This window comes from Macaca mulatta, chromosome 15, assembly GCF_049350105.2.
Source record: "Macaca mulatta isolate MMU2019108-1 chromosome 15, T2T-MMU8v2.0, whole genome shotgun sequence".
Classification (NCBI taxonomy): Eukaryota; Metazoa; Chordata; class Mammalia; order Primates; family Cercopithecidae; genus Macaca; species Macaca mulatta.
The window spans coordinates 43,297,568-43,363,979 of record NC_133420.1 but is presented as its reverse complement, the minus strand read 5'-3'; the positions used below and the strand labels follow the sequence as shown (position 1 = coordinate 43,363,979).

Sequence of the window (66,412 nt, the reverse complement as noted above, 5' to 3'; positions counted from 1 at the left end):
GTTTAGACTCGGCCACAAAACGCCTTCCTGTTCAAGAATCTGCACCTTCTTTCAGCGAGGTGCACCTTCTTTCAGCGAGGCCTGCGCCTCAGAAGCTCTCCCCAGATAATGAGTCCTTGCTGGGTCTCAGGGAGGCCGGATCCCTCGGACTGCAGTGGAATAACTCCAAAGGGTTCGGTTTGATCATATTGGCTCCTGCTGAAAAAGGGACCTGCTGCAGGCTACCTGGGGGAAAAGGGGCGCACAAATGGAGACATTTCTCCAAAGGGGGACTGGCTCATGGCAGTATGAAATTTGGGGTTCAAAGATACTGTCAGAGAGCAGGAATCTGGAAACATCGATCTTTTGAACAAACACTCCTGCAGAATGTTTTGGGATCTGTTAAACCGGCAGATGAACCTGGGCCTGCGATAAAACTCATGAAGAGGGGAAGGAATTGGCAGTGAGGTGGTGTGGTGTGGAAATGTGGGGGCTGTGTGTGTTCTGCGTGGTGTACTATGTGGTGTGTGTGTATTTGTGGTATGGGGTATGTGTATGTGTTGTGTGTTCTGTATGGTATATGTATGCAGTGTGTGTGTGGTGTACGTTTGTGATCTGCGATGCATGCCATGTGTGGTGTGTATGTATGTGTTGTGTGTGGTGGGTTGTGTATGTATGTGTTGTGTGTGGTGGGTTGTGTGTTGTGTGTGTATGTGTTGTGTGTGTATATGACTACTATAATTGAACCTCTACCGTCTCAGGCACAGCGTTAGGAGTTACATGTGGCTTCACTCCACTTCTACCTCCACCCTCCGAGGCAGGCAATATTTATTTTTTACAGATGGGAAAACTGAGGCTCAGGGAGGATGAAAACTATCTCAACCCAAGTCTCAAGTGTTGACCACTGAAAGAACTTGGGTGCATTTTGCAGCCTGCCTGGCTGAAAGCTCGTGCTAAGTCATTCTATCTTCACTGCAACTGAAAGCTAAAAACCTGAAGTGTGGTCTCAGCCCTTTCCCTTCTTAGCCTTGGGCCGTCATCCAAGTCTTTATAGTTCTCTCTGTTCCCTATCTGCATTACAGTCGTCAGGAAGACCAAGCGAGATGATGTCAGAGTACTCCATGAATAAAAATAGATTTGGGGATGGTGTTGGACAATTCCTGTTAAACATACCAAGTGGTCTACTGGGCCAGGTCTGGAATTTAGATACAACAGACAGATTATCTGGGGGACGGAGTTAGGTCACATCTGTGGTTACTAATGATCTCCATTTCAAAACACCATTTAAAATGTTAATCACCACATAGCTGCTGCCTCCAGATGGGGGTCTTTGATAGCTCCATTTGGTATCACCCTGGAAGAAGCTCATTCTGCGTAGCACCTCCTTTCCTTTCTGCTCACTTTTTGGCTGCAGTGCATCACTTTGAGCCAGCAGAGATCCCAGATGCCCTAAGGAAATATCCTGTGTCTAAAGCCGAACTTAGATTATTACCACTGCTGTTCTTGCATAGAACCAAAACTTCTGAGCATCTCCCAAATTAGGTCAGGCTTTAGGAGTTGGTCTGGACATTTCTTCCCAGTGAGTCTGTAAAAGCATGGATCCTGGAGACGAAAGATACATCAAGAGATAAATTGTTTTCCTGGGCTAAATAGAGTAGGGGAGATATACCCATTTTACAGTCAAGGAAACCGAGACCCCCGTGATCCCAAGTTGAGTTTAGTTTTGAAAACAGCATGTTCACATTCATTTGGTCTTGTAATTAAGGTGGGAAAGAGGCAAGCCAGTGTTTTCTGGGGCATGTACCTGGCTGATTTCAGGAGAAGGCTGTGTCCTCTGGTGGGCATGGACAGTGAGTGGGTAGCAAGGGCTGTGTGGTCTGCCCAGAGCTGCTGAGAACCAGTTGCTCCCTTGGCCCTCTTGTTCAGCCCCTTTGATCAAAGCGGAAAACTTCTGATTGTTGAATGGAAGCTGTGGGTGTTGAAAAATAAAAAGGCTTTGCTTGAAGTTCAGGTCTTCCTGAAGGCCTGTGGGGCTGAGAAGGGCAGTGGAAAAAAATGTTTGTCTTACAGTTACCCGTTTTGCATACAGTACAATGTCCTGGGAGGGAAGGCTGACAAGGGGGAAAAATCACCCTTTGTTTTTACTCAACTTTCTGAGCAGTTGAGATTTTCAGATCAGTTCCTAGTACAGTAGTTTGTGGGCTCAATTCATTTCTGTTGCTGTGGCACTCCTTTACTCACAAACCTTCAATGGCTCCCTATTTCCCACCCCCATTGCTCTAAGCCCCTCTCTGCTTTCCAGCTGTTCTATATCCTAGCCTGGCCAACATAGAAATCCATGACCCGTGCTAACTGGCTTCTTTCTGTCTTCTAGTCAAGCCATACGATGTGCAGATGGAAGGAGCCTTTGCAGAATTTCTTGTTGAGTAAGTTTTAAACCCTTTCGGAAGCAAAGCTGTACAAGGAATATAAAAACATAAGAAAACAGGGTTGCTTTGGCTGAAGCACAGGTGGGACAGAGAGAAGGGCTAAGCTTCACCTGCTCATTCGCCCTTTTCTGGCATGGGGTCTCTCCAAGGTGAACAAAATTTAGAAACTTCAGAAAATTTGGCTTGAATCCCTCAGTCCACAAAAGGAGGAAACTGGGACACAGAAATGGGAACAACTAAAGGAAGTACACACCAGCAGGGAGAGAGACAGGTGTAAGAGTCCCCTCTGCTCATTCTCTCTCTCCTTTTTCTTTTCTTTTTTCTTTTGACTGAGTCTCGCCCTGTCGCCCAGGCTGCAGTGCAGTGGCGCAATCTTGACTCACTGTAACATCTGCCTCCTAGGTTCAAGTGATTTTCCTGGCTCAGCCTCCTGAGTAGCTGGGACTACAGGCACACACATCCACACCTGGCTAATTCTTTCTTTCTTTTTTTTTTTTTGTATCTTTAGTAGAGATGGGGTTTCACTATGCAGGCACACACATCCACACCTGGCTAATTCTTTCTTTCTTTTTTTTTTTTTTGTATCTTTAGTAGAGATGGGGTTTCACTATGTTGGCCAGGCTGGTCTTGAACTCCTGACCTCGCGATCCCCCTGTCTCAGCCTCCCAAAGTGCTGGGATTACAGACATGAGCCACCATGCCCGGCCCCCTCTGCTCATTCTCATGCCAGCTCTGCTAATATTCCAGGTGCATCCAGGCTTCCTCTCACGTTTTGCTTGGCTTTCCACTGCTCCCGTTCTTCCTCTCCCTTCTAGCCTTTGCCAACCTGCCTCACTGTCTCCAGGAATGCTTGCCCAGATCTCTCAAGTCCACCAACACGGTCTCTCTGGAACATCTCTATTTTCATGCCACATAACCTAATTGTCTAATTTTCTACTTCTTTCCATGTGGAACCCAAGTGTGTAAACACATGTAAATGTTGCCTGGCTCATGAGATGAGAGTCCCTGAGGGCCGTCTGCACTTTCCTAGTCTTCTAAGTCTTTGCATGTCAACTTGCATTTCTTGCTGCTGGGCATATATGTAGGGTTGACCTTCAATCTATGCTTCGTGTTTATGGAAAGAGAAAGTTCTGGAAGGATGGCTTATGTAAAGAAATTGTGTGGTGGCGTTCTTGCCTCTCTCTTCTCAACTGTACTCCTTGTCTCTATCCTTCTCCAGAGAATGGCACCATGAGAGTGATCACCCCAGCCTCATTTCAGCCTGGAATTTGCTTCTGAGGTGTGGCTGCAGTGCCTAAGACTCAGTGGGAAAATAGAACTAACCTCTCATCCCTTCAAGAAGGAACCCCATTTTGAAAAATAAAGAGAAGCCAGCAGTAGCCATTCCTCCAACATTGCTTTCCTGTATAAGGGACTGGGAGATCTCTGTCATAGAGACTAGAGGCCCTCAGGTGTAAGCCCACACCAGCAGTGGCAGCAATAGCACCTGGGAACTTGGTGGCACTTTAAGACCCTCTAGACCTACTCTAATGCAGAAACTCAGGCTGGGGTCTGGTAGTCTGTTTTAACAAAGCACTCCAGGGCATGCAGATGCCTGAGACCATTTGAAAAACACTGATTTAGGGAAACAATCTCCAAGAGATCATTGGTCCAAAATTTAGCCTTTGGGCAGGTAAACTACCACCTCCATTGTGTAGGTAGGGAAACTGAGGCATAATAAAGTTATTGTCTGGCGTCATATAGCTGGGTCATGTTGGTTTACAGACTGGTTTTTCTGCTCCCTTGATTGAACTCTCTTTCTAACCTTGACTATGTCTGCAGGCTCTAGAAATATTTTCAGAACCTTTCTGGAATGCAGATATATTTGGAGTAGAATGGAGATATTTTATTGCATTTAAAATCATTAGGTTGGTGCAAAAGTGACTGCAGTTTTTGCCATTAAAAGTAACTTAATAATTTTATTCATTTAAGGTTCTCTTTTGGTGATCACTGTACATGGTAGAAATATATATATTTTTAACTATGGGTATATGTGAGACAAGGACAGATTCTCCCAGGGTATATTCAAGCAATAACACACGTAACTAAATGGCCTTTTGAGGTGGGAGTGTCCTGTCCCTTTAACTTCAGAGCTCTTTGTCTTACTGGGGCTAACTTGAAGAGATTGGACGCTGGAGTTGAGCCACAGTGACACTTCACTGAGAGGGCCTGGTGAGGACAGGGACAGTGGGAGGAAGATTTGGAACAGGGCTAGCAAACTGAACCACAGGCCAAATCTGGCAGGCACCTATTTTTGTAATTGAAGTTCTATTGAGATGTAATCATGTCTATCTGTGTGTACATCTATGGCTTCAATTCCACTACAACAGCAAATCTGAGTGGTTTCAACAGACCTCATAGCTGGTGAAGTCTGAAATATTTGCTATTTAGACCTTTACAGAGAAAGCTTGTTGACCCTTGGTTTAGAGTATTAAAATAGACCCAAGGCAGGATAACCGAAAGAGATTTGGGAAAAAGAACAGAAATTTATTTCCTAATACACTTTCATGCGGAGAAAAGGGAACTCATTCCCTATTGGTGGGAATGTAAACCAGTACAGCCACCATGAAAAACAGTACGAAGAGTCTTCATAAAGCTGAAAATAGAACTACCATTTGATCCAGCAATCCCACTACTGGGTCTCTACCCAAAGGAAAACAATCAGTATATCAAAGAGATACCTGCACTCATATGTTTACTGCAGCACTATTCACAACAGCAAAGATGTGGAATCAACTTAAGTTGCTCATAAGCAGATGAATGGATACAGAAAATGTGGTATATATGCACAGTGAAATACTATTTGGCCATAACACAGAATAAAATCATGTCATTTGCAGCAACATGGATGAAACTGGAGATCATTATCTTAAGTGAAATAAGCAGGCACAAAAAGACAAATATCACGTGTTCTCATTTACAAGTGGCAGCTAAAAAATTGTGTCACATGGAGGTAGAGAGTAGAAAGGTGGAGAACATAAACTGCGAAGGATGAGTGCTGGGGGAGTGGGAAGACAAAGAGAAGTGGGTTAAAGGGTATGAATATACAGAGGATAGAAAAAATAAATTCACAGTAGTATGACTATATTTAAACAAAAATGTACTTTACTCAGGAGATGGACACCCTACATACCCTGATTTTATCACTATGTGATATATACATGTAACAAAATTTCACATGTGGCCCATAAATTTGTTCAAATAAAAAAAAAGACACCTCTATAAAATCTTCCCTAATGTCTAAATTGTTAACTCATGCTTCATGTGAGAAGATTCTTTTTGGAATTCACTAATTGTAGAGAAGCTATGTGTTCTGGTTGGTGGATGACAAAAATAGATTACTGAAGAAGACAGAGCTGATAGAAAGGTGGGACAGAAGCCATCTGGGAGTTAGATAGATATACTTCCAGTATTGGTGATATATATACGTGTGTGTTTAAATCATATCATATCTATCTATCTATTGATCTATCATCTATCTCTTTATCTATCTATCTATCTATCTATCTATCTATCTATCTATCTATCTATCTATCTTCCTGTCAACCTTAAAAAAGTTTTGAGACAATGTAAAATAAATGCACAGGTATATACTGTAACCATTAACACAAGGTAAAAGGTAGGAGTCAAGATATAAAAGTAGAGAGTAAAGTGAATGTATTAAGAAATCCTGTCTGATAATAGTTTTGTTAGTTAAGCATAACCTGTATACTTATGAGTTTCCGGGTAACCAGGGAAAAGAAGCAGATACATTGGATTGCATAACTCTCTTTGGTCATAAAAAGCAGATGAGGTTAAAAGGAGAAATGGATACATTGCTGATTATATAAGTGCTTTGAGATATACAACATATTCCAAAATGCCAGATGAATGTAATCTATGAATTTAAAGCATGCCATTGCAATGAATTAGGATAATGGCAGATTTTACCAAGTGGAAATACTGAAATTTTTTAAATGTAATTTTACGATTTTCAGTGATGCAGAACTAATGATAAACTAATACTAGGGAAGTAGGAGATTCAAGGAAAGAAAAAATAAAAAAGAACATCACTTTTCTGGCTTCTGAGGGCTTCCAGTATAGCTGAATGGCTAGAAAACTCTTTTAGTTACATGGTCCTTAATAACTCCATTGTCTTTCAAAGAAGAGAGATGAGTCTGCATTCTTTGCAAAGCTGGGGAAAGTCCTTCCATATCGATTAATAATGGATGTGGGAAGAGACATCCACTGGGTATTTGAGAGCTTAATATGTGCTAGGCGCTGCCCATATAACAATGAGCAAGTCAAACATCTCTGCTTTCATGTAATTTACAGTAAGGTGGGTAAGACAAGAAATTAAATAAGTAATTATTACATAACGTAATTTATAGTAATAGCCAATTCATGGTGTTATGTGTACACAGTAGGGAAATCTTAAGCTGATCTGTCATTCTCTAGGGGACTTCATTGAGGTTAACTCTTCTACCTCTACACTAGCTTGATGAGTAAGACTCCACCCCAAACTCTTTCTAGGTCATTTCACCCTTCCTCTTCCAGTTTAAAATCTTTTAACATTTCCCCATGCCCGCAAAATCCTGGTCATGTTTCCTTGGAAGGCCTCCCTGGCCTTCCCCTAAGCTTTGTTTTCAGCCTCTGATTCCATTCCCTCGACTCCAGGCACACTTCTTTATTCCAACCCCAATGCCGGACTCCATTTCTGTGCAGGCGGCATCCTCACTGCGACATCAAATGCCATTTCTTACATCTTTCATTAAAAAAGGAAAAACAAATTACTGCTCATATACTGCCTCTTTTCTGTGCTTCCTCCCTCTACTTCTAGTAAGAAATAAATCCCTCTTTCCTCTGTAGGGTTTCATATCATGCTTCTACCTGCAATCAATAATGATGAGAGTATTAATTATTATTATTATTATTTTTTTTTTTTTTTTGAGACGGAGTCTTGCTCTGTCACCCAGGCTGGAGTGCAGTGGCCGGATCTCAGCTCACTGCAAGCTCCGCCTCCCGGGTTTACGCCATTCTCCTGCCTCAGCCTCCCGAGTAGCTGGGACTACAGGCGCCCGCCACCTCGCCCGGCTATTTTTTTTGTATTTTTTTAGTAGAGACGGGGTTTCACCGTGTTAGCCGGGATCTTCTCTCGATCTCCTGACCTCGTGATCCGCCCGTCTCGGCCTCCCAAAGTGCTGGGATTACAGGCTTGAGCCACCGCGCCCGGCTGAGAGTATTAATTATTATTTTACGGTTACAACAACTGCCTACCTTTAGGGAGCTCGTATTATGATCTCATGTGCTAAGCACATGATGCTCATTTCACTTAGTTTTACAATATTCCCATTAATGCTATTATTCTTATTTGGCAGATAAAGAAACTGAGACTTGGGGTTGCAAAATGGGTTTTCCAAGTTTTTACTGCTACTAATCGATGGAGTTGGCATTGTTGCACAGGTCTGCCTGATTCCAGAGAAAGTTGCTGTGACAACTATGGAATTATATGACCTGTATTCTAAGGCAGCAATGTAGGGCTCTCCCCAGATGCACTGTAGCACCTTGAGAATACAGCATGTGGTTTGTACATGTTCATGCCTAGCAGGCTCCCAATAAATGTTTAAACTATACATTTACCTAGTAATTTTAAATACAAAATATCAGGAAAAACACGATTTGTTTTAAGGTTTTTTCTTTTTTTCATTTTACAGAAATCCAAAAACGTAGGACCATCCCAGAAAAGAGATCTCAGCTCAGGCCTGACTTTTTCTCTGGTTCCCTCTTGCTGACTTCCATCCTCCAAATATCTGTCTCTCCCCACCCTGCCTTTTGCCTCTAAGTGCATGTACTCACACATGTTTTTGAAACAGAAGTAGACAGAAAATGTTGCACATAGATGTCTCAGGGGACTGGGGACTGGTGCCTTCTTGGAATGGTTCCTGGAACATAATCGGTGTGCAAAAACTTTGGATGAACAAATGCTATTTCAAGAAAGAAAGAAAGAGAGAAAGAGAGAGATCTGAATCTGAGTACATTTTAGAAGTTCAATATCTGAAGTTTTTTGAAAAGAAGAATGGCTCATTTCTGAGTTACTGAAAATTTTCACATGTACAATCAATCAGGCATCTGTCCTCTGGTTATGCTAGATTTATGGGCTTTGCTGGTGGTGGAGGCAGGTACTGAAAGATCTAAAGCTTTGTTTTCTGATGTTAGCAAAATCAGGAAGTGACCTTTTCTCTTTAAAGTGGGCTAACATTTTCTTTTTTTTCAATTTCTATGAAATAGAAAGCTTGGTGGTGTTGGTTTTGAAGTAAAAATCAATGTATCTTTGCATGGATAGGGCAATTGAGTAAGCTATATCAGATTGAACAGGTACATTAGCTGTGCAGTGGTGCATGTATTCAGTTGTGAAAAGACAAGCAAAGGAGAAACAGGTGAACCACAGCATAGAGCACCAATTCATTTTTCAGTGATTTTTTTTCTTTTTATACTTTTAATTACTTTGCCTTCTTAACATTGAACTTTCAGCTGTGCAAAGAAAGGGAGGATTGGAAGACAGTAATTGCCCACGTGTGGGTGTTTGCTTGATGCCCATGGGCAGAGGGGCCAGAGAGGGGATAGTCAATGTGGGGGATGCAAAAGGTGTTGAAAATGACTTTGAGTGGAGCAAATTTCTCTGGGAAATTTGTATTCAGTGAAGCTATAGAAGACTGAATATTTGAAGAATAGTTCAAAGAAGTGTCTAGGAAATGCAGATCTGACTTCAACTCCCCTTCCGCCTTCTACTCCAAACCAAACATTTATGAAGCCCTGCAATAAGGTAGGTGCTTGCAGCCTTTAGGGGGGGCACTTAGTCACCCCAAGTCTCAGTTGTTTTCACTGGTAACATGATAATAATCATTTTCACGTTTAGAGTGGTTAAAGGATGGATATTGTGTGTTTAAAACACCTGAAAACATCTCCTTGTATAATACATAGCGGGCACTTAATTTACATTTGTTGAAAGGATCTGAGCCATTTCTGTTTGTTTTTCCTTTTCTTTTTTTTCTGAGGCAGGGCCTTGTTCTGTTGTTGCCCAAACTGGAGTACAGTGGCATGATCACTGCAGCCTTGACCTCCCGGGCTCAAGCCATCCTCCCATCTCAGTCCCCTAAGTAGCTAGGATTGCAGGCATGTGCCACTATGTCTGGCTAATTAAAAATACATTTTTTGTAGAGAGGAGGTCTTGCTATGTTGCCCAGTCTGGTCTTGAACTCCTGGGCTTAAGCAATCCTCCTGCCTTGGCCTCCTAAAGTGCTAGTATTACAGATGTAAGCCACCACACCTGGCCAGGTGTGAGCCTTTCTTATGTTGACTTGAAGTGTGAGACTCCAAGCTAGCCAAATAAATTACTGGGCTACATCTCCAGACAAGAACAACTCTTCCTTCTTTCTTCTCAAATCACCCAAGATAATCTTTTCACTTTTCTCCCATCTTCCACACTCTGAGTTATCCATTTGTAAGCTGTTGATTTCTTTGGGGACATTGTCCGCATGAACTTTTTGTAAAGCGTCATTGATTTCACCATTCTTCCACTCAAGCTTCACCAAAAATTTGATGTTTGTTCTTGCTTCAATTCTAGCAGAATTTACTTCATTCTGATATGGGAGCTTTTCAAACTGTATTTCCTTTTTAGTGCCTCAAACTAAATCTGTTTCAGACATGTTATAACAAGTTAGTAGGCCGGGCGCGGTGGCTCAAGCCTGTAATCCCAGCACTTTGGGAGGCCGAGACGGGCGGATCACGAGGCCAGGAGATCGAGAGGCGATCCCGGCTAACACGGTGAAACCCCGTCTCTACTAAAAAATACAAAAAAAAAACTAGCCGGGCGAGGTGGCGGGCGCCTGTAGTCCCAGCTACTCGGGAGGCTGAGGCAGGAGAATGGCGTAAACCCGGGAGGTGGAGCTTGCAGTGAGCTGAGATCCGGCCACTGCACTCCAGCCTGGGTGACAGAGCAAGACTCCGTCTCAAAAAAAAAAAAAAAAAAAAAAAAAAAAAAGTTAGTATGAGTTTATTTTGGTGCAAAACATTTTTGAACTCCATGGAGTTTGTTCACAATATGCATTTTTCATAAAATTTTTGAAGACCTCTTGTATTTATCTCTTTTGTTTTCACATTTTATATATTTTCATTTCAAATGAAAAATGTATGATTGTATTATTTTTATAACACAATGCATTATATTGTATTATGTGTTTTTTTATAAAGAAGGTACTGGAAACAACTCTAATCCTTACCCATAGAGAAGACATAAGTAACATCTTAGGACCATACGGAATATATGTTGTACTGTTGTTTTCATTTTTAATACCTGTGGTTTCCTATTTCTCGTAGGAAAATCTAGTATTTCCTTATTTAAATACCATGTATGACTTCTCACTACCTCTTTCCAGGGAATGTGGAATATATAAAAATAAAATTAAATTTCTCCCTCTGAAGCCAGCTCACGGATTAGTTGACCCAGCCCTGTGTGCCCTTTTCTGTGTTCTCCAAAAAGTTGCTTTCCGGCATAGCCCATTCGGTTCTTCACTTCAAAAGATGTTAGTGTAGCTGATGAACAGCTGGATAGAATGGGAACTGGGAGAGAATAAAGTATCAGTCTGAAGGGCTCACTGTGCCAATTTGGCAGCACTATAGAAGAGAGTTCCTCTGCTCTCAGAGTGCTGGAACCCATGCATGGCTGGAAAAGCAGGAAGGACTCTCTTGGCCTTGAGCTTCTCCCATGAAGTCCTGCCTTTAAATTTCCCTGTGGATGTTTATTGGAGGATCCAGGCTGAGCAAAACTGGCCCAGCTCTTCTGGACTTCATGGGACCAGGGGAGCCCTGTGTTCTAGTCTACATGGATTTTCTCTTATTGTCTTTTTCTCTTTCTTTCATGTGATGGAGCTTGGTAAACATTTTTGAGGGATGGTAATAAAGCCTAAATGTTAATACACTTAAAACATTGAGGGAAATTGTTGTCTAGGCTGTGTTGGGACTGGAGGCTAATTGATTAGCCACAGTCCTGGTTCATTCATACTGCTGCCTCTCAAACTTTAACTGTACATAAGAGTCACGTGGAGACCTTGTTAAACTGTAGATTATAATTTAGAAGCTCTGTAGGGAGGAGGTTGACTGTGTTTCTCACAAGTCCTGGGAGAATGCTGATGCTGCTTCTCCAAGATGTGTACTTTGAATAGCAAGGAAAGGTAATCAAAGTCACATGACCACAGTGGTCAATTTCACTTAGAAGAGTGTTCCAGAGGAAACACAGCAGGCCAAGACGGCAGCATCAAGCATATCATCTTTTTGGTGTGAGTCTTCATGGCAGTCCAAGGGCCAGGCTCCTTCTCCCACCAACAACACAGGTGGTGTTGTTGTAAAGACTACAGGATTAAATATGGGAACCATCCTAGCTTAAAAACTCAAAGCTCCAAAGGAACCAATATCTGTTATAACAGCATCCAGTTCTTGCACTGTGGGAAGCCTCAATCTATGTCTTCCCTCCAGGTATTCATATTCATTCACAGTTTGCCCGGTGTAGAATCAGTTTATCAATCAGATGTCATTTTCCTCATTAACAATGCCATTCCACCTTTATCAGGGACTAGCTTCCAGGGAATAGTGCTGTAAGGTTACCCCATAGTCATTTTGCTACAGAGAAAGCAAAGGCATTTTATTTATTTATTTATTTATTTATTTTTGAGACGGAGTCTCACGCTGTTGCCCAGGCTGGAGTGCAGTGGCGCGATCTTGGCTCACTGCAAGCTCCGCCTCCTGGGTTCACGCCATTCTCCTGCCTCAGCCTCCTGAGTAGCTAGGACTACAGGCGCCCGCCACCGCGCCCGGCTAATTTTTTGTATTTTTAGTAGAGACGGGGTTTCACTGTGGTTTCGATCTCCTGACCTTGTGATCCGCCCGCCTCGGCCTCCCAAAGTGCTGGGATTACAGGCTTGAGCCACCGCGCCCGGCCAAGGCATTTTATTAAAACTTGACTTATACCTATGTCTTTATAGCAAGAAAATAAAATATAATAATAATAATAACAAAACAAAACAAAAACTTTACATATACCAATTTGTTTTAAGTTCGTGAGCATACAAAGCCACCAGGAAGTCTACAGTAACCCGTCTCCCTTGCAGTTAGAGTGAGGCCATGTCGCCAGTTTGAGGCCATGGAATGTGGTTGTGAGTTAGGTATTTCTCTGAGCAATTTCTCAGCTAGCTAGATGGCTGCAGGCAGATGATCCAGTAAACTTTACTTAGTAAAGGACTCCAGGGAAGACTTTTGGGGATGATGAAGCCTCAAGGTGAAGGGAGAACAATAGAATGAGCAGAGAGGTATCTGGTAAGAATTGTGTATGATATAACTAGCTTAACCCTATAATTTATTGTTTAAGCCAGGATATATAAGAGGTAAAGAGGGGCCTCTTTTATTAATAACCACAATGAATTACACTGAGACAACAGGCATAAATGGAGATTTTCCTAGCCAAACCATGACATATAAGGTCATTCTAGCTATAATCCCTGTTGTTATCATTCAAGAAATTCTTCAGTGAAAAGCAATGTGATTTATCACTGTGTTTAGAACTGTGTGTATGTGTGGGAGGAAGGGGTATAATGAAGCATCGAATCTGGCTGCTAGGTAGATATGGGCAAAATCAGAGACCGTTCATGATGATCTATTCACATTTGATTAGTATGAATAAGAAAATTCAGGGCTACAGAGGAGATGATGTTCCAATGTCACATCACAAGCCGATGGTTGAACCAGGCCTCAAACCCTTGATCTCTTTCTTTTTCCATTGTTCCACTCTACCCCTTTGCATTAGTCGGGAAAATACTAGGATATGCAGCAGTGACAAATAATCCATGAAATATCAGGGACTTAATAAAATAAAAATGTATTTCTCACTTGTTTGAAGTATAATAGGTGACAAGTAGCCCTGGTAACCTACAGGGTGGTAATGGAGGGGAAGACTGGAATATTGCACATGGAGTATTTTCTGGATCAGGCATGGGAATGACATATATATAAAATCTTTCTCTCTCTAGCACTGCTGTCTGCATTCTATTAATCAGGATTCAGTCATGTGACCTGCATCCAAGTACAGGTAAGGGAAATGTGGTCCTTCTTGTGTGTCCAGGAAGAGGAAATGATGTGGTGGACATAAAGCATTTTCTTTGCACACCTTTTCAGAACTATGCTTTAACAATTGTGTAAGAAACTATATAAGTAAGATTGAAGTATCCATGAGTGCTGCAAAGTGTCCCCCACCCCCACTCCCATCCACTGTAGGAGACTGCATTAGTCTTCTTGGGCTGCTATAATAAAATACCCTAGACTGGGTGCTTAAACAACAGACATTTATTTCTCACAGTTTTGGAGACTGGGAAGTCAGAGATCAGAGTGCCAGCAGGGTCAAGTTCTAATGAGGGCCCTCTTCATGGCTTGCAGATGGCTGCCTTCTTGCTGCATCCTACATGGTGGAATGAGAGGGAGCAAGCTCTCTGGTCTCTTCTTGTAAGGGAACTAATGCCAACACAAGAACCTTCCCCTTACAACCTCATGTAAATCTAATTACCCCCAAAGGTCCTACCTCCAGATATCATCACAGTGGAGGTTAGGGCTTCAACATATACATTTTGGGGGGACACAAGCATACAGTCCACAACAGATAGCTTCTTTCATTTCTTTCCTATGCCCAGGATACTCTGCAACTGGAACTATGCACATTTGGGTTGTGGCCCACCTGTGAATCTGGGAGCTGGGACTTCTGGTTATGTGTCTTCCTGATGCACCAGCCTCTTGAAATGCCTACCTTTAGAGCTCTTGAAATAAGGAGGATGAAGGAAATTTATGAAAATGGTTGTGAAATTTATGAAAAGTGATTACTGTGGCACAAAGGGAGAGTGGTTGTCTGTTCATTCATTTAACACATTTTTTGAGCACTAAATGCAAGACATTATTCTAGAACTAGAGACACAAGGGTGGACAATAACAAACATGCTTGCTGCACACATCCTCAAGGAATTTTTTCTCTTAGTTGACAACATATACATTATTTTTGTGTTTATTTGAATAATACTTAATTATGGGTTATAATTAGTGCTATGAAGAAAAGGTACTAGTCATATGAATGGGCATGATCGGGGCATCCAATCCAATTTGGGGTATGTAAAAACTTCCTGGAGCAAGTAACATTAGCTTAGAGATCTGAAAGATAATTTGGAAGTAAAGTAATAATTGATGATGTGGTTGATGATGATAATGATGATGGCATTTATTGAGACCTTACTATGTGTCAGGCTCTGTTTTATGAGCCTTGCATGTATTATCTTGATTATTTCATACACCAGGGGTGTCCAATCTTTTGACTTCCCTGGGCCACACTGGAAGAATTGTCTTGGGACACGCATAAAATATGCTAACACTAGCGATTGCTGATGAGCTGAAAAATTGCAAAATACCTCGTAGTTTTAAGAAAGTTTACAAATTTGTGTTGGGCTGCATTCAAAACCATCCTGGGCTGCATGTGGTCTGCAGGCTATGGGTTGCACAAGTTTGCATTACAGTCATTCTACAATCTAGTTATTAATATTACTCCCTTTCTGTTTTTTTGTTTGTTTGTTTGTTTAAAGACAAAACTAGCTGGAGAAAAGAGAGTTGCATCTCCTACCAAAAAGGAACAAGTACAAAGACCCTGTGGTTGGAGAAGACATGGCATATAACACATTTGAGGAACTGAAGGAAAGTATTTGGAATTATGCTGTGTACAATGCTAAAGGAAAAAGACTTCCTCCTTTCCCATCAAAGTGAGAATGTGTTGGGGAGGGAGGAGAGAAGGAAATGTGGAAGTTTGTGTTTGAATGTTAAATGTAACAGTCTATAAAATATACTTACCATGTAATATGAACTTATGGAAAATTTGATTTAAAGAGGTTGTGTCTGGATTCCTTGTAATGTTACTGCAAGATCTCAGAGAAATGTAGGCTTTTGGAAGATGTGTAAAACCCCAGTTTCAAGAGAATGGGACTCAGGTTTTGCTAGTACTTTCCATCTTTTGAAGCTAAAAAGTTGGGTATGGGAGCTACTGAGGATTTTTAAAGAACAGAGTTTAAGGAGAATACTCCCACTTAACCTCATTTAAATTTGCAATGTGTATTGGGGAAGATAGCAATTTTGTATAATACAGTGATAGCTTATCTAGTCTGGCTCAGCGTGTTTCACAGGAGGTTAATGGGAAAGGTTTTCTCATCTCAGAAAGTGATCAGCTCTCTTTGAAGTTAGAATTTGAGTCTCTATGCTAGGCAGCATTTTGTTTTCATTTAACTGATTTAGTTGTGAAATGTTCTGGCATTTCTTAATTCTGCAGAGGAGGTTTGTTCCTTTGAAACTGAGATGTATGTGTGCATTATTATATGTGTCGCACACATATTGACACATGTCTACATATCTGATGGATCCGTGTGTTCACTCTTTTACTAGCAAGTATTTATTCAACATCTGTTATATGCTACATTCTGTGAATGCTTCAGTGAACTCACCAAATAAGGTTTCTGTCTTCATAGCCATGGAATTGACAATCTGAGGGTGCTTATATAGACATAAACAAAAAGATAAATGTAGAAGTAAAAATGTTATTGACTACTAAGAAGAAAAAAAAATAGGTTGGTATGTATGAGGAAGAATAATCAGATTGTCTACCTAAGAATGAATGGTGTGTTTGATAGCTTCTGTTTATCCCTGCAGCCCCTCCTCCCACCCTTCCTTGCCCTTCCTGGGAGCCTTTCTGCATGGACTGCTTTAAAGGGCTCCTCTGCTTCCAGTGGGGATTGGCCATTGAGATGGTTGGTGAAGAATGAGGCTGGGTTATTTACTTTCCTGGCTCTCTCCAAGCCATATCTCTATTTGATTGAAACTCTCCACTGAAGGCCATCAATTCTCAATTCTTTAAGGTGGCCCTTACACTCACCCTCTCTAGGTTCTGGTACATTCCCTTCCCTCCTGCATCCAGTCTCCCCAGCTGATGGTAGCCATGGGGTACTACACTATCTCTTGTTGGTGTCCCTAAACCCTGTCCATAACTTTATATATGGCTTCTTTGTGAACATTTTACCCCATTTGGAATACGACACCTGTTTCCTGCCGAGGTCCTGACTGACGTATATCCAAGAGGGTCTTTTTGAGGATGTGGCTTTTAAGTTGAAGTCTGAAATGTCAGAAGTTGTGGACCAGACGATTAATGGGAGGAAGTGGGTTTTAGAAGAAAGAAAGAATATGCATGAAGGCCCCCAGGATGGAAAGAACTTTGTATGTTCAAGGGACATGCAGAGGAGGAACCTATATTTAGGGACAAAGGACAGGTGGTGCTGGATGAGGCTGGAGAAGTGAATAAGAACAGCCACATCCAGCTTTGGAGATGCTGTTAGAGAGTGTAAGCAGGATAATCAATGACACTGTGTTTAGCTGAGCTGAAAATAATAGGGAAGACTTTCTGGAGTTGGTGGACTTTGAGTTGGACTTTAATGAACAGATAGAGAGAACTGTATTAGGCAGTGGTATTCAAAATAGCTGGTCTGTGTCTCAGTGAGATAAAAAACTTGTGCTTGAATGTAAATCAATACATTGCTTTCTTCACCAAGGCAGCCTTGCAGTGGGCCACCTGGCATTCGTAGGTAGGAGGTAGAGGAGAAGAGAAAGAGAAATTTGGTAAAGCAGACGCAGTCAAACCAGCTCACAGAATGGTACAAATACCAGGATAAGGAGTTGGGACTTTATGCTGTGGGCAATGGTGGTACATTGAATTTCTTTTTAAAAGAATGGCAAGATTAGAGCTATAGTTAGAAAGATAATCTAGCGTGATGTCAAGACTGGGTAGATTCAAGGGAGGAAAGTGTGGGGCAGTGATCAGAAACACTGTGGAAGTTCAGTTCTCTCTTTTGTGGTTTCATTAATTTAACAAGGTCTGTTTTATCTTTGAAATGACAGCTGTGGCCTAAAATGTGCTATTATTTACTGTCACCTTCCCATGCGAACTTTTGATGATGATGTTGATTTTTGATGAACAAAGCCAGGAGTCTTCAATAAAATAAAACAATAAAACAGAAGTCTTGGGAACAAAAGTGAATTGTGGTCTGCTAATTTTCAGTGTATTTATTTTTTTTTTTGGAAGTGAGGAGAATGTCTATTCTGTAAACATTGACTTGGGCAAAATATGAAATTTTACAAAGACCTAGCACTTTCAGAATAATGTCAAAGGATCACGCAGAGAAATCTGGTGAATTATCAGCAGGTTATTTGTAGATAAAAGACAGCAGGCTGGGTGCAGTGGCTCATGCCTGTAATCCCAGCACTTTGGGAGGCTGAGGCAGGCGGATCACAAGATCAGGAGATCAAGATCATCCTGGCCAACATGGTGAAACCCTGTCTCTCTAAAAATCCAAAAAAATCAGCCAGGCATGGTGCCACATGCCTGTAGTCCCAGCTATTTGGGAGGCTGAGGCAAGAGAATTGCTTGAACCTGGGAGGCGGAGGCTGTAGTGAGGCGAGATTGCACCACTGCACTCCAGCCTCCTGGGTGACAGAGCAAGACTCCATCTCAAAAACAAACAAACAAACAAACAAACAAACAAACAAATAAAAAAACCACAGCAATTACTTTTACTATAAAGGCTGCAAATAAGATTTATAGAAGAGAAAGGGGTGAGGTGGAGGAGGAAAAACAACTGCCGGCGGTCTAGGGAGTGAATCTCGTGTGCACATTTTCTGGGTAAACTGATTGGCTGGTATCAAGTAAATATTTCAGGGTGGACAGTATTTCTTTGAGAAGACAGGCTAGAGATGTCAAGGGCAACCATTCCCATTGTTTATGGATTCTCTGCAAAGCCTGGAGAGTCTGGCTGAGGCACACATGTGACGGACTTCTCTGTTTTCTTGGATCATCGCCGTAGCACCTTCACCACTTTCTTCATCAGAACTTCTCAGTTATCAAACTGATGTTATCGAAGTGATGGGTAGTCCTGAGCATGGTGTAGGTGCTCAATAATGCTCTTTAAAACACATGCACTTGGCCGGGCGCGGTGGCTCACGCCTGTAATCCCAGCACTTTGGGAGGCCGAGGCGGGCGGATCACAAGGTCAGGAGATCGAGACCACGGTGAAACCCCGTCTCTACTAAAAATACAAAAAAAAATTAGCCGGGCGCGGTTGTGGGCGCCTGTAGTCCCAGCTACTCGGGAGGCTGAGGCAGGAGAATGGCGTGAACCCGGGAGGCGGAGCTTGCAATGAGCCGAGATCGCGCCACTGCACTCCAGCCTGGGCGACAGAGCGAGACTCCGTCTCAAAAAAAACAAACAAACAAACAAACAAAAAAAAAACACATGCACTTATGGGCACACACAAGTTGGAATGGTGACAAGTGCCTAGTCACATGTCAAAGAAGCCTGTAGAGCAAGCATGTCCAACCCACACCTCCCAGGCTGCATATGGCCCAGGATGGCTTTGAATGTGGCCCAACACAAATTTGTAAACTTTCTTAAAATACTATGATATTTTATTGTGATTTCCTTTTTAAGCTCATCAGCTATCATAAGTTAGTGTATTTTATGTGTGGCCCAAGACAATTTTTCTTCCTCCAGGGAAGCCAAAAGATTGGACACCTCCGCTGTAGAGGATTCTGTTTGGTGACTGGCTTTAGTTAAGGGAATAGAGTTGTCTTCAGACCTCATGCGCCAGGCTCTTTCCCTCCCTGCTTTGTGTGTGATTCCTCTAGAACATACATCCATGCTTCACTCACATCTGCCATTAATAACCTGTCGATGGGATCTGTACTTGTTCTGTGATGTGTACATTTTGGACCTTTTTCATAGAATACTCTCCTATCTTAAGCCTGCATACATAATTACTATAATCTTTCTTTCTTTCTTTTTCTTTCTTTCTCTTTCTTTCTTTCTTTCTTTCTTTCTTTCTTTCTTTCTTTCTTTCTTTCTTTCTTTCTTTCTTTCCTTTCTTTCTTTCTTTCTTTCTTTCTTTCTTTCTTTCTTTCTTTCTTTCTTTCTTTCTTTCTTTCTTTCTTTCTTTCTTTCTTTCTTTCTCTTTCTTTGCTTCCTTTCTTCTTTCTTTCTTTTTTTTTTTTTGAGGCAGAGTTTTGCTCTGTTGCCCAGGCTGGAGTGCAGTGGCATGATCTCAGCTTACTGCAACCTCCGCCTCCCGGGTTCAAGTGATTCTCCTGCCTCAGCCTCCTGAGTTGCTGGGATTGCAGGTGCCCACCACCATGCCTGGCTAATTTTTGTATTTTTAGTAGAGATGGGGTTTCACCATGTTGGCCAGACTGGTCTCGAACTCCTGATTTCAGGTGATCTGCCCGCCTTGGCCTCCCAAAGTGCTGGGATTACAGGTGTGAGCCACCACGCCTGGCCTTACTATATTTTCTATAAGGCCAGACTCCAAAATCACTCTGCAGTCACTTCTTGAAGCCATTTCTTATTCCCTCACTTCACAACAGTCTCCCTTCTCTAAATGCTTCTTAATAAATTTATCAGCACATCTATATATTTATTACTTTTGTCAATTCATTCAGCAAACATTTCTTGAAAGCCTACTCTATTATTTAATGAATGTTTACTAAGTGCCTTTATTATTATTATTATTATTATTTTTGAGACAGAGTCTCGCTTTCTCGCCCAGGCTGGAGTGCAGTGGTACAGTCTCGGCTCACTGCTGACTCTGCACCCCCGGGTTCAAGCAAGTCTCCTGCAACAGCCTTCTGAGTAGCTGGGATTACAAGTGTCCGCCACCAAGCCTGGCTAATTTTTGTATTTTTAGTAGAGACGGGGTTTTGCCATGTTGACCAGACTGGTCTTGAACTCCTGACCTCAGGTGATCTCTGCCTGCCTCGGCCCCCTGAAGTGCTGGGATTACAGGCGTGAGTCACCATGCCTGGCCCTTTATTATTAGATATATTATTCCATTCATGACTTGAAGCCATTCTACAGGTAGGGCTGTTATTGCCATTTTACAGATGAAGAAGCCTGAACTTAGGAAGATTATGTGGCTTCCTAGAGGCAGGCAGCTAAGTGGGTTAGTAAGGTGACCAACCATTCTGATTTGCCCAGAACTGAGGAGTTTCGGCAATTGTGAACTTTCAGACTCTTTGGCAAGCCAGAATGGTCAGTCAACTGACCTAGATTTGAATTTTGCTCTTTGCTGACTTTGACCTTAGGCAAATTCCTTCACCTCTCTGAATCTGTTATTTCATCCGCAAATTTTGGTCCTGAGAAAATTAAACAGGTCATGTGTATACAATGATTAGCACAGAGGAACATCTCAAAAAGTAGCAGCTATTATTATCCTTAAAAGGTTTTAGGCTTTTAGTTATTTGGGAATTTTGTGCCTGGGATCTGTGCTTTCAGCAAATCCAAAAGGAGAAATGTTAATATATGTGGCATCAAGTAGAGATGACAGCTTCAGAGGCTGTTATCATGTTCTTTTCCTTTGCAACTAGACGGATGTTAGAGAGAAAGGAGAAGGCATTTAACAAGTAATTATACAATTGCTTCATTAACTGACAATATTGTGAAGAAACACCGGGTTTTCTGTAAGCCTATTGAGGGAGACAGGGGTGTGACTGATCTGGGTAGTCTAGGAAGGCATCTCAGAGGAGGTGATTTTTACGAGCTCTGAAGGGCAAACAGCTGGGTGACTATGAGTATGGAGGGTTTCAGGTGCTTTCAGTCAGAGGGAATAGCATTTAGAAAAACCCTGAGGCTGGAAGGAGTCTGGCATGATTGAGGGTCTGAAAGGTGGCTCTTGTGGTTGGAATACAGAGAAGGAAAGGAGAGGCTGTAGTTTCTGGCTGTGATTCTGGGCCCTCTGTGAGTCCTTGAATCAACCTGACTGTGCTAATGTCAGGGGTGTTGTTTCATCATCATTACTACAATCTGCATTATCACAGCACCTGTCCATAGAGCTCTCACTATGTATCAGGCACAGTGGTAGGCACCTTCCACGCATTATTTTATAGGAACTTCCCAACAGCCCTGGGAGAATGGCATTGTTATCTTTGTTTTACTGATAAGGATACTGAGGTTCATGGAGTCCCTTGACTTGCCCAAGTCATATAGTTAGTAAGTAGAAGAAATGAACTGGAAGCTAATTCCATTTTATTATACAACCCCAGTCTATACCACACTTGTTGCTTCTTCCACAGTTCCCCTCTTCCTCCTCAACTCCAACACTCAGCAAAGTGCAAATTGGTATTTGCTCAGTGGATTATTGCTATGATTATTATTTTGCTCAGCAGATGGCACATTTAGGACATCACCTCCCCTGAAAGTGGTACAAATAAGGAATAGGAAACACCAAAATAAGACACCCTGCATCGTGGAATAGGCATTTACACTACAGGAAGATGAAATAGAATTGAGATAAGTTGTTGGATGATGGATCCAAAGGAATTACCTACAAATGAATACTTAAGGACAGAGTGAAATACTAAGGTAAGTCTGTCATCTTTGAGTGACATCACCTTGGCCACTGGCTGTCACATGAAAAGTTCCACACCCAAATCCTGGCTTATGCATTCAAATGTTTAAGAGCTGCTTCGCTAACTTATTAGTGCATACTTTCTCATATGTAATGGGATATAACGTCTCCTCCTTGGTTCGTTGGGAGGATTAAATGAAAACACTCATATGGAAATATAATGTTTGGATACATAAATGAGTTTTGCTTTATTATTTTAACTTAGCCAGTGGTTCTCAAAATGTGGTCCAGAGACCCCTAAGTATCCTTGAAACACTTTTATCGAGCTCACAAGGTCAAAACTATTTTCACAGTAATACCAGCATGTTACGGTTTGTTTTCAGACTCATTCTCTCATGTGTGTAAGTGGAGCTTTTCTGAGGTTGCATGATGTATGATATCTGCAACAGACTCAAGGAAGAAGCAGGTGTGAGAATCCAGCTGTCTCATATTAAGCCAGAGATAGAAGAGATTTACAAAACTCTAAAAAATGCTAAGAGCATTTTTAAATGTTATTTTTTCATAAAAATATGTTAAACTATTTCTGTAAGTCTTTACCTATTAATTTATTTTAAAATAACAATAATCCATTAATCCCACTGTAATAGGATTATTGCTGTTGTTTTAAAATAAATTAATAGGTACAGATTTTTAAAGTTTCTCAGTTTTTATTTCTAATAATATTCATAGATAAAGCCACATGCACACAAGTTTTTTGGAGTCCTCAATTTTTGAAAGGCTAAGGAGTTTTAAACCAAAATGACTGAAAACTACTGACTACATTAACATTTAGGACACATTGATTCCGTGTTGCCTACTCCCAGTGCAATAAAAATAATTTGTAATTAATCCTTAGTAATTCTGATAAGAAAATGCCAACAGCAACGATGTGAAGGCATCCTGCTGCTTTTAAAGGAAGCAAGAGTTAATATGCAGAGAGTTAAGAGCTATTTCACAAGAATAATTACATCTGGGTACACTTTAACCCAAGGGCATGGATTGCAAAATGTAATTAGAACACATTTCTCAAATATTGTTTGCTATTTCTTTAATAGAGGAAAATCATATATTAATAGAACAAAATAAAAAAGGAACTCCATTTCTTGGAATTTCACTATGCCAGGCTTCTGACCAAGGGTATGTGATAGCTTCTTTCCTGCAGTCTTGAAGTGGGTCTCCTCACAAGCAAAGCAATGCAACCTGCATTGTGATCCTGATTTTGCTATCAGCCTGGTGCTCTCCCTGGGGTCCATTTTTTTCATGTAGGTAGGGAGAGAGTATCTCTTGGGTCCTTCCTCGAGAGACTCATCTGTATTGAGACATCTGAAACAGAATTAGGAGCAGATAAAGAGGGCCTTTAGGAAGCCAATGCAGTGACGGCCAAGATCAAGACTTTGGATTTACTCAAAGAGAGGCCCATAGGAGCCCAAAGAGAGATTGTAGAAAACCTTGCATCCAAAATTCCAGGAGGGATTAAGGGAAAGTAATGGGTATGTATAAGGAGCAAAGTAGGAGTTTACTTGAGAAGAAGAAGCTGTCACATAGTTGATGAAAGCAGGCAATCCCTGAGTAGCACATGGCCACTTCTAAATCCAGCAAGGACATTGGGGAGGTCCCCTTGCTGGCTTATGTCTAAGCTTGACTTGTCATCCTAAAGGAAACACATACAGTCTGGCTCCACTTTCTGACAGTACGGTAACTTCTTTTGTTAGGTTATGGATTGGAATCTGTTTATACGCAAAAATCTTAAAAGGAAGAAACATACTCCAAATGTTGGTCTCAGTCTTGCGACGCATTCTTGTGTTTATGGCATCATCCAGTGACTCAGCATTGCTTTTTGGATAGGGTACAAATGCTTCCTGGTCTCTTTCCTGCTGTCTTTGCAAGTTTGCTCCTGAGGGCTTCTGCAGGCACACTCTCCCCTTCAGCTGACTGAAACCACTTCAGATCCTTTAAGTCCCTGTGGAGCTTGCTCTCACACTCAAGCCTTTGCACATGCTGTTCCTTCTACCTGGAGGCCCATTCCTCTAAACTGACTGACTGGCTAGCTTTCAAGTTCTCAGTTTAAATGTCATCTTCTTAGAACCATCTTCCCTGCAGACTAAAGTAAGCTTGTAGTTTATCTACCTCCATTATTCTCTCTCATGGTACCTTGTTTTGGGACTTCTTAATACCTGTCATATTTTATAATTTTTGAGATCATTTTTGGAAATGAATTGCCACTTTATCAAGTTGAAAAAACATGCTGAAGGTTTATAATGAAAACAGCAGTGCTCTGCCTGCGAATCTCTACCCCACTTGGTCCTGCTCTCCAGAGAAATCACTTGGAACTGTCTTAGCTATCTCTTCTAATACATGCCTCAGTATTTCTAGCAAATATGCTTGTATTGTTATATATTGATTTATTAATATTAGACTTCTATTGGTTTTCTGCTCTAAAAGGAAAATTTAGGTCTTCTATACATCTCTTCATTTCTCCTCTTGCTTTAATATTCATTTCACAATTTTTAGATTAATCCGAATCAGTGTTTATGTTTTTATGATCATACAAAAATTCTTTGCAGAGTCCAAGTAGTATACTAGGAACATATTTTTTCTTGTCTAACTTTATACTTCCTGAGTTAATGATTGCCTGTTTACCTCCAGTTGGCGTTGTTTGTTCTATATTTTTTCTTATCTTTTTTTCACCCATTCCATCAGATCACTAGTTTTTTCTTTTAAATCAGGCGCTGGCAAACTCTTTCTATAAAAGATCATATAGTAATTATTTTTAGACTTTTTGGTCCAGACAGCCTCTGTTGTAACTACTCAACTCAGTTGTTAAAGTCATGGGCAATATGCAACTGAACTGCAGACAGTATGTAAATGAATGGGGGCGGCTGGCCATGTTCCAAAAAGCCTTTATTTACAAAAACAGGTGATAGGCAGGATTTGGTCCATGGACTGCAGTTTGCCAACCCCTAATCAAAGTGATAAAATAGACCAGATATTATTTTTTGTAATACTTTACTTTTCCGAAGCCCTGTCCTGGAGACCTTGCCTGCGTTGCTCTGTCTGTACTGGTGGTTCTCTTTGTGTCCTGCCCTGCTGGCATCCTGGAACTTCCTCCCACTGTTTTCCTGTTTTAGACCCCTTGTTTCTTGGGCCTCTGCACTTCCTCTTTCTTGTTTCATTCCTTGGTTTAGCTGGAGGATATTCTCAAGTAACTTCCTAAAAAAGAGAGTGTAAATGGGAGGTAAATTTTCCGAATCTTTCTATGTCTGGAAATGTCTATATGTTCCTCTTATGTCTTTTGATAGCTCAGCTAAGTAATGTATTCCAGATAAAATATTTTGTCAGAATTTTGAAGGCTTTCTTCAGTTATTTTCTGACTTCTAGCATTTCTGGTAGATGACTGATTACCATTCTGATTCCTGTTTGTATATGATCTTGATCTTCTTCTCTGCTTGCCCCCAACCTTTTGTCTGAGAGGTTTTAGGAACATGTCTTTATCCCTGGAGTTCTGAAATGCATGATGATGTACCCTGGCGTGATCATTTTCAGTCTCATGTCTCACTTGTGTCCCAGTCTGGGTCTGATGTACGTGAGTCTGGAATTTCTTCAAACAATTTCTCCAGATGCTAGCTCTCCTATCTTCTGTCGGGTGGCCATCAGGCTCTGTGGGGCCAAGGGAAGGAATCTACGGGTTTAACTCTTCCTGCATTCAGATGTGCAGCCTTATATCTTGCTCCTTGCTTCTGTGGGCATCAGGTCTCCAAGAGCCACACCTTGCAGGTGTGTGTAGGGTGCATGAGAATGATTATGTTCAACTTTCTCCTCTCCAGGTTCGTTAAGTTGAAGTTTTCTCAACTTTTCAATAAAGTTGATTATTACTCATGTATCTCTTCCCCATCTTTCAAAATTTGATTAAAATTTGTTGTTCATTTATACCTTAAAATATTTTTTTGGTTCATTTTATTGGGAGAAGAAAAAATATATAAATGCTTATGACCTATCTGTTGTGTTTAACCTCACAATTTGTTTATATGTATGTGTTTTTTCTTTTTTTTTGAAATAAAGTCTCACTCTGTCACCCTGGCTGGAGTGCAGTAGTGCAATCTTGGCTCACTGCAACCTCCACTTCCCAGGTTCAAGGAGTTCTCATGCCTCAGCCTCCCAAGTAGCTGAGATTACAGGCGCCCACCACCACACCTGAATAATTTTTGTATTTTTAGTAGAAATGGGACTTTGCCATGTTGGCCAGGCTGGTCTCAAACTCCTGACCTCAAGTAATCTGGCCTGCCTGAGCCTCCCAGAATGCTGGGATTACAGGCATGAGTCACCACACCCAGCCTATGTATGTGTTTAGTGGTCTAAAACTTGTCTGCTTTCCTGCTAGGAAGAGGCTGTGTCTGTTTATTCATCCACTGTATCCATCACACCTGGCTCAAAGTGAGTATTCCACATATATTTGATAAATGAGTGACTACACATTGAGTGAAGTGGCCTGAGGAAGAGGCCTCAGGTGGGAGTCCAAGGAGATGATGGTGGGAGATACTGATCCTGGTTTATGAAGAGCCTTGAGTACTCAGGGCAAGGAGAGTGAATTTTTTCCTGGTTGGGAGCTTGTTAGTAATTTTTCAATGGTGGGAGAGGTGATGATGGTAGGGTATTTTGATCAAAGGGATTTCAGAAAGAATTTCTCTGGTTGTGGTACGAAGGCTAGTTTGAAAAGGGTATACATGTAGGGAATAAGATGCTATGAAATGACAAGAGTTTTTGAGAAAGGAAGAGTGTGATTGCAGAGAGTTTAGAGAGGAAAAATCAATAGGACTTTGGTTCTGATTTAATATAGGAGGTTAAAGGTGGTTCCCCAAAATGCTTCCATCTGGGCATGATGGCTGACACCTGTATTCCCAGCTCTTAGGGAGGCCAAAGTGGGCAGATTGTTTGAGCCCAGGAGTTAGAGACCACCCTGGGCAACATGGTGAAATCCTATCTCTACAAAAATACCAGTTAAGGACATGGTGGCACATGCCTCTAGTCCCAACTACTTGGGAGGCTGAGGTGGCAGAGTCACTTGAGCCTGGGGAGGTGGAGGCTACAGTGAGCAGTGATCACACCACTGCACTCCAGCCTGGACAGCAGAGTGAACCCAGTCTCAAAAACAAAATAGAACAAAACCTGATGGTTGTCTTAGCAGAAAGAATACGAAAGATTTTGGTGGGATGGGGAAGAGTAGATAATGGTTTTCGTTTGTCATATTTGAGGCAATAAAGCAACATCCAAGTGGAAATGTTTAGCAAGCAGTTGGCTATATTAGAGGTAGGAAATGAAAACAGGTTAGAGAGTTGCTCTCACAGAGAAGTTCAAGAAGAGAATGACATGAAGAAAGATGATTACTTGCTCAAGGTCATAAAGCTGATAATTGGCAGGCCCCACACTGGAAGTCAGATCTGGCTAAACTCATGCCTCATGTTCAACCACAATAGTGTTCTGATTCTACAACTTTGTTGAGATGCAGCCAGAAGAACAGAGACTTAGTATTGGCCTTGGGGAATACTCACATTTAACAAGGCAAGTGACTTCTTAAGAATGAAGGCGCAAAATGCAATCGAAAGCTAATGAGGTATGAGGGGAGAATACTGATGCTCCAAGAATCCTCCAAAATCTGGACAGGAGGGTAGGACCTGGTACCTTGGGCCAGGCAGCTTGGCTAGGCCCATTTGGCTTTAGCGAGGGCTGAAGTCTCCCACAGGCGCCTCCTGCTTTCATTCTGAGGACTTCTCCAAGACCATCAGTTGCACTTTCTTTTCATACACTTTCCATTCTGCCTACTGCTATGGTTCAAGCCAGAGAAAACTGTGGCCAAGTAGCAATTCTGAGAACATAAGCAAGGCTGACATCCTGCCTGGTTTCCTCCACTCTTGCTCAGCCCAGAGCAGCCTGAGAGAATTTTGGTGAAGTGGTGTTTGGGGATTTTCAGAAGTGCCCTTGCAGGGAAGGGCTCCTGGGCTCTTCTCTCCCCTAGACCCCCTCCCTGTTGCATGCCTTCGGGTTCATGGCATGGGCTGGGGGAGGAAGAGGAAGCAGACACCATGAGAGTAGGGGCGTGGGCATGTAGGTTGTGAAACAATATGAGAAACCTCCAGAGCCAGCAAAGAAAGTTTTATTTTTGGAATTTGGAATTCAAAGTTTTTCACACTCAACATTTCTGTGACTAGCAGGTGAGATAAAAATCTATGTCATTCCACTGGTTTTCATCTTGTTTTAAATTATCTGATTTTAAACAGAAATTATTATCAGTCTGATATTGTTTCCTTTTCTAAAATGTGGTTTAATTTCGTAAAGAGCCGAGTAGTACGGCAGAGCTGAATCATAGGAAATTTCAGCATGCAAGCTCTACACCCATGATTACAAAACCGTGTTCTGGTAGCTTTGGTGCTCTCCTTGAAAAAGCGTTCCTTAATCCCAGGGTTTTGTTTTCAACTAGGCACTTTTTCTCTTTGCTGCTTCTACCATATGATGTCTTTAATTTCATGCGAGAAAACTAATCATGGGTCCTGAGTTTGAATCCCACCTTCTCTTCTTCCTTCCTGGGTAACAGTGGGACAGTTACATAACCTCTGAGCCTTAATTGTCTCCCTATAAATGCAAATAAGAAGATGGAGGACACACACACACACACACACACACACACACACACACACCACTGGCACTTAGTAGGTGCTGAAATCTTCTTACTTCCTATCATTGAACAAGATTGGATAATTTTTTTTTCCTATTGGCGGTCACTGACTCACCAAAGAAAAAAGAAAAAAAAATCAATTTACTGTATGTTGTTAAATCAAGAGGGACACTTGTGGGTGTTTGTGTTTTGGATCTTATTTTTAGACATTACAAAAATGTTCCATGAACTGGATTTTGAAATTAAGAATGAGGAAACATTGTTTATATCTGAATCATAAATTACAACAAACGAAAATATTATACGTGTGATTTCAGTTCTATATTATAGGTATTTAAAGGGAAGGGAGAGAGGGAAAAGGAAGGGAAGGAAAAAAGGGGAGGTAGCAAACACACAAAATTAGCAGAGATATGAAAGACACGGCAAAGGTAAGATACAGTGGATGTAGGTGCCATTGTTTGCAGATGAATATTTTTGGTTTTCCTCTAATTAACACTTGATCTATGGGTACTAGAGTTATGTATTTGCTGCTGTAACTTCTCCTTGAAACCCATCTATTCATCCATTCATTTATCTGCCCACTCTTTCATTTATTGTTTGATTTAATAAACAACCACTCAATATATCCTTTGTGTTTGGCCCTTTCCTAGGTGCTAGCAAGGCAAGAAATCAAGCCAACCTTGCTTTCCCAGAGCTCAAAGTCTTGCAGGAGAGAAAGACAAGTAAACAAATATCAGAAGAGAATAATAAGTAACTGACTTGGATTTGGGGTGGCGGAAGGGCTTCATAGAGGAAACAATTCTATGCTAAGACAGTGTGGTGGGTGGTTAAGATCATGGAAGTTACAGGCAGATAGATATGGGTTTAATCCTGATTTGCTAGTTGTGTGGCCTTGGTCAAGCTGTTTAACCTGAGTCCTCACTTCATATTTAAAAGGAGGATAAAACACAGAAACATAAACTTTAGGCGAATTGTGATAATACACATAAAAGCTTTGTACATTGCTGGGCACATGGTAGACCCTAAAATTGAAACCACAATTTTCATTTCAAGATATTGCATCTTTAGTTTATTAGAGTCTTAGAGGCACTCTGGGAAAGTTGGATGAGGTTAAGAGAATGTGTCTCTGTGGAAAAAAATGGGTTATGTACTATTCCTGACTTTTCAACCCTTCTGTTGAAACTTTTCAAAAACTTTTCTGAATCACAGTAGCTTAAGTAACAATGTCGAAACTTTTCTTTGGGGTGCATTCCCCTCTGTATTTCCTAAGGTTGGAATGAAATCAAACCAAGGGTGGGAGATTGACTATCTTTGTTGTAGATTACCTCTTGGTTAAAAAACCCTAAAACATTAACTCCTGAGGTCAACTCTAAAGTATTAACTTCCAAAGCTCTTTGGAAGGCCATCAACAACACCTGTAGCACAAAGCTGTTGTCAAGCCTGTAAGTATGAGTAGCACCAAGGGTACCAAATTGTGAGGATATTCTAGATCTGGTTTCACTCTCTTAGCACAGACACTCATATACAGGATGTAGAGAAAGCAAGTAAAACCCTAAGACTAAAATATAAATGGAGAGTAATCATTTTTTAACAAAGACCACCCTGAAGTTAGCTGTTTCTTCCATAGGAATACCATTAATTACTACGAGATAGAAGTGTAATTCATATCAACTCATTGGCTCTCCAGTTTATAGTTTCTTCTCAGGTAATGGCTCCTGTAACGCAGTGGCCAGATTTCCTCATTATCTCCTTGTGCCCATGGCCACAGTTGATTCTAAGGCAGTTGTTCTCAAACAGGAGTGTGCATCAGAATCTCCTTGTTAAAACAGAGTTCTGGATCCCATTACCAGTGTGTCTGACCCAGCAGGTCTAGGGTGGAGCTTGAGAAGTTTCATTTCAATAAGTTCCCAGGTAATGCTGATGCTGCTTATCTAGGGAGTGCGAATTGAGAAACACTGACCTAGGAGAAGGTAACTGAGCTCTCTGTATTCTTCCAATGCATCCACCTCCTCCCATCCTCATCCCAACCCCACTTTTCACATGTTTTCCAGGTATACTTTCCACTGGTCACAAATACAATCATTTTAATAAGTACTGGAGGGGAGCTTGTCTACAGCCTGGAGAAGAAAGGAATGAAAGTGTGAGAGGGACAGCAAGGTGTTCTACAATATCAGAAGTCTGTGTGTCAAAACAAGAATAGGAAGTAGATCTTTTCAACCTGCCAATTTTGCCTCCCTCAAAGGAAGACATTTTTAACAATTTTAAAATGTCTGAAAATAGGCAGGTTTTTTTTTTTTTTTTTTTTTTTAAAGATGATATATTGAACAAATTAATTTATCCTTGCTCCCTCTTAAATAACAACACAATGCTAGCAACTAAAGTTTTGGCATAATGTGAAGCATAAACCCTCAAGGACAAAAAGAAGGGTAGAAGGGATGATAAGAATATTGAAAATAAGAAAGCAGATAGGCAACTGTTCCAATTGGCTTCCATAGACCTGAGAATTCTGAGCTGTAAGCAGCAGAAGCTGGAGAGCAAGGGGATTTGCACGCCAGAACCCCAGACAGGTTCTGGATTCTGGAACTTCTGAATGAAGTAAAATAGGGCCTAAAAAGAGGAGTGATTGAGAATCTGTATAAAAAGCAAGAGAACTTCTAGGTCCACCCTACCCACTACATCAGGTGACGTCTTCTTCTTTGCCCTGGCATGTAGCTGGAGGTTTACCCTCAGAAGGCAGTGAATCAAAAGAGCTCTGGACTGGTGGACACCAGGCAGAGTTGGAAGAAGGGGTACTTTATAGAAAATGGTTGGGCGATTAAATGAAAGTCAACATACGGAAACTTTACATTTTAGTCTTCTTCCCCTTCTTGAGCTCCCAGAATGTTGACCTCCAAGTGTGTGCCTTCCAGATTAGTAGCATAATGCTGAGATTTTAGAAGGTATAATCTTCTAACAATCTGTAGCTATTTTCACAAAAAGATTGAGGGAGAATGGAAGGGGTTTGTGGTGCAAGAGAGGCCTGCAGAGTATGTCCAAACCGAGTTTAAAGTCAGCAATATTTACTGAGCAACTACTCTGTTCCAAATAAGCTGTGAGCTCAGATGATTCCCCAGTAAGAAAGATTCAGTGTGCCCATCCCTCATTGAACTAGATGGGAAGGCTGGAGGAAGGTACAGCACATACAGACGCAGATGGTAGAGAAAAAACACGCTGAGTTTGCGGAACCACAAACAGTTCAGTATTGTTGGCGTGGAAAGTATAGATGTGTAGGGAGCATGGGAGGGAGGGAGGGAGGCCTGAAAGATGCTGCTTTGCTTATGTCACTCTCTTTCTTTGCATGTATTATGTCTCATTTTTTATTTTTTTTCATCAACGGCTTTTTTTTTTTTGCCCAGGCTGGAGTGCAATGATGCATTCACTGCAACATCCGCCTCCCGGATTCAAGTGATTCTCCCACCTCGGCCTCCCCAGTAGCTGGGATTACAGGTGCCCGTCACCAGGCCCAGCTAATTTTTCAGCTAATTTTTTTTTTTTTGATTTTTGGTTAAATACAAAGAGATAGGGTTTCATCATGTTGGCCAGGCTGGTCTCGAACTCCTGACCTCAGGTGATCCGCTTGCCTTGACCTCCCAAAGTGCTGGGATTACAGGCATGAGCCACCATGCCCGGCCAAGGGAAATTTTTTTTAAAGGTCCATGTATGTTGCTATGAAAGTAATCTAAGCCATTTCTTTGAACTCATGCCTGGTATTTTATGGTATTTTATGATGCAGCTTTACTGATTTTTACCTACTCATTCTTCTAGGCATGGTTATCAAAGTTATTTTCCATCCCTCCCCTGACTCCCCCACCACTCACTCCAAAAAAAGAAATACAGCAATTGACATCCCCAGGAATGTCCTCTGATAAACCTACGTGAGAATTGCTTGTGTTATATACCCTGGAGAAAGATTGCTGCTATGTGCATATGGAATGAGACTAAATATTGACGGTTTGTCCTCTAGGATGGCTGCCTTCCGGGTAGTCCATCATGGAAATGGTGGCCACGATATTCCACATTGCTGCTAATCTAGTTTTTTCACACAGTTTTAGATTTTTGGCTAGTGCAAATGTCATTTTCTCTGGGTCCAAAATATCATTTGCACTTCTCTAATTGCTAATGATTTTGAACACCTCTTCATAAACTTGTTAGCTTTTGAGGCTTTCTCATCTGTAAATTCACTGTTTATATCCTGTTATACCATATTTCTATTAATATTGGGGCAGCTATCTGTTTCTTCCTGATTTGCAAGAGTTTCTCATATATTTTAGATATTAAGCTCTTGTTGACTTTAGACCTTAAAGATGTATTTTTTCAATCACTCATCTATTTGTTAACTTTGTCTTCTTCAACTTTAATTATCTTCTTCATTAAGCAAAAATCCTTGTTACAATATAATCAAGTTTGTCAATTTTTTTATGGTTTGTGCTTTTGGAATTTTAGCTTTTCCATCCCTAGGTTACAGAGACATTTTTCCATATTTTCTCCTACCAACTATAGTTCATATTTAGATTTTGAATTCTTTTAGAGTCCACCTTTTGCATGTGATGTTAGGTGGGGATTCACATGTATTTGTCTCCACATAGTAAGTATATCAGGCAGATCTATCCAGAAAAATGCGTGCCATTTTTAGTGTTTAAAACAAAAGAAATTTAATGCAGGTACTTCATTACATGAATGATGGTAGATCTGGTGAGTTAACCAGGAGATGCTGAGGCAACCCAGACCTTAGCAGCAGCAAGAAGCTGCTATCACTCTTAGGCTTAATAATAAAGAACAGGAGGTGGCAATGTTATTGGAACTCGGTACTACTTGGTGGAATTGGAATCCATGCAGGAGTTTTTGGAGGGAATGGGAATGAAAAAAGAGATGCCGCTGCTGCCGTAAATGTCCTCAAATGCATGAAGAGTAGGAGAGAATAGCCTGGATTATTTCTTCCTCTTTCTTTGCAATCTGTTTCATTGCCTCTCCATTGGCCTCACTGGATGAAGGTCAGGTGACAGGAGAGACTGGGAATGTAGCCCGCAGCCTGTGATATAAAGCAGAGGAGGGCAAGAACTGTATTTGGGGTCAAACAGGCCCAGAGTCAGCACAGTGAGCTATTTCCCAACATCATCTGCTAGAAACTAGTCTTTCCCTTTGATTTATGGTGTCACCTTTGTTATAGATTAAGTCTTCAAATGTACACGAAGTCTATTTAGAGTCTGGTCTGTATTTAGATGAAGACTCTAAATAGACTTCGTGTACATTTGAAGAATTAATCTATAGACTCTAAATTGGAGTCTATTTCTAAACTCTATTCTGTTCGATTTGTCTATCTGTTCTGACGCCAATTCTATTTTCTTTTAATTACTATGGCTTGATAGCATGGCATATCTAGTAGGGGAATCCCCTTTCTTTACTCCTCTTTTTTTAAGTTGACTTAAATATTCATGGACCTTTGTTCCTCTATATAAGGCTTTAGAATATTTCCATTTTTCAGTTCTTCTGTATCTATTATTATTTTAAAGTTTTCCTCATGGAAGTCTTATGTATGTAGCAGCAGAAGAAAAAAGAAGTACAACTAGTATACTGTCTCAGAAGTGAAAAGGGTCACTTTCACTCACATTTCTAGTCAAAGTAAGTCACATAGTCACACTCAGTTTCAAGAAGATGAGGAAGTGCAATATTTCTGCTAGGAGAATTGGAAATCGTTAGTGGAAAACATTAATGGTGACCAAAATCTGCTATTCTGGTCAGCAAATATTTAGTTCACTGACCTTCTTACATGCAAAAGACAATCATGCCACCCCAAGACAGAGAGAAAACACAATAGTTCATACAGTCTGTGGAATCAGCTAAAAGTCCAGAGTAAACTAGGGGATGCTAGGTGGCCTCTTTACTAGATCTGGATGTGCCTTCTCTCACTCTGGTAATTTGTAAACTAAAAGGAAGGGTTTTCTGTGCTCCCCTCTTCACACACCTAATATACAGAGACCACAAAACCAAAGTAACTCTTCCCATTGGAAAGGAAAAAGAGGGGAGATACATAACTAGGTGCATTCTTAATGAAATGAAAACATATGTCCAACAAAAACAATTGTACATAAATGTCCCTAGCAGCATTTTCTATAATGGCCAAACATTATGTTAATGTTAATGTTTAACAAATGTTAAAAACATTATACTACGCTAAGTGAAAGAAGCCAGTCACAAAGGACCACATATTGTATGAATCCATTTATATGAAATGTAAGAATAAATGGGTGAATTGTATGGTATGTGAGTTATGTTTCCATAAAGCTCTTAAGAAAACAAGTAAACAAACAAAAACAAAACAAAACAAACAATTATTGGTCTACTGCAGTTTAAATGAGACATATTTGGCTGGAGCATGACTGCTTATATCAGAGCTGAAGACTGCCTTTCAATTGCAGGTCCTGCCTCAAGAGGTAGCCACCGAATCTCAGAAAAAGAAAAATGACCTTGAGACTTGAGACGGCATAACCTGGTGGTGAGTCTGTGTGTCATATATGCTCACTTATGGCCCCATGGACAACTGGGGTCATCTTGTCATTAAATCTCCTAGTGTCTGACTTCATTCACAAACTCCACCCTTAATTATTTCTTCTGCTGGGGATAATCTTCAGTTATAAGCACATGTTATTACTATTATTATATTTTATTTTATTAGACAAAAAATAAGTGTTTTACTGTTGAAAAATTGGGGCTAAATATGATGGTTCATGCCTGTAACCGCAGCACTTTAGGAGGCCAAGGTGGGAGGACTGCTTGAAGCCAGGAGTTTGAGACCAGTCTGGGCAACATAGCAAGACCCTGTCTCTAGAAAAATTAAAAAAAAAAAAAAGAAAGAAAGGAAGAGAAAAATTGGAAAATACTCAAAATGACAACAAAATTATTAAAAATCACTTACAACTCTGCACCTAGAAATAACTACAGTAAATCTTTCAGGATGTATTTCAGTCTCTGAAACTGAATGGCTAAGAAAATATAAACAACCTTATGACAAACAACACTCCCCTTTTTACCCCAGTGTTCTGTATTAATCTCTCTTGTAGAATTTTCTACATTTTACTATAGTTATTTTTAAGGGATTAGTAGAACAGGTGTCAATTGACTTATGTTTTAGCTCCATCTTTGACTTGCCAAATCTCTTTTTTTCTTTTTTTTTTTTTGAGATGGAGTCTCCCTCTGTCACCAGGCTGGAGTGCAGTGGCACGATCTCGGCTCACTGCAACCTCCGTCTCCCAGGTTCGAGCGATTCTCCTGCCTCAGTCTCCCAAGTAGCTGGGATTACAGGTGTGCACCACCATGCCCAGTTAATTTTTGTGGTTTTAGTAGAGATGAGGTTTCACCATGTTGGCCAGGATACTTTCGATCTCTTGACCTCATGATCCACCTGCCTCAGCCTCCCAAAGTGCTGGGATTACAGGCGTGAGCCACTGCGCCCGGCCCACTTTTTTTTTTTTTGTAAAAAAATAGAGAAGAAATTGAAAATTATGCCAGTGGGTTTGGAGTTTCTCCTGTAAGTGATTGGGAGCCATTGAAGGATTACAAGTAGTTGAATAAATCAAAATAGTTTTTGAGAAGGTAGTTTACTTGGAAGCAATGATGCATGAATATAAGTGAATGAAAATAACATTTACAGGTAAGCTATTGTACTAAACTTATTATTTATGATATTTTACTTGATCCTTTTCGTACTATAGCATAGGGGTAATCATCCTAAGGACTAGGCTCTGGTTTTTTTATCTTGCCCAAATTCCTATCTAGGGAGTCTGTGGAGTCATGCCCTACAAACCATAAATTCTCATCAGATGTTTTTCATTTAATCCTATATATCGTGACTTACTTTCCAATATGACTCTGGCATAACATTATGTGACAAAGAAGGAAGTAAACATATTTTACTTTGTTTGCCGTTTTTTGAAATGGTCCTGCAAAGCTGTCCTTTGTAGGGGAAAATGTGCATCTGTAAAGAATCTCTGTTAACATACCTAGATATTTTTCTTCCAGGCCTCCCAATCCTGAAGCAATTAAGTAAGAGTCTAGCACCTTTTAAAGGTCTGAATAAAAAGCATTTGTCATCTATTGTCTCTAAGGGCAGCTACTATATGACTTCAAAAGAACCTTGGTCTCCACAATCTTTTATCTTAACCTGAACATTTCCTTTCTATTGATCCCAGGTCTTTAGACAAGTTCATCCAATTGTCAATCAGAAAATGTTTAAATTTACCTGTAGCCTGGAAGCCCCCCATCCCCTGCCCTTTGATTTGTTCTGCCTTTCTGAACCAAACCAATGTATTTCTTAAATGTATTTGATTGATGTCTCATACTTCCCTGAGGTTTTATACCATGCTTGGTATAAAACCAAGCTGCACCCCACCCACCTTGGGCACATATTCTCAGGACCTCCTGAGGGCTGTGTCAGAGGCTATGGTCACTCATATTTGGCTCTGAATAAATCTCTTCAAGTTTTACAGAGTTTGACTGTTTTCATCCACAATCCCCAAGCTAGAGATAAGAAATTTGAAACTCGACTGAGTTAAGCAATGTGTTCAAGGACACACAGCTAATAAGTGTTAGAGTAGGAAATTAAATCTAGCATGCTCAACTAACTGATTTCTTTCTAGACACAGAGGTTGGCTCAAGAGGTATTTCAGCAGTCTGGGTGGGCTCTGTTCCTATTGCATAATGAGAAGTTATAATAGAATGTTTAGCAAGCTGCATTGTTGAAACAGCAGATGGGTTGATGGCTGTTCCCAGGGGTTTTTCCCTATTACTCATACACGGTTGGGAAATCCTGAGGAAAGCTCAGCTTTTATTTCTTGAAATTTAAGGTCCTGACACTCTGTGGTGATTGCAGACAGAGATCTGCGTCGTTGACAACAAAGAGATTAAAGGAGGGACCTTGGGTAAGTCCCTTTGTCCCTGGACCTCAGTTTTCTTAACCACAAACAATTAAATGATCTCTGAAGTTTTCTTTTGTTTTAAGACTCAAGGATAATACTGAGTGCCTAATGTAACGTGAAGTTCTAGGTAGAGGCTTAATGATAGCGTTACTCATTTACAGGGATTAAACAGAATGTCCACAAAGAACTGGTTGAAAATAGGCTGCAGAAATGGCACAGAAGATATGTGTTCTTAATTACTCAACTTTTATGCATTTTATGCACTAGACTGTAAAATTCAGGTAGGGGTGGGCTGTATGCTTGTTCATCCTACATCTTAGGGGCCATCACTAGTGTCTTGTAGGTAGGGACCCAAAGAGTTTTGTTGAAAGAAAGAACAAATAATGCAGAAAGCCTGCCTGTCCCCCCGTATTTGTTCTTCACTTCTTCCTCAATAATGTACCACCTAGAATTACCTGGTTACAGTCGTGCAGAACAGACTTCATTTCCCAGACTTCCTTGCAGCTAGATGTGCTCATGCTATTGAATTCTGACCAATGGGATGTAAATAGAATTAATGTTGACTTTTTTTTTTCCCCCCAGGAAATAATCTTAGAGTGAGAGGACATAATTTTCTCCTTCCAATTTCCCCTTCTAGCTAAGATAAAATGGATAAATGGGTAAGATATTTGGAACTTGAATCACAAAATGGAGTTACATGTTGAGAATAGCAGTGCAATGAGAAGCATGGTGTCTAGGCTATCTGACAATAGTCAAGCCTCTGTGCAGGCTTTTAACTGTGTATGTAAACATAAGCACGAGAGACAGATATGTTTCTATTTTGTTTAAAACACCTCTATTTTTGGTTTACAAATTGTTGTAGCTGAACTTAATACATGGGAACATTTTCAAAAGAGGGCTGGGCACAGTGGCTCACTTCTGTAATTCCGGCATTGGGAGACAGAGGTGGGATGATTGTTTAAGGCCAGGAGTTTGAGGCCAACTTGGGCAACATAGTGAAATCCTGTCTCTACAAAAGATTTAAAAATTAGCTGACATGGTTGTGTATGCCTGTAGACCCCGCTACTTGGGAGGCTGAAGCAGGAGGATCACTTGAGCCCAAGAGGTTGAGGCTGCAGTGAGCTGTTATTGCACTGCTGCATGCCAGCCAGGGTGACAGAATGATACAGTCTCAAAAACAAAAAAGACAAAAAAAAAAAAAAAAAGCGTACACAACTTTCATAATTTTTCTTTCAAGAACAGCTAATAAAAATATTTTGAGCATGCCTACCATAAACTTCACAATCACATACGGTAGATTTGATTTTGGGTGATGATCAGGGAGTGCCTACCTAGTTGGCCGTTAGTTAATTTTTGTATAAATACAGGGTTTGCTTGATCAATAACTTGAATATTTTATACTAAGTGTCTAAACTAATCTTTTTATTTTCACTGAAAACTTTTATATTTCCATTTGTTTACGTGAGGTTGTTAATATAAAACCAATTTATTTTTGTGAATGGAGTGAGGATGAAATCTATTTTTTCTTGAAAAAAGGGATAGCTCATTATTCCAAACCATTTAATTTATAGCATGTATATGCATATTTTTGCTGCTGATTTAAAATATACATTTATCAAATGTTAACTACTTATATAAACATTAATATTTGAAGGACAATGGCTAGGAATTTTATGAATTTCATAAAAAATGTAAATTCACGGATCCAAGATACTCAATAAACCTCAAGCCAAAATAACACAAAGAAAGCCACACAAAAAACCCATATTAATTAAATTCCTGAAAACAAGTGATGAAGAGAAAAATCTTAAAAATAGAAAAAATATGTATAAAGAAACAAATATACAAATTTAATTTCCCCTTAGAAACTACGTATTTCAGAAGAATGGAGAAACATCTTTAAAGTACTAAAAGAAAGAAATTATAAACCTAAAATTGTATATCTGACCAAAACATTATTCAAAATTAAAGGCAAAATAAATTTTTTTTCTAGGGGGGAAAAAAAAACCCAGAAAATTTGTGGCTAGGAGACCTGCATAACAAGAAATGTTTTTTAAAAATGTCAGTCCTTAAATGGAAGGAAAAAAAGTGATGAAAACTTGGATCTACACACAAAAATAAAAAACTTCAGACATGGTAAATATAAAATAATTTTTTATTTGTTAGATTTATATACTTCTTAAAAATAATTGATTGTTTAAAGCAAAAAATCATGCCAATATATTGAGAATTTTAGCCTATGAAAGAATAAGTTGTATAATAAAATAGCTCAAGGTTTATTAGGGAGTGAATACTGTTGCAAGGTTTTAAATTCATATGTGAAGTGATATAATGTTAATTAAAAGTAGATTGGATGAAATTAAGTTGCATGTTATGAACCCCAGTAAACAAAGAAATAAACAAAAAAGTGTAGTTTATAAGTCAATAGTGGATTTAAAATAGAAAGATAGAAAATACACAATTAACCTAAAAAAAGGTAGGAAAGAAGAAAAAGGGGAAGAAAGAGCATATGGTACAAATTCCAAACATATAACAAAAAGATAAGTTTAAACCCAATTATGTCAATAATTATATTGAATATAAATAGTCTAAACACTCCCATCTCTGCCTTTTAGCAGAGATTTCAAACTGGATAAAACGCAAGACCAACTATATGCTGCCTATAAGGAAACTATTTATAAATATACAGATAAGTTAAAATGAAAAGTATTGAAAAAGATACAATATGCACATACCAATCATAAGAAAGGTGGACTGGATATATTAATATCAGATAATGTAGAATTCAAAGGAAGGAATATTATCGGACTAAAGAGGGATATTTTATAATGATGTGAACATCAAGAAAACGTAACCACCTAATTTGTACCCAATTAACAGAGCTTTAAAATACATGAAACAAAAATGAACACAACTCGAAGAAGAATTAGACAAATTCACAATTATTTTTGTAGTCTCCAACATTCCTTTTCAAGTAATTGACAAAAAAAGACAGAAAATCACCAAATATAGAATTGAACAATATCAACCAAATTAATCTAATTGACATTAATAATAGAACTCTCCACCCAACAACTGTGGAATTCACATTCTTTGAAGAGCTCATGAAACATTTTCTAAGGTAAGCTGTAGGTTGGACCATGAAATAATTCTCAATAAATTTAAAAGAACTAAAATCAGGCAGTGTAAGAGTATATTATGTGTCAGTGGTAGATTTAAATTAGAAATCAATAACAAAATGATAATACCCAAATAATTGGAAATTAAACGGCACACTTCTAAACAATCCATGGGTCCCAAAAGATGATACAAAGGAAACTAGAAAATATTTTGATTTGTAACTTAGAATTTTATCTATAAATGTTAACATTAGAAAAGAAAAAAATTAAAAATTAATCTAAGCTTCTACCTTTAAGCACTGTGATTGCTGCTTCTCTTAAATTTTGATATGTTGTGTTTCATTATCATTTCATTCAAAATGCGTTCTAGTTTCAATTGAATAATCGAAACGATATTACATGTTGTGAGGAGTGACAGAGATCAATGTCACCCTTAGAGACCTAAAGGACACAGGTTTGGTGGTCTCCATCATATCTACATTAATTTATCAGGTGGTTCCTTACAAAATCCAGGTGGTTTCTGGAGAATGACACACAGTACTACAAACTCAGCATAGTAGGAAACTTTATTTCAGCTGTTAAACAAGATGTTGCATGTTTAATAGAATAAATTAACAAAGTCCGATATATGGCATGTAGCCACTGGTGTGACAAACGCGTTCTTTTCCATTCCTGTTAGAAGAGGAATGAAATGCAGTTTGTATTCACTTGGAACATAAAACAGTATATGTTTAGTCTTGCCCCAGGGCTGTATTAACTCTTTTGACCTCTGTCATAATGTAAGTCTGAGGAAATCTGAACCATCTGGACATTAGAAAAAATATTGCACTGGTGTATTTATGATGTCATGATAATTGGGCAATATAAGCAAGAACTGTTAAGTGCACTAGAGGGGCGATAAGACATGCACTGCAGGGAGTAGGACATAAATCCCATGAGGATTCACAGTCCCACTACATCAAAAAAATTCTTACAGGTCTAATTTCTTGAGTGTGCTCAGACATTCCCTCCAAAATATAGTTAGAATGATTGCATCTCATACTTACCACCACAAAGAAGAAAACATATCTGCCCTCTTTGGGTTTTGGAGGCAATATATTCCACACTGGGAATATTACTGCTGACTGCTAAAAAAGGTTTCTAGGTTTGAGGGGAGCTTGCAGCTAGAAAGTGCTCTATAGCAGGTCTAGATTTTGGTGCAAGTGACCCTGATGCTTGGACCATAAACCCCAGCAAGCTTTATAGTATTAGAGACATGGCAGGAAAAGACTCTGAGTGGAGTTATTCGGCAAACTTCATAGGAGAATCATGGTGTAGCACAACTATGCCATTTGCAATGGAGAATTACACTCCTAGAAAGACAGTTCCTGTTTTTCTACTTGGAAGCCCATGTAGAGATAGTATACTTTACTGTGGGTCAAGTGACCTTGTGGCCAGCACTGTCATCATGAAATGAGGTCCTGATTTCTGTCAGACTCATCAAGTTATAAGGTTGTGTGGACCCAGTAGCAATCAATTGTAAGGCAGAAATAGTAAGTCTGGGATAATAAGTACTAAGGCCTGAGTCTACCTACACATAAGCTACACAAACATGTGACTCAGATCCCCATACATCTACCTTCATTGCAGTAGCATCTCTCCCTTAGTTTATACCTATGGATGCAGAAGGGCAGGTGGATGGTGATGAGGAAGTCTCTTATGATAAGCTCAGGAAAGAAGCAGAAATCTCGTCTTACTTTTCTGATGGGTTGGCTTGGTACACAGAAGCAAGCTAAGACAGACAACAACTGCATTATACCCTCACCCAGGAATGGCCTTAGAAAACAGCAGTGGGGGAAAAGCCTCTCACTGTGAAGAGTTTTGAAAACCTGTCATCTACTTTTTAATGGAAACAGAAGTGACTCAAGTTTCAAATACTTATAGACTCGTGGGCAGTAGGAATGGCTTGGATAGTTGGCTAGGGTCCAGGAAGGAGAAACGTTGGAAGATAAACATGGAGTGGAATTATGAGGCTGAAACTATGGGGATGGCAGGAAATAAGAAGATTTTTGTATTACATGTAAAACCAAGTAGAAGACTCAGGAGGTTGGTGTCAGTAGCCTGTCACTAGCCATTTCAATGCTGGCACAATGGGTTTATGATAGAAATAACCATGGTGGCAGGGAAGGAAGTTATACACAAGTCCAGCTGCACGAGCTTTTGCTTACCAAGATAAATCGAGCTACAGCCATTGCTCAATGTTCAACCTGCTAGCAAAAGAGAACAATGCTGAGACATGGCACCATCCCTCGATGACACTAATTCTCCAATGGATGGCAATTGACTACATTGGATTTCTTTTTTTTTCTTTTCTTTTCTTTTTTTTTTTTCAGAGATGGAGTCTTGCTCTGTTGCCCAGGCTGGAGTGCAGTGGTGCAATCTTGGCTCACTGCAAGCTCCGCTTCCTGGGTTCACGCCATTCTCCTGGCTCAGTCTCCTAAGTAGCTGGGACTACAGGCGCCCACCACCACGCCTGGCTAATTTTTTGTATTTTTAGTAGAAACGGGATTTCACTGTAGCCACGATGGTCTCGATCTCTTAGCCTCGTGATCCGCCTGCCTCAGCCTCCCAAAGTGCTGGGATTACAGGCGTGAGCCACTGCGCCTGGCTGACTACATTGGATTTCTTCCACCTTGAAAGGACCAGTGATTCATTTAGACAGGAATGGCACATATTTCAGTTGCAGCCTTGTTTTTCTTGCCTGTAGGACCTCAGCTGGTATCATCATCTGGGTACTTACAGCTTGTTTGGTCCATTGCCACAGGATCCCATATAACATTGTATCAGACCAAGGGACCCACTTTATAGCAGGGAAGGCATAGTAAATTTACTTGTCATATCACATTCTACCCCATACAGAAACTGCCAACATAATAGAGTCACAGAATGGCTTGTTGAAGAAATAGCTTAGGCACTATCATCTTCCAAGATGCAGTGTGTGGCCTAAATCAATTACTTTTATATGTCACTGTGTCCTCAATAGGTAGAATACATGGATTGGTAATTAAGGGAGTGGAATTGGGAGTATCTTCACTTGGAGCATTTTGCTTCCCATTCTGGTGAATCTGAATTGTGACTGTTTAGAGGTCTTGGTTTCCAGAGGGGAATGCTTTCAAATGAACATAGGGGAAGACTCATTGAATTATATATTACAACCGTTTCCAGGGCATGTTGAACTCCTTGTACCAAGGCACCATCAGGCAAGATGAGGAGTCACCATCCTGATAGTGGTAACTAATCCTGATCATAAGGTAGAGGTATGGCTGCTGTTATTCAATGGAGGTAAGAAGGAATGTTTGCTATCCAGATAATCCACTTTGGCATCCTCTTAGTGTTCCTTTGCCTTATCTTGACAGGAAAGGGACAAGTGTAGAAGTCACTATCTAAGCAGGGCCTGGTGACCATGGCCTCAGACTTTAGGAATGAGAATCTAGGTCATGTCATCAGATTATCTACCAAGACTAGCCGCTATTCTAGCTGAGGATGAGGGAGACCTAGAATGCATAGAAAACTGGGCATGAATATCATGTAAAGCCCCACTACAAACTGTATTGTGGTAGGGTATGGTTTTCCCACAACCTTCTAGATCCTGAAGAAATGCTTCCCAAACTAATATGAAGATGTGGATCCAAGAGGCAAAAGCAGTGGACTCTGGTGGGTGCTGTGATATGCTGCCCAGCTCTCCTTTCAGAACGGAAGGACTTATTTACTCAGAAGCCAAGAATCCTGCTGAATGACAGAACTCACCAGTCAGCCATCTCCAGAGATTGCCCTCAGCAGGAAAGAACTGCCCTACCCCAGATCACACTGCCTTCCCAGGAGTAGATTGCATCCAATGACTGGTTAAGGTGGGAATCTAAAGTCATGGCCCCCTTGCTGCAATGCTGGACAACTTTCAAGGTTCATTCCAGTTTTAGAGAGCTTGAGGCCTTGGTTGAGAGTGCATGAGAGCCCAACCTATCTTTCTGCTCAATCCTGAGTCCTTACTTTCCATTGGTGCTTATCCTAAGATCACTTCCTAGTAAACTTCTTTGTGTTAACCTCTTTCTTAGAGTCTTTTTTTCTGGTGGGGAACCTAATCTTGAGCAGCAACTTTGTGAGCTCAGTCCCTGCATGAGTGAATGTGATTGAGTCCATTTAGGCTGCTTGCAATAGAGTAAACCCTCTCTGGAGGAGGATCACATCATTCAGACTCTATACTTTTCTTTGTAGCCAATGATGCTCAACAACAACAACAAAAATTGCCAAATATCTCAAGAAACAAGACTATAAGGAAAAAAAACCGATAGAAACAGACTCACTAATGACTCTGTTGATTTGTGATACAGGTTGTGAAATAATTGTGATTAATATCTTTAAGAAAATAAAATGCAAAACAAAGGTTTTCACTTGAGAATTAGAATGTGCATTAAAAAACAGAAAGTTTAGAACCAAAATATCCAACAGAAGATTGGACAGAGCAGAAGAGAGGATTAGTGACCTGGATAAGAGTTTAGTAGAAAATACCTGGGCTGAAGTATGGAGGGCAAAAAGGATGGAAAATACTAAAAGGGAACGTAAGAGACATGCGGACACAGTGAAAAGCTCTGATATATATGCAGTTGGAATCTTCAAAGGGGAAATAAGAAAGAGTGGGTCAGAAGCAACAGTTAAGGAGATCTTGGCTGAGAATTTTCAAAAATCAATCAGAGAGATGAATCCACAGATTCAAAAATTGTTATGAACTCCAGCAAAATAAAGATAAAGAAAACTATATGGTGGCATAGCGTATTAAAATTGCTGAAAGTGAAAGAAGAAACCTTGGAAGCATCTAGAATAAATATAAAAGTTTCTTGCATGTATCCCATTATATGGGATCATTTTACATGAATCATTTATATGAAATACTTTAATTAGCAAATATCATAAGGACCCAAATATGCTTTGACTTTTGTTCCTTGCTAAAGATGGAGGAAGTATTGTTACAAATAACCGTCTTGTCAATTTCAATTTTTTGGCTGACTTCTCCAGTTTGATTAGGCCCCAGTTTCTATCTTATAATGTGGCTAATAAAGAATTGGTACTTGGAATGGAAAAATGTCAATTCTGACACTGTCCTCATGTTACTTGTATTTCAAGTATTGGTAACACTTCAATCCACTGTTTTTTACAGGAATATTTTAAGCTACTTGCTTTGTGAAAGTTGGTTTAGATAAAACTAAATATTAACCTCTATAAATCACCTTAATTAGACATAATAAATGCTTTCATGCTTTAGTACACTGAAAGTGAATGAGGTGGTGGTGGCATTGGCTGTATCCCCCTCTGCTCTGTGGAGTTCTCACCTTGCTTGAGGTACCTCACATTTTCTAAGACCCCTTGCTATTCAAGGGGGTGTGAGCATCAGCAGCAGTGGCATTTCCTAGGACCTTGTTAGAATGTAGAATCCCAGGCCCCATCCCAGTACTACTGAATAATAATTTTGCATTTTAACAAGGACTCCAGGTGATTCATATCTACATTAAAGATTTGTTGTTCTAAGTAACACGTGACTATCTGGAATAAGGACTCAGTGAGGATACCAATAAATTTAATACTTGTAAAGCTTAATTTCATATGTTACTAGATAAAATTAATTGTAGGTAGGAATTTTAGGTAGTCATATGGTTACCCAAATAAAACCATATTACTCAGTCTCCTTGCAGGTATATGTAGCCATAAAATTCAGTATAGCTAATGGAATGGAAAATGAAAGATATACACTACTTCCAGGTTGAGCACTTTATAGGAAGAGTCATGCCCTCCCCATTTTCATTCTCTGCTAACTGGAATGCATGCTTGATGGTGGGAGCCAGAGCAGCCATCCTCGGCCACCAGATAGAAACTTTGTGTTAAAGATGACAGAACAACAAGGCAGAAGGAATCTGATTCCCTGATGATTATAGAAGCACCATACCAGCCCTAAAAAGAAAAATAAGATGCTACTTTGACTCATTGTTCATTTGGATTCATGTTTCATCAGCCAGACCTATAGCCTATTTAGTGAAATCATGAAACAGGTAATCCCATTATCATCTTAGGACATCTTGGGATTGTTTATAGGAGACCAGGCTGAGGCTAGAGCCTCTCCATTACGTGTGAAGCTCTGCCCAGAATTTCTTTTCTGTCTCTTCTGTTAAATTTCTAAGCATATGAAGTATATATGGATCAGAGCTCACCCCATGGGTTTTGGTTAGTACTTTGGTAGATATAACTCAATGTGGAGAAGGGGATGAAAAAAAAGCCACATGGATATTTTTCCCTAAAAGTTTCAGTTTGAAAATGTTTGATTTTTTTTGCTTTTTTGAGAAAATTTGAATAAAATTCAATTTTTCTCAGCCAATAAATCCAGAATTGAGTATTTTGTGGTTGTATGACTCACTCAAATCATTTCACACCATTAGATGCCTCTTGGGAAAATCGGAGCTTTCTATTATCCCTCCAGTAGAAAGTAGAGAAATGACAAGACCATTCACAAGGAAATTCCAGGGAATACTTCTGTTTCTAAGTCCTCACCTGTCCCCATGAGGTCCCTGGTGAAAAGAGTGTCATTATTTGGTTAAATCATATAGTCAGAGTCAATTTCTTTGCCTGTAATATAGGGTACTCATACTTAGGGCAAGAATGATCTTCCCAGTCACCTGGAGGAGTTGAATGAATTTCCCAAGATCACACAGATCATATCTGACAGAGACATAGCTTGAACCCAAGTGTTTTGAGACAAAGTCCAATGCTCTGTCTCAGTTCCATTCAATGAGGCTGCTTACACCTGAAAGAAGCCAGAAGAAATGTGCTATGAAATCTCTTAATTTGAGTGTTCAGTGGAAGGTGATTGGGTGAAAGCAGACCTGACGGGATGACACGCTGCTGAGTTTAGAAGGGGCTTCTGAGCAGAGCCCCAAATGGTCCAGAGTTGTGGCTCAAGTCTGGCTGCTTGCTGCTCAGAGACCAAAGACATGAAGTGAGGTGTGGTGAAAGGAAAGCAGTTTTATTAATCAAATGCTAGCAGTTGAGGGATGGCCAGGCTCATGCCTTTAAAAGACCATTCCATCATTTTGGGCTGAGTGAAGGGGTTTAAGAAGGAAAAGGTGTGGGGAACATGCGGGAGTGGTGCACTAGGGTGCAGGTGCATGTTTGCACGTGTTGTTCCAATGACTGTCTTCAGTAATTGCCCATCTGGAGGTCTGGTTTGAGTCACCCTGACTTTAGCCCGGTAGTGGTGGGCCAAATGTTTGTAACTCCCCTTAAGCAGGATGATTCTACAGCTGGGTCTTTCTCCCGGTTTGTTTCACAATTGGCTTGTGGAGTTTCTAAGCAAGAACAGAATTAGGTAAGTGAGTACTGTTCAGGAACATACCTGGTGGAAAAGGGAGAAACAAAGAGTTTTAAAGTATATTTCAAGGCTGAAAGCAAGATAGGAAAAAATTGGCTTTTGGGACTACTTGGGATACTTGGTTACAAAGTTACACTTAGAAAACTAAAGAATAGAATCTCCAAATAAAACCAATTAAGAACCAAAGAAGTACCTTAAAAAAATTAATGTCTATTAGGCAAGTAAATCCTCGTCTGGGGCTTAATCTGAAAGGGATCTTAATGGGTCTGAGCACATGTATTTCTGGGAATAGCCATAGCAGAATTTCTTGTGAGTTTGATGCAATGGAAACACCTTAAATGTCTAATAGGAAATTCAAAAATAAAGTATGGCACAGTTACAAAATAAAATATTATATAGTCAATAAAAATGATGATGGGTCATTTGTTCTTAATAATTTCTGGTTCATAGACACATCCCTCCCCCGCTTTTAGAGACAGGATCTTGCTCTGTCACTCATGCTGGAAATATAGTAATGCAATCATAGCTCACTGAAACCTTGAATTCCTGGGCTCAAGTGATCTTCCCACCTCAGTTTCCCTAGTAGCTAGGACTACAGGTGTGCACCACCACGCCCAGCTAATTAAATATTTTTTTGTCATAGAGATGAGGTCTGGCTATACTTCCTAGGCCGGTTTCAAACTTCAGGCCTCAAGTGATCTTCCTGCCTCGTGCTTCCAAAGTTTTGGGATTACAGGCATGAGCCACTGCAACCAGCCACATGGACTCTTTTGGGGCTTCAAGAGCCATAGAGCTTGTCCCCAGAAAAAGCTATGCACATGCACACAAATGTCAACTTACAATTTCAGAAGGTCCTTCAATTTTCCTGAAGTCAGTCCATGGGACACTATGCTAAGAATTCCTATGTAAGATATATTTTTAATGACTCGGACAGGTGTTTGTGACAGCATAATTTTTGCACAAAAATACGGTTTACAAAATGGCATGTATGGGATGATAGAATTTGATTAAAAATGTAAATAGCTTTCTATGCAGAAAATGAATCTGGAAGAATATCAAAATGTTAATAGTGTTATCTCTAAGGGTGAGGTTTTAGATGATATTTATTTTCTTCTTAAGCTCTGTTTGTATTTTATAGGTTCTATAATAAATGTGCATTACTTTGTGCAATAATTTTAAATAGTCAATTTAAAAAATCTGAGAAACAGTTGAAAAAAGTTGGCAGTTGTGAAAGTAGGGTGCACAGGACAGCTCAGAGCTGTGAGGACTCAGGAGGAAGCCAGGTGCAGGGCAGGTGTACCCGAGGGCCCTATGTGGTACACCTGTTGAGGTAGGTCTAGTGATCTAGCTGGTCCTGATCTGAGCTACCGTCTACTGCTCCAGTAGGGGAATGCAATCTTGAACAATTACTTAAGCACAATCATGTATCTCTTTCAGGTATGGTCCTTGGGGCCCTGCAGAGCTCTCTCTGGAACATGACATTGAATCCCAGTTATCAGAGTGAGTTAGGAAATAGGAACATATTCAGGTAAAGAAGACAAGGATGGAGTCCATGCTACACAAAGACCAGTGGAAGGTACTAAGGGCTGGCCAGGGAAGAGATGACTAAAGATGGGCAAGGTCATTGTTTTTGTGTGTTTTCAGGACTATCTTGGAGAAGAGGGGATACAGTTGTTGTATAATAATCCAAACCAATATATCTTAGGCACTGCATTTTAGGTTGTGTTCTGAGAGCTGGATAAATAGGTGATGCAGTTCTTCTGCAACAGAGGATTTAAGGAAGCATTCCAATAGGATCTAATGTGGGCTATAATGAAGATTTAGAGGAGGAGCTCTAGGAAAACAAAGGGGCAAATGAACTACTCTGCCTGGGGAAGTTGCAGTACATTTTATGGTATAACAGAACTTTTCTAGGTTTAGAAAGGTGACAAAGAATTCTAGGTAGGGCAGAAAGAGCAACGTATACAAAAGTGAGAGGCATGAAAAGGAAGTTACAAAGGGCAGAAGATGAAGAGAAGACTGGAGATTTAGGTGGTCTCCAAAGTGTAAGGAGTCTTGAATTCCATGTTAAAACATTTGGACCTATGCTATGGATATATTCTATAGAAAGTATCCATCCTGTGATGGAACTAGGTCCAGTGATAGAAGATACAGAAATTGCCTTGAGAGAGAATGACTGTCCATCAAACAGAGGCTGGTAAGCCCTTTGTTGGGTATAGACTGAAGAGACAACCACATAACAGGGCATTTGTCTGGACTTTGTGATCTCACCCACCCTCTGGGAAAGGTCCCACCCAGACTTAGCTTTTCAGGAGGTATTTTTGCATATTTCCCTCTGTGAAAGACAGAGCCTGGAGGTACTATATATTTTTGCTTTCTAAGTTAGAAAACTTTTTAATATCTTAACAGCTTATACCAGAATTCATCTATGAAGTGTATCTAAGTCTGCTTGGACTGTTATCACAGAATATAAAAACTGGTAGCTCATAAACAACATACAGTGATTTCTCACAGTTTTGGAGGCTAAGAAGCCCAGGATCAAGCTGCTGGAAGATTTGGTGTCTGGTGAGGGCCTGCTTCCTCATTCATGGACTGCTGTCTTCTCACTGCATCCTCACATGGTGGAAGTGGCAAGGGAGTTCACTGGGGTCTCTTTTATAAGGACACCACTCTCTTGCATGAGGGTTCTACCCTAATGACCTAATAATCACCTTCCAAAGTCCCTACATGCAAATACTATCACACTAGAGATTTGGGTTCAACATATGAATTTGGGGAGGGGACACAAACATCCAGCCTATAGTAGAAGGAGTCCTTCTTATTTGGAAAGATCATATGTGAAGCCTCTTTGAGTAGCAGGTAAGACCTCAAAGGGGTTGTCAGGAGTTCAAGCAAAAGAAAAGCTATGGCTAAGCTGTCCAGCCTGAGAATATAAGAGGAGTTAAGTGATATATCTCATCTCTGTATCAATGCGGAATAGGAGAGATCAGTGGTTTATAAGGGGATGAGGGAAGGAGGGACTAGAAAGATGGTCTATGGCTGAGGACTCCACAGGGTAAACATTTCAACAATATGCATGGTTGTGCAGGTTGCCTTTGCTCAACTGGCTGGCTGAGGCAGCTGGCTGGGGTTGAAATTAAACCAGTGCCCTGCTCCCTAATTCATATTTTCTGGGTCTGCATTTGAAGAAAGTGTCTCTATGGCCTAGTGGTGACCCTGAGAAAAGCATCTTATGGAATTACCTTATGATAAGGTGGTTGTTATGGATTGAATGTTTGTGTCCACCTCAAATTCACGTGTTGAAATACTAATTCCCCACGTGATGGTATTTGGTGGTGGGATCTTTGTGGGGTAAAGAAAGTTAGATGAGGTCATGATGTTGGGGCCCTTATGATGGGATGAGTGCCCTTATAAAATAGGGAGGAAACACAAGATCTCTGTCTCTCTCTGCACATGAAGACACAATCAGAAAGTAGCTGCAAACCAGGAAGAGTGTCCTCATCAGACACCAGCTTTGCTGGTTCCTTGATTTTGGACTTCCCAGCCTCCATAACTGTAAGAAAATGAATGTTTGCTGTTTATGCCATCCAGTCTATGGTAATTTGCTATGGCAGCCCAAACTAAGACAGTGGCCAAAGGAGGATTTCACAAGGGGGATGCCTAATGTCCAATTTGAAGTTGTTGTGATGTAATAATCCTTTCTCTAGCTATTAAATAAATCTTCAGGTAAATGCATTACACTGATTAGCTCTTTGTGCAAGATGAGTGTATAGATGTGTAGAAATAGAAGAAGAGTGGGGTTTCTTGTCTGGATTACAGCGACGTGGAAAAAACAGCATTTGCAGAATCAGAAACCTAGGTTTGGAGACATCAGAATACAAGTCCCCCATTCCCCCATCACCCCTTTTTCTTTCCCAGAATTTTGCGGGCTTTGGTCTTCCATGAAGCATGGAGTTGATTGTTTGAGTCAGTCTTATCTGGATTTTAAAGGGCAGGGAGGCAGCAAGTGACATCAGGATTACATTTTATTGTTTTAGTGCCTCCAGCAAGATGTCATGAATAAGTTTATTTTATGGCTGTGCATCTCTCGCTTAAGCAAGCTAATATTGCATCATGGGTAGTTTACACAAATCATTGTTTTAAGGATGCAGTTCAAAACAACAAATGTATGAGCAAACTGAAATTCTTATCTCTAAGATCCAAAGGATAATAGTTCATTTATTCATCACATCTTCTGGAATGTATTTTTATAGACTCTGTAAATTGGATAAGCTAGCTGAGTGCAATGCATGGTACGGAAGGATAAATAATAAGAAGGTTTAGGTTGAAGACCTAGCTCATGCTAAGCTGCTGTGTGAATTCAGGTAATTGTAGTCTTCTCTGATGTGTAATTATCCTGTAATATTGGAGTGTTAAATAAAAATGACCTCTAGGATCTGCATTAATTAAGACTAAATTAGTTGTATTAAAGGAAGATGGAAACGTCCTTCCTCCTCATGTAGAGGCCTAAATGTAGGCTATAGGTGTCTCTACTCCAAGAAATCCTCCAGGGTCCAGGATCCTTTATATTTTTCCTGAAAGCAGGAAAACATAAAAAGCCAAGAAAAATCTCTAACGATTAAATATATAACCTGGAAGCTGCACATAGTACTTCAACTCACATTCCCTTGGCCTGAAGTTTGTCACATGGGCTCACCCAACCTGCAGGGTAGATTAGGAAATACAGAAGTAGAGTCTATATTCTTAGCTGATATACGTTGCCAGCTAAAAACTGAGGTTCCATTATTCCGAGAGAAGAGGATAATGGGTATTGCAGAACAATTAGAAATCTCTGCCGCAGGTTCCTTCCAGACCTAACAGTTTAAGATTCTGGGTGTTGTCAACAGTTTTGATGACCAGGTATCAAGTTACTCTCCATCTTTAGGGCCCTGTCTGCTGGGTGATGGTTGAGATGCCTTGATCACAGAATTAGCAAGAATTAGTTTAGACCAGTGCTGTCCAATGGGAACATAATATAAGCCACACAGAAATAAAAAAAAAATTTCTAGTAGCCACAGTAAATAAAGGAAAAAGGAGCAGCGAAAATGAATTTTAATAATTTATTTTATCTAATCATGTAAACACTATTAACAAGTTATTTTACATTTATTTTTTCATACTGAGTCCTTGAAGTTTATTTTGTAGTGTATATTTACAGCACATCTCAACTTGAACTAGCTGCATTTTCAGTGTTCAATAACTCCACATGTCTAGTGACCACCCTGTAGGACAGTACGTTTGTAGACTGTTGGCTAGAATGATAGCACCATGGTGTACACCATAAGTTTTTTTATTCTAAAGGGAATCTGCTAGTTAATTAATTTAGATTTAACTCCATATTATAATATTCATTAATATGAAAGAGAGCATCATATTTTCACCTGAGGCTTTCCTATGAATAAGTTAACTATGGACTATTTGCTTTCTGGATCATCAGAAGTCTAACCAAATACCCGTACCAACTAGTCAAGTTGGATAGAAGCTGTTGGAGTCCAGTTCTGCCACTTACCAGCTCTGTCATCAGAAGTAAGCTGCCTAACTCTTCTGAGCCCAATTTTCTTTATCTATGAAAATATCATGTGTTAAAGTCTTTTTTTATCTGTATTTTTGGAAACTGGACTCAGCAGAAATAACACTGGATAAAGAATAAAGAATTTGGATTTTAGGTTCAACTTTCCCCTGGTTCTGTGAGGCTAACAGTATCTTCTCTTTAGATCTTACTTCTTCCATTTTGAAAGGTGAGGTGGTATGTTAGGTGCTTATCAATTCTTCTTCCCTCTTTTCAAATGGAATCACTTGATGTTAAACTAAAAAGTTCACATTTCTAGGACATCATTAGGGAGGTAATTGCTTTCTCAACTTTCAACTACTCCTAATAATTCCATAAAAGGGAGAATGGGTATCTGGAAGGCTGAGGCAGCCATAGTAGCACAATATTTCTAAATTGATACATTCTTTGGAAGAAAGAGTGGGAAGAATCAGGTAGAAAAATCTTTTATGGTAGAGACTGGACCCTTAGCATAAACATTGAAAAGAAAATCCCAACAACCCTCTATAAATTCTGTGGAAATCTATATTGGAGAGTCTTTCTGAAAACTGATTTGGCAACGTATATCAAATGATCGAAAACATGTATGTCCTTTCATGTAACAATTTTTTGTCTAAGAGTTTAAGGAAACAACCTGATGTTCACAAAGATGTATTGATATGTGTTCATTGCTCTATGGCTGACAACATCAGAAAATCAGAAACACTCTGCCCGCAAAAAATAAGGACTTAGTTAAAAAGTTATGGCACAGGCATATATGAAGATATTATGAAACCATTAAAAGCCATGTTTTCAAAAAATATTTAACGATGTAGGCAAATGCTTTACTACAATGTTGACCATAAAACATCACTAATAATATGACGTAATCAGTCATATGGTCGGTCCCAGACTTCTTTTTAAGTTGGCCCCTTCCCAGGGGTCCCCTCATCTTTCTAACTTTGCTTTCTTGCACTCTGGTCCCTGTTTCTCCTTTCCCTCTTCAAATGTCCTCAGAGTGAATCTTCATTTTCTTATAGGTCAGAGTCTCTTACCTTAAGAGTAAAATATCAAAAGACTATTTTGATATTTTAGCCTGGATAATTCCATGTTGCAGGGGTAGGGGTCTGTCCTGTGCTATGTAAGATGTTGAACAGCACTCCTAACTTGTGAATTAGGTGTCAGAAGCACCTTTTCCCAGTGAAGATAACAAAAAATGTCCCCAGACATTGTCAAATGTTTTGTTGGGGCTCAATCACTCCTCCACGCTGCTACTGAGTTTGGTGGTGGTTTAAGTTTGCTAATCAGGACTCGGAACCAAGGCCCAATATGACTTTACCATTTGTTCCAGAAAATTCTTGCCCAGGAAGATAAAGCTGTAAACTAGTAAATAACTTCATTGTTAACCTCAGGCATTTCATGAAAACCCATTTATTCTGCCCAGGCCAATTGGATGCTCATCTGGGTAGACATCATCTCTCCTAAGACAATAGATTGCTCAACTGGAAAAACCCTCTTGCTTATCAAACAGCCATTTACTTAGCAAGACTGCCTCCAAGCCTCTAGCCTCTCAGTGTCCACCAACCCTAAGATATCAGATGACAAAGACCTGCCTGAAACACAGGAATCCAGACCCCCAAACCCTGGACCTCCTTTTTCTAAGACATGCTAAAACTTGTTCAAGGCAGTACTCTCCCATATTTGGTCAGTGAAAACTGGCCTTTGCTGATAAATGGTGGTCTATCTGGGGAACTGGCAGTCCTCCAGAGCCTTTCCACCATTTTTTTTTTTTTTTTTTTTTTTTTTGAGACAGAGTCTTGCTCTTGTCGCTCAGGCTGGAGTGCAATGGCATGATCTTGGCTCACTGCAACCTCCGCCTCCCAGGTTCAAGCAATTCTCCTGCCTCAGCCTCCTGAGTAGCTGGGATTACAGGCACCTGCCACCAAGCCCAGCTAATTTTTGTATTTTTAGTAGAGATGGGGTTTTGCCATGTTGGCCAGGCTGGTCTTGAACTTCTGACCTTGTGGTCTGCCCGCTTCCGTCTCCCAAAGTGCTGGGATTGCAGGCGTGAGCCACCGTGCCCAGCCGCCTTTCCACTTTTAAAGAAGGAGACACAATTATAAAGCCCTCAACCCATGATGCCCACAAAAAGACCAGGAAGAAATGTTCAAACAGCCACTTTTCTGCATCTAAGGCCTCATAAGATTCCTAGGCATGGTGTCCCCACACTGCACTCTATAAGTAGAAAGGAAGCCACATGAGGATTTGTGTTCCTCCTGCCCACAGAGTGTGAGTGTGTGTGGAAGAGGGTTGGGACCACAAGCTTCATAAGCATAGGAAGAAGAAAAGCATAGAAACACCCATGCAAATACACACATACATACATATATAAACATATATATATACACACACACAGATATACACACATGCACATAGGGTGGAATTATGGATGATTTCATTTTCATATTTTTCCGTATTTAAAATTTTTTCTTAATGAACATGTCTTCTTGTTAATAATTACAGTTATAATCTTAGATGAAATAATATGTTAATATAATCCTATCTTGGAATATATTGGGAGGTCCAGTACATTGGCTTTGAGGAAGTGCCAAAGAGGTGGAAGGCTAAGTCTTTGGTGTCTTCGTTTTTTCTATACGGTTCAGGAGACCAGTAGCAAAAGCCGCTGCAGAGTTGGGAGTACATCATTTGTACCAAGTGTTAATTTGAAGTGTGAATGGAAAAGATTATAATTACCTGTCTTTTTAAACTTATGTTTTCTTTAAGAATCTCATGGTTACTAAGAAATACACTCAGCAGTGAGATGGGATGGGTAAGCTAAGGTGTGTATGATAGGAAATGATGTCCAGGCAGTAAAATTAGTTGTGCTGTTGTGTGCTCATGGGCATCGATGGATGTCTAAGCTGAGTATGTCCTTGACACAATAGGTCAGTCTAGTGATGAACCCTCTGGGTTTCACCTTGACACTACCACATGCTAATTTTGTGACCATGAGCAAAATGCATTACCTTTTCACTGCAGTTTCTTCACCTGCAAAGGTAAGAGACTTGTACCTGCCCAGTGAACCCCATGAGTTTGTTACAAAGACCAAAAGAGATGATCCATATACACATGCTTAGGAAGTAGTTCAAATGCATGGCATTATGGGAATGCCTCTCAATTTTTCAAGCACCTCTCTGATATTAACATAGATTGTGACAAACAGCCGACGTCCAATTTAAATGCTGGGACTGTTTAACTCTGTGGAGTGCTTGAGGCAGAGGTGTAGGTATTTGGGGATCTCCACATTATCTTGGGGCACCCTGCCCTGGCATGGCACCAGGGACCTGGCTAGAGGCCCCTACCTTGGAGCCTGGTTCCTCCAGGGCTGAGTGCAATACTTAGGAGGAATGTTTAGGAATGCCTGCCACAGCTGCCCACCATCCCTCATTAACATTTCATGCCTAGTGTGTAAACCTCAAATTGAATTTTCCCAGGTGGAGTCAAGGAATTAAAGGAATGAGGAGGAGCAGATAGACAGATAAGCACATCTCCTGCTTCCATCCATTACTTATTTATTGTGTGCACACCATTTTCTAGTAAATGTTATCTCATTTACTAATGCTCAGAGCAACACAAATGTAAAGTCTACGTGATTGTAACCATTTACAAGCTCCATGAACGTGACCTAGGTCACAGAGCTCATCAACAGCAGAGCAAGAACTCACACCCAGTTGCGTAAATTCCATTCTGCCTTACCCTATCTGACATTTGGGATTTGTATATTAGCCACAGTGGAGTAGCACAACATTAGTACTAGATTTTCTACTCGACTTTATTCTTCTTATCAACTACAGGTGGCCAGAGAGCAGAGGGCAAAGGAGGCAAGAAGAAATGAGAATGTTAATATTTAGTGGTCTTATTTGTTCCCCCCAAGCAGAGTAAATTTATGCTTGATTATGCAAAGTGCTTAACTATACAAAACATCATGGAAGTGAGTGACATTAATATCAATTAATTCCCAGGATTAATGCTTTCTGTTGGTTTTCTCTGCAACTATACACATTTTGGTTTCCCAGAATGTCATAAAACAATGTTAACTTAAGAATACATGCATACCATTTCACAAAAGTAAGCAACCATTCCCTGTACTCCTTAAATAAATTGGTCCATCTCTGGGTATACCCCCTTACTTTGTGTACCCCTGGTCTCCCGAAGTGACAGCTCTAATGTAATAATACATGATTCTGTCTTGGGCTCCCCTTGCCCCACTGCAAGTATCACCTACATTTATGTAACTCAAGGGGACCACAGAAGTGTTTTTTTCTAGGTGATTTCTTTTTTTTAAAATCTATATATCTAAATAGAAGAATGGCTAACTTATATTTTAAATTCATCTCAACAGATAACCTGTTTGATGTCTTGACAAGCACCCTGCTATGAGTATATTATATGTCATCATGGAGAAAAAAAGAATAAAAGGTTGGGGTTTGAAGCCAGAGCAACTTGGACTTTGAAGTCTGGGTTGTAGTCATCACTTGTGACCAGACCATTGTTCTCTCAGACAAGGATGTGTCTCTCCTTGCCTCCTATTTGATCTTCACTTACCTAACCTCCACCCTGCAGCCAGAGTGATTTGTCTAAATGATTCCTTTGTGTAACAGGCTTTAAAGTATTCCCCTTTTGTATATTCCAAGTTCTCTGGATTTGTCACGGGTGAGAAATGACTATTTGGGCTGGTGGCATGGGGGTGAAAGAATTTACCAAGACAGCTGTAGATGAAGAAAGGCAGATTTATTAAAGAAAGTATGAAAATAAGTTGCGAGTTTGCAACAGGCAGCCGGTAAGAGAGGAGCTGACTGCAAGAAAACAAAGGCTTGCTGGGGATTTTATAAAATGGTGTTCATGCTGTATGCTGAAGAGGGCTTTGTGCAGTACTGACAACACCAAGGTTGCAGTGAGCTAACTCGCAGGTGTCTGGTGATAAGTTAGGCGCAGGAGGGCTGTATGTGCTGGACCATGGAGAGAGGCAGAGACTTATAGCTGATCTACTTTCTTCTTTGTTCTTTCCCCTGGCCCCACCAGCCTGATTTCCTTTCCCTCACTAGGACTCCACAGTATTGACCATGCATTTCTTTTACATTTATAAAAAGGTTAAGCATGGGAATGGGTAAGTAAAAGGTGAGGGTACACCTTACAGCAGTTAAGATGAATGAAGTACATCTCTATATGTAGTAGTGAAGGTAAATCTCCAAATCATTGCAAGGACTGAGAAGAGCATGTTGCAGGTGGGTTACTAATATTCAATTTATGTTCAGTTTTGGGCATACAACAGAGTAAAATAAGACTCCAGGTTTAAAAGGTCCAGTAGATATTATTCCCCTTACTTGCCAGAGTTCAAAAGTGTCTCACTCTGGGGGCCTCTGGTCTAACTCTCTGTGTACCCTCTTAAAAGACCCTTAATGTGGATTGAGGTGGAAAAAAGGCATCCTCTGCTATGATGGGATGAGGATGAGGCAAAGCAAAGCACCCCAGAAAATTCTTTCTTTTAAAAGAGAAAGCCAGGCCGGATGTGCTGGCTCACACCTATAATTCCAGCACTTTGGGAAGCTGAGGCGGGTGGATCACTTGAGGTCAGGAGTTCAAGACCAGCCTGGCCAACATGGCAAAACCCAGTCTCTACTGAAAATACAAAAATTAGCCAGGCATGGTGGCAGGCACCTGTAGTCCCAGCTCCTTGGAGGCTGAGGCAAGGGAATTGCTTGAACCCGGGAGGTGGAGGTTGCGGTGAGCCGAGATCACACCACTGCACTCCAGCCTGGGCAACAGAGGGAGACTCTGTCTCTAAATAAATAAATAAATAAATAAATAGAGAAAGCCAAGCATACATAGGCACAATGGTACACTTAGATGTCATCCATCTTGCCATGTGTTTGTCTCTGCATCTCAGGTCTCTTATCTCTTTATTCTCTGGAAGAATTAATTGTAAGCCATTTCATAAAGCTTGTAGATGGGTGATGGGGTTATGTTGGCCACTCACCCTCATGTCTACCACAGGACTTCTGTGCTTCAGAATATGCAGTATTTGATAGGTACTGCTTTGTAAGTGGTCTTTAGGAGTTTTTTGGCACAAACTCCCAGATGGTAGGAGATGTGAACATGGTTTTACACTTCATTAAGCTCCCAGGTAGGAAATGATCAGGCCCCACTATCATTCACGTGGAGCATGGGTCTTTGGTGCTCAGCCCTGCACTGGGCACTCGGACATTCACAAAGCCAGGCTTCCAGCTTTGCGGTTTTCATCAATGGTTTAAATTACCTTCCTAGTCGGCTCTCTGCAACTGTCCCCTACAAACAAGCTAAGCCTCAGCCACAGGGTGACTCACCAGGATTACACCATGTACTTTCCCACTTTGAGGCCTCTGCTGCCCATGTCCCTCTGCTTGTGGTGACCTTTCTTCCACCAGTGAACACATATTTACCTGGAAGGACAGAACACCTTTCCTGATTCCCATTGCACCCCTCCCACCTTGACCATCAAATCCTTCCTCTGTGCACTGCTAACCCTTCTCCAAGGATGCCAGGTATTGGATGGAGCTGGGTGCATGTCTGACTCTCCCAGTAGACTGGGAGTTCAGTGAGGGCAGAGGCCTTGGCTTTTTTCATTTACGTACTTTCTGAGATGCAGTGACTGTCACATGCTGGAAGGGATGACACTTGAGTCCGCCATTGTGCCGTGAGCATACTTGGCTCTCGGTACCTATAATTGCTGTCCCCCTGGTCCTTCTTGGGGGCCTCTCTTATCAAAGAGAGCTCAATTCATTTCTGGATCCTAGAGGGTTTTCCGGAAGAGTGACTGTGTAGATGTGGTGGAAAGAGAACTGGCTAAAGAGCCCTGGGTTTTCCTCTCTGCTCTCTCAGCTTCCTGGGCATGAGCAAGCCACTTTCCCTCTCTGGGCCTCAGTCTCTGTCTCTCAGTGGGGCCTGTCACTCACAGGTCTGAACATGTAAGAATCAGTTGCTGTTTGCTGTGCATCTTTCAAGTCAACCTCCCCTGTCTTTCTGTCTCTGTCTGTCTCTTTCCCCTCTGTCCTTCCTCTTAGTGCATAATAAGCCAAGAGTTTACAGTAAAAGCACAGGAAGAGCTGAGTGATGTGTTCTCTTCAGGAAAGTACCTGGTCTCCCAGGGAGCTGGGGGCGCCTCCGGAGCCCCTGCCTCCTGAGCTGTGGCTCCTGAGGACTTTCAGTGTAGACCTGGCAACCCAACCTTAGCCTTTGATGTGGCTCTGACAGTGCTCAATGCACAAGCAGCTCAAATTCAGAGCCGTGGAAAGGCTTGCTGCTTTCTGCCACTGACCCTGGAGACTGATCAGAGGTGGAGGTGTTGGGGGGACAGCCTGGGGGTCTCTCAGGGGAGTGGCACAGAGCATGAATCTTGATAATCACACCCACATGATCCCCAGACTTCAGGTAGGACCAGATTCTTCTTTCACCCAATCTCTCCTAAAGAGGAAACCAGACATGCCCTTTGTAATCTGTGTGCATCCTGAGAAGCCATGCTATGCCCAGAGGAAGTTCCTGGGGGGCCAACGCGTTGAACAATCAGCCCTTGAATCTTCAAGAGGTGTCTATGTTCTTATAAAGAACTGAGAACTCCTAAATTTGTTTGTTCGCATCTTGTTTTTCTTGGTAGAAATAAAGGTGATGGAGGATTCTGAAGATGTGGTTTCAATTCATGGCTTTCATTCATTTGTTCATTTATTTTCTTGGCAAACATTAGAGGGCCTATGTTATGCAAGGCACTGTGCTGGGCATCAGGAATACAAAGGCTCTATATAGGTAGGTTGGTAGATAGATAGGGATAGATAGATAGATAGATAGATCAATGGAGATGGAGATATGGATCTAAAACTAGATCCATATCTATATCTTGCAAGGCTTAGAGTCTGGTAGTAGATGCAGGCATCATACAAATAGAGACACAAATAACTGCGGTAACTTTCCAGAGGGAAAATGACAGTGAGCCATGAACTTATAAAATGAAGGAATCCTGATTTATCCTGGGAATTAGGCAAGGCTTCCTGCGTAGGGCCATTTGATCTGAGTACCAATGGAAGGAGACCCCAAACCTCCTGCTACCAACACTCATCAAACTAATTGTAATATGGGTTCTGGAATTAGGCTGCTTGAGTTTCGATGTCTCTACTAAAAAGTAAATAATTTTACAAAGTCATTGAGCACTTAGTCTTCCTTCTTTTACAAAGTTACCCAACCCCAACCCTAGAGTATAGCTTTCAGCCTCAGGTTGTAAGATGGCTGCTGCTCCTCCAGCCATCACAATTATTTTCAGGTGCAAAGAAGGGCAGGATAAAAAACCAAAGGGGACATTTTCTTTCAGAGAAGTTAACCAGGACCTCCACTCATTGAATATTACCTACATCTCATTGGGCAGAACTGGATCTTACAACTACTCCTATTTTCAAGGATGTTGGTGTGTGGGCGCCCACGTTTTGTGTGTGCGTGTGTGTGCGCGCAGGGTTTGTAGGAGGAATTTGAAATTGAGTAATTTGCCTTTTTGAATGAAATCAGAGGAGACTGGGTGGAAACCAGCTCTGTCTGCCCAGGCTCTAGTTGATATTTATTTCCTTTTCATCACCTTTATCTTTTTCCCATTCTTGGCAACACCGACTGAAATTTCTTTTGGGAAATGAACCTGCTCCCACATGGAAATTCCTGATGGTTTGCCTTCTCGAACCCGAAGAATGAACCTTCAGGATTTTGAATCCTAAGCAGAAGAGACAAAGGTGGCAAAACAGTGGGAGTACATTCATTCCAAGGCATAGTCAGAATTATGCATTCATTTTCTGCTACTTAGAACCCTGGAACTGCTTGATTCTTGTTCTTTTCAGATGCAGACTCGGTTTTTTTTGTTTGTTTGTTTTTAAGCTTTCTCTCAGATCCAAGGAGCCAAAGCCTCTGCTCCCTCTTCCTAGATGCCTCCAGTCAGAAGTGGCTTCTTTACCCTGAGCACCCAGTTCTTCACTGAAAGCTTAACCTGGTGCTCAGGTCGGTTGGCTTTTCCCTTTTCCATGGTCACCTATGAGTCTGTCCCCCCGTCCCACCCCCATCTACTAGACTATAAGATCCTTGAAAGCAGAGGCTGGGTCTAATTCATTTTAAAGTCTCTAGCACCTAGTATGGTGATTAGCACATGTGGTTTCTAAATACATGTTTATTGTTGTTGGTTTTGGCAGGCCCAGCAGGGTGCTGGCACTATTATAGGACAGAAAAGCAGAGGAGTGTCTTGGCCGTGGAGGGGCTCCTGACCATGTCTCTAGACCTTCTCTTAGAATCCTACTAGCTGACGGAGTTAGTGACTCCTTATTCCTCAGGAGGTTTTGACTCCTGGAGCCACCTCTCCCTCTATATTACAACAAATGCTGCTGCTGCTTTTTTCCTCCTCTTCCTCCTCCTTCTCCTCTTCCATCTTCTCTTCCTCCTCCTCTCCTCTCCTCTTCTTCCTCTGTTTCTTTTTTATTTTCTCTCTCTCTGTCTCTCTTTTTTTTTTTTTTTAAAAAGACAGAGTTTTGCTTTTGTTGCCCAGGCTGGAGTGCAGTGGCATGATCTTGGCTCACCGTGACCTCCGCCTCCCAGGTTCAAGTGATTCTCCTGCCTCAGCCTCCTGAGTAACTGGGATTACAGGAATGCGCCACTATGTCCAGCTAATTTTGTATTTTTAATAGAGATGGGGTTTCTCCATGTTGGTCAGGCTGGTCTTGAACTCCCGACCTCAGGTGATCGGTCCACCTCTGCCTCCCAAAGTGTTGGAATTACAGGCGTAGGCGTGAGCCACTGTGCCCGGCCTTTTGCTTTTCATTCTCCTCTTTCTACCCCCTCCTCTTCCTTTGCTGTTATCATAATCTTCATCATCACCACTGTTAACCCATACCAAACACTGTGTCTTACTATGTGTCAGGCAAGTTCAAAGCATTACCGAAGAGGATAAACCTCTTGCCCAAGATTACAGCTAATTTATGGCAGGGTTTCGATTCAAACTTTAGTAAGTTTGGCTCAAAACCTGTGTTCTTGACCCCCACCCCCTTAGTCACAGGTGCTGACAGGGAACTCTGGGGAGGATAGCGAACCTCCCTGGCCATGTCCACCTCCACTTGAACTCCTTCCATGGTCTACAGTGCCCACTGTGGTGTGCACAACTGCTGGCCTGATGGCCCCTGCTTTCCTCCATATGCAGCGAGCCGCCTTTCATGTTGTTTGGTTTCTGTTCCACTTCACATGACCCAGGTTCTAACAGAACCAACCTGCTGGTCACACCAGCACGCTCTGTGCTTGCCTGGCCGGACGCCTTTGCAATGCACTCTGTCTACCTGAAACCCTCTTCTCCAACTCACCTGGGGAAATCGTACCCTTCATTTAAGACCTATGTCGAATGACGGAGGTACATGAAATTCTCCTGGATTCATGCCCACCTCCCCATTTTCAAACCTTAGCTCTGTCTTCTCTAAAGCTCCATGGCACTTCTGATTTTCTTTTTGTGGTCTCAGGAAGCCATGCAGGGCAGGGACTAAGGCTTTAAAGACACATGCACTCTGCTAAAATCCCTCTTCAACCCCTTACTGCCTTTGTGAATGTTGGCAAGTTACTTAGCTTTTCTAAGTCTCTTATGAGCTGTGAAAAGGATATACTTTGGGAATATGAGATGATTCTAATAGGATGGCTCATATGCCTGCCCTGACCCTGACACTGCTTTTGTTACATCTGCCACCCACCATTTTTCTGAGGCAAAGATGCTAGGCAGCCCACAGGCCTGACCTTCTTTCCTGTATCTGCCAGGGAACAGATCATCTTCAGGATAAGAGCATTAGAAAATGACACCCTTGGCTTTATCGCTTCTGTCTCATCTGCTAGGGTGCTCATTGCCCTGACAGCAATTTCCTACGTCCCATTCCCTCCGTAGCTGGTGGGCAGCAGCCTAGACATGAATATCTGCTCCATTGAGGATAGGAATTCTATTTCAATGGCTTTGCTAATGGTTTCTTTTATTGGTAGGTCCAATAAGGGGCATTATAAACCTTGCGTGGAGTAGGAGAGGATGTATGCATGTGTGGAAGAAAAACAACCTAGTCCTAGTTATGGAATTGGCTTTAACTCACTGTGAGATCCCATCAAGTCTCTGCCCCCTCTCTAGCCTCAGTTTCTCATCTGTATAATGGGTTGGTGTGACTCAATCCCTAAGCAGCTTCCACCTGGATCAACTCATTGGGGTCTATGAGTCTGTTTCAGGGGAGTCAGCTTGGCTTCTGATGCCCCGTGGTGTTGGAGGAGGGGTGGTTGTTGGTGGCAGGTCAGCCTGAACTATACGAGTCTGGAATGTGTGTGTGGGTAGGGGTCGAGGAGAATTGGACTGGTGCAGGGTTCTGACAAGGGGGTATGTGATGGCTATCTTGAGACAGTAACTGAGAATGCAGTACTACTTGGAATTCTTGAAGACATTGCAGGCAGCCTCTGCATATTTTCTTAAAGGCATGTAGTTAGCATTCACTGAGTATCTACTGTACACTCATGTGGTTGTTAGGAGCTTTACGTTTGTATTTATATTTTTCATATAGATAGTTGGTTTACTCACATACTTTATGTCAGGGCACAGCATCGTCATTGGTACAAGTAACATCTCTGGATTTATTTTTATTTTATTAATATTATTTTCTTCCCCATACCCTTGATCACCTTTCCTACCCTCTTCGACCCCATCCTAAGGATATACATATTTTTTAAAATGTGCAGTGTTTATGGTGGATGTATAATGTCCTAATGTACATATATGATGGTGTGATGTATATCTCAGTTTCTTATTCCTTCACTTAACATTTTAAGACTCTATCCACATCAATGGATACACTTTTATCTGACATTTCTAACTGGTACATAATATCTCTCAGTGTGCAGCCACTACCTTGCACGTTTTCCTTCTCCTGGGAATGGTGTATACATCGCCTCCAGCACCCAGTGATCAGAAGCGGAGATGCAGAACTGCTCTGTGTATGTCCTGCATGAACTTTCTCCCACTGTTCTTTAAAGGCAGCCATTTGCTACTAACAGAGATAGTTTTATGTGCTACATAGTGTGGCTATTAGTAACACGGAAATATATTGTATTTGCCCTGTGGAGATCCTATCAGTTCCATATTGGTAAGTCATGACTATCTCTCTTTGCTTCCTAAATTTTCCTTTTTTAGTAGATCAGAAACAGGCCTCAGGCTAACTTATTTTCAGGCAGCACACTTTAGCTGAAATTTAATCATGTTGGAAATCTAATTAAGATGTAATTTAGCAAAATGTATTTATTTAAACAGTTTCTTCTATTTTAATAAGCAAAGCTGATTTTCTATTTAAAGAAGTGACACTTCATGTTTAATAGAATCTAAAATGCCACTGATTATAAAAATCACTATTACATATTCCATTAAGAAAGAAAAATTATTCTGTTAATTAAACCATCATATACCATTGCCTGGAAGAAGCATGCTGTTTTCAGAGATGTTAAAATGTGAATAAATGTACATCTATTTCTGTTTTCTTTGACAAAAAAAGTTATTTAAGTAAAAAGAAAAAGATTGGCTTAATAAAAAATAAAAAATGACATTGTGGGCATTAATTGAATTTGGCAGGAAGGAGGACACTGGCAGAGAAATGTCTGCAGTCTGAGAAAGGACATTATGTCATGGGGATGAT

General features: G+C 40.7%; 1 long non-coding RNA gene across 1 annotated transcript; it reads left to right on the top strand.

The window, feature by feature from the left end:
• The first annotated feature begins 21,811 nt into the window (after positions 1–21,811).
• On the top strand, positions 21,812–45,135 carry LOC114672631 (uncharacterized). Its single transcript, XR_003723030.2, has 6 exons — positions 21,812–21,948; positions 35,096–35,172; positions 38,174–38,250; positions 39,585–39,727; positions 43,915–44,597; positions 44,962–45,135. It is a non-coding gene; the product is annotated as an uncharacterized LOC114672631 (long non-coding RNA).
• Positions 45,136–66,412: the final 21,277 nt, after the last annotated feature.